This window comes from Phallusia mammillata, chromosome 3 (assembly GCF_965637545.1).
Source record: "Phallusia mammillata chromosome 3, kaPhaMamm4.hap1.1, whole genome shotgun sequence".
In the NCBI taxonomy this organism is placed as follows: Eukaryota; Metazoa; Chordata; class Ascidiacea; order Phlebobranchia; family Ascidiidae; genus Phallusia; species Phallusia mammillata.
The window spans coordinates 14,552,960-14,623,953 of NC_137254.1; the positions used below are offsets into that span (position 1 = coordinate 14,552,960).

A 70,994-nucleotide genomic window follows, 5' to 3' on the forward strand; every position below is an offset into this window, starting at 1 on the left:
TTCGAAAAAGCTTTTGCCCATAAAGCTATTTATGTTTGTGGGCGCAAAAGCTATTTATGTTTGTGGGCGCAAAAGCTGTTTATGTTTGTGGGCGCAACTATGTCTCTTTTGGTTTTCGTCGAATTGTGTTTAACTTGTTCAAAGTCACAAAATATTATTTCAATGATGTAACTAACTTGTAATTACACCAGGAACCAATATATAAAATGCTTCTCTGGTTTGGGCATGTTGCTGTTGTCTTAATAACTGGATAAACAAAAATGGCAAACATTTTTGGTATCGGTTTGATTACTAGTTGTTCTGTGTAATACTGTCAGTCAGCCTTAATATATTATAAATAAAACAACTATCCGACCATAAACTCGCCTAATATTAAATCATACTGCTGGCACCATACCCAATAAAAAATAATACTGACCATTCAAACTTCAACAAACAAGCGCTGACACTTTCATTTCTAAGCCAATCCGTAATTTGCTGTATTGTTGCAGCCTGATTATTCTACAAAAATACAAACTAGCTTACCTAGATATTTGCAGTATGTTTTTTATGTGTTTAAATGTTATGTCTGTTAAGTGAAGTTCCTAATCCCCTCAATCAAAATTAATGTGTATGGTTTTGATCTGACTACTTTTAATTTTATACTATTTTGGATTATACGCTATGTGCACTCCGGCTTATTATACAACACGGTTAAATCGCCCCAAATCACATCAAACAAGCCTTCGATTTAACTTACAGAGCACATTGAAACCCAATTTTGTTTTTTTGACATGGTAGTTTCATCCTGCATCAACATAACTTTCAAGGTACTGCAATTCCGTTTGAAGCATTGTTGGGTCTGTGGTCAAACGACGTGCCTGATCTTTAAGTACTTTAAGAACAGCTGTCTTCTGGTCCGAACTGATACGCACGTAGTGATGCGGTCAATTTTTACCCATCCTCTAGTTACGAGTAGGTCCTCGTGAAAAGAACGTTATATTACAACCGTGAACACACAACAACTCCAGTAATCGTGCCTCAGTTATTTCCAATGCCAGATCAATTAGTACCTTGGTAAACAATAGGGTTAGTTCGGATATCAATAATTTTTCATATCCGGATAACGGATATTTGTATTTTTGCTATCCGGTTAACCGTATAACAAACGGTAGCTGCGTGACAAACCACCTTTCTAAATTTGCTTCATAAGTCTATTACAAAGTTATCTTATAATGAAAAGTTTATTTTGAAATGTTTGCGATGTCCTGCACAAAACAATTTTACACGTTACTGTTGCAGTGCGTTTCTAATAAAGCACAACGCATCGATTGTAGAGTCGTTTAGACGGGAACGGAGTTTTGTAGCAAAGAGTCCACATGCACTAAATGCCCTTTCAGCTTCCACAGAGGTGGGCTCAATAGTAAGAAGGGCTTCATATAAAGCTTGGAGATTAGCTGGCCTTTTTCATGAAGCTTCAAAAACTTCACATTCTTTTTGGACTGTTAATCTGTTGATATTTACGATATTTGAAGGCCGAGTTGCAGGGAGACATGCTGACCTGATTGCTCTATCAAGTTCTTCTTTTAGAGACCTCGCCGATGTTTCCTCACGCACAGTAGTAGAAGCCATTGATTCCAACTGGTCGCCATCAACAATTTCTGCGACAGTTTCCGTTGCTCCAACTCCAAGCAACCTTTGCATCAGGGTTGCCGCAAGAGTGATCACGTTTGTTCTGTTTCCGTATTCGCTAAACGTGTCGAGTTTGCTCTCCACGAGGTAATTGGAATCGAACAAGTATTCAATCAAATGAACCAGACCTGTGTTTCTTCTTTCTTTGATTCTTACTTTAATGCAGGACTTTAGAGATTTTGAGTATGCAGAGTAGGAATTAGCGGGAGTTTTAAGTACAAAGTCGTGAATCTGCTCGGCTGTCAGTAATGTAGCGTCCCTCCTGCAAAGTCCAACCACCGCGTACTTGACAGGTTCAAGAACAACTACCAAATCGCATAGAATAGTAATTTCCAGATCCGAAATAATAACTGAAGATCCCATCTCGACAAGAGCCATTCTGACACATTTTTCAACCTTTACAAACCTTTTAATCATTTCTAAAAGACTGTTTCATCTGGTCTTCGAATCTAGGATTAACTTCATCTCGGTTGCGCTTGAATATGCTTTTGCAGGATTTCGTTCTTTAATGGACTTCTACGGAACATCGTAACCACTTTTCTAACCTTCCCTACCACTTCAGCAACAAACCGCTGAAGATTTAAACCATTTTCCTGGGCCTCCACAAGATCAATCTCATCTGAAAGAAGATTCCGAATCCGATCTATTGCGATTGTGTTCTCCTTCGTCTGCTGTATCACACAAATTATGTTTTGCATATAAAAAATCAACTATTGCTAGATGATAACCATGCGCAAAACATAACTGTTGTGGAACGCAACCGCGCTATTCCCGAGCACGCGGCTCGAGGCATTCTTGTGTTATTTTAATTGCTATGCGTTGTGTGTGTGTACGCGCTTGATTTGTGCCTACTGCAGGAATGTGATTGGTGCGTTTGCAATTACTTCGTGAGCCTATAAAAAGCTGTTCACTTACTACGTTACTATTCTATTTTACTGATTTCGAATGAATACAACCTAAGTTACAACAAGCAAACTGTTCTTATTTGGGCTCTGTAAGAAGCAAGGCGCAAACGTGATTGAAAACACAACAGAGTTTTTGGCGACGAGGATGGGATACGTCAACTGAGCGACTTGTTTCAACTGAGCGACTTGAAGAGCAACTACGACAGCATAAAGAGCAAATGAATCTTATCCTGTCTGTGTTGGAAAAGTCTTCTGGTCCCGCCGTTGCCAATTCTAATGTTGCTGCACCTAGCTTTAACCCCTTTGATTCTACGACAGAATTGTGGGACGACTACTGGTCTCGCTTCTCAACATTTGTGAAGGCTCATGCAATATCCGAAAAGAGGGTTGCCCAAGTGTTTTTGACGAACCAAACCACTACAACTTACAAGCTGCTGTCCAATTTAGCAGGACAAAGTTCGCCAGCGAAAGACGTCAACGATCTAACAATGAATGAAATTGAAGGCTTCTTGAAAGATCAATTTGATCCCAAGCGTTTTATTATTCGCGAAAGGTTCCGGTTTTGGAGCAACATGCAGCGAAAGCCAGGTGAAACGGTGCAGGAATTAGCCGCCCGGATTCGTCACGATGCTGCTACATGCGATTCCACCTCTATCAAAGATCCGTTGGATGAAGCTTTACGAACCAGGTTTATCTGTTCAATATCCAATGAAGCGGTGTTGAAGGCCATGTTTAATTTCAAGTCAGATGAACTTACTTTCTCTCGTGCGATTGAGGTTGCCATGCAGACGCGGCGCAAGTTGCCAAGGAAACCGTCTATGGGACAAGCGGTTCTGTGCGTAAGTTGCGCGGATCCAAGAAGCAGTCTACAAAATCCGCATCGAATGAGAAGCCCAAAGAAGCTGCCCGATGTTATCGCTGTGTGAAAACTGGTCATTTTGCGCCGGTTTGCCGTCACAAGAATGCGATGTGTCGATATTGCAATCGCATAGGTCATACTGAAGATGCTTGTCGTAAGAAGAAGTCCGATGTGGTCAATTCGATGACGAATGTTCATTTTCTAAAGTCAATTTCCACTCATTCTCCACTACACAAGTTGAAGGTTGTGGTGTCACTTTTTGGCAATTTTTGCGAGTTTGAGCTAGATACAGCAACCAGTGGAAATTTCTTGTCTGTCCACGATTGGAAGAGAATCGGGTCGCCTAAGCTTCGGGCTCCTGATCGACGTTTTAATTCTGCGACAAACCACCCAGTGCCTTTGTTGGGTATGTTTACGACGCCAACTACGTATGGTGGTCGAGTCTTTGATCAAGATTTCTTTGTCACGAAAGTTCCGCGCTTAAATTTGCTTGGTCGCAATGCCATTTGTTCTTTGGAGATTTCGGTTGACGACATACTGCATCATTCATCTTCCAAAGATTGCGTAAATTCCGTTGTTACGTCAGACGACCAACGCTATCTGCCTTTACAAGATGCTTGCCGAGGTCTTTGCAACGAGTTTAAAGACATTTTCAAACCTGAACTTGGTTGCTTGAAAGGTTTAGAGCTTGAAGTGAAGTTTCAAGCGGAGGCTAAACCGGTTTTCTTTAAGCACCGTTCGGTGCCATTTGCGCTACAAGAAGATGTTGCCCGTGAATATGATGCAGGAATTGCCCGAGGAATCTGGACTCCAGTGAAGTTCAATGACTGGGGTACACCGGTGGTTCCCGTTCGAAAAGCACCGTTATCAACTCACGATAGACCACGACTAAGACTTTGCGGGGATTATTCAGCCACGGTAAATCCCCAATTGGCACTCCATCGACATCCACTACATCTTCCAGATACTTTGATGCAGAAGCTTCGAGGAGGATATGGTTTCACGAAAATCGATCTTGCTGATGCGTACAACCAAATACGTCTAGGTCCCGAAAGCCGGAAAAGGTTGGCTTTGAGCACTCACTGAGGTGTCTTGCTGCAAAATGTATTACCGTTTGGCATCACCTCGGCTCCCGGATACTTTCAACAGATTATGGACGAACTGACGCAAGATCTCCCAGGAGTGGCTGTATATCTCGATGATTTACTTGTCAGCGGTTCATCGGCAAAAGATCACTTAAACAATCTTCGTCGATTGCTGCAACGTTTAAGTAAGAAGGGGCTTCGCTGTCGTTTCGAGAAATGCAAGTTTGCACAACCCACAGTTGAATACTTGGGTCATTTACTTCATAAAGACGGCATCAGGAAAGCTTCTAAACTCGATGCTGTGCTCAATATGCCTGCACCGAAAGACGTATCGGCGCTACGTTCGTTCCTTGGGTCGGTTCAATTTTATAGCAAATTTTTGCCACCAAGTTTTTCTTCCATTGCTGAACCTCTGTATCGTCTGACTCGAGACGAAGTTCTTTGGAGTTGGAATAACGAAGAATCAAAAGCTTTCCGTCAATTGAAGACATTGCTGTCTACTGACAATGTCTTAACTCTCTTCCTATTGGGATATCTTGTGATGCGTCCAATGTTGGCATTGGTGCCGTACTTTTTCATCGCTATTCGGACGGAAGCGAGAGGCCAATTGCCAATGTCTCAAAATTCTCCTCAAGTCAGCGCAACTACAGCCAAATCCAAAAAGAGGCTCTTTCAATTATCTTTGCACTGAAGAAGTTTTACCAGTATCTTTTTGGTCGTGAATTCATTCTTGTTACCGACCACAAGCCATTGTTGGCACATTTTGGTTCTACCAAGTCAACACCTCCACTTGCGGCAAATCGGTTAGCACGATGGGCGCTTTTCCTTGGTCAGTTTAAATACAAAATCGAGTACAGGAAGACCGCCAGTCACCAGAACGCCGATGCACTCAGCCGTTTACCACAAGGGGAAGATGCCTATTTTGACAAAGAGGAAACTACAGATGATGTCGACACTGTTTGCACCATCACTACGCTAAGTCGTCAAGTCCAGCCCACAGACCCCAACACCATGAAGGAATCCGGAAAAGATGATGTTCTTTCCCGAGTCATGCGTTTTGTCCAACACGGTTGGCCAACAACTCTTTCCTCGAATGATCTAGCTGCAAAGTTTCGCAGGTCTGCTGATTTGTTGACAGTTTCTCATGGTTGTCTGTTCTATGGAACTCGATTGGTTATTCCACAAAAGCTACGACAACATGTGCTACAACTGCTACACCAAGGTCACTTTGGCATTCAAACGATGAAGCAGTTGGCTAGGTCTACAGTGTACTGGCCGAACGTTGATGACGATATTCTGAATCTTTGCCGAAAATGTTCCATATGCGGAGAACAGCAAAACCTTCCTACTAAATCTTCTGTCCATCCATGGATGATTCCTGTGTTCATATCGACCATGCTGTAAACTTCTTGGGAAGCAATTGGTTGCTCATGATCGACGCTTATTCTAAGTACCCGTGCATTCATGCTACTTCATTGATGACTTCCAAGGCGACCATGAACTTGCTCGAAGAAGACTTCGCACATTTTGGTTATCCACACACTATTGTCTCGGCTAAGGCGCAGGCTTTCGTTTCTGCCGGCAGAGGGGTATTGTTCATCTAACGGGTGCGCCTTATCACCCGTCCACAAATGGCGCCGCCGAACGACTAGTTCAAACGTTCAAAAAGGCAATGAAGAAGTCAGAGAAACCCCCGAAAGAAGCTTTACAGGACTTTCTTCTTCAGTACCGAAGAACCCCAAATTCTAGCGGTTTCTCCCCGAGCGAGTTGCTCAACGCTCGACAAATTCGATCGCTCATTGACACGATGGTACCATCACCTACACATGTCTTGCAACGCCAGCAACAAAATGCCGTGTCGAAGAACAACAAACCAGTGCGTATTAGTTTCCGAAATGGTGATCCATGTTACGCGCAATATTTTGGATCTAGACACGATGGTTCGAAAAGATGGGTTCCTGCCACTATTGTTAAATGCTGTGGGAGTAGAACATTTAACGTGAGAGTATTTCCTCGCGGTCCAATCTGGAGACGTCACCTTGACCAACTTCTCCCCAGATACCCTAATGAAGACGATGACCCGGGTGAGCCTGAACTCTCATTTCCGTCAGAGCATATTCCGCTGGTCCCGTCCACTGATATACCAGCATCATCCTCATCTACTCCTCCCGAATCCCCGAGGTTTGGTCCTGACAATCCCCGTCGCTCGAAGAGACAACGCCTACAGCCGAGGAGGTTCGGCTACGATGTTCAGGGTGAACAATAATTTAAAAGGGGAGGTGTTGTGGAACGCAACCGCGCTATTCCCGAGCACGCGGCTCGAGGCATTCTTGTGTTATTTTAATTGCTATGCGTTGTGTGTGTGTACGCGCTTGATTTGTGCCTACTGCAGGAATGTGATTGGTGCGTTTGCAATTACTTCGTGAGCCTATAAAAGGCTGTTCACTTACTACGTTACTATTCTATTTTACTGATTTCGAATGAATACAACCTAAGTTACAACAAGCAAACTGTTCTTATTTGGACTCTGTAAGAAGCAAGACGCAAACGTGATTGAAAACACAACAATAACTGATGCATGCAAGGAATCATTCTTCCAAAACTCTTCATTACACTAACTCCATCTGTCGTAGCTGCAACAATATCTTTCATTTTTAGACCAAACTCATCTAATCTTTCCATTACCAATTCTTGCACTTTTTAAGCTGGCAAGCGGCCTTTTATTCTTGCCATTCCCAACATAATGTGGCCAGAATCGTAGTGCAAGTTTTAAGTTCATGTATCTTCTGCTTCTTGTGCTTGTGTACTCATCAAGTGTAAGAGAAGGCAATTTTCCCGTCAGTTTTTCCATTTCAATCGGCTTACGTTTTTCGCTTTTAAGTATTTGGTAAATTCTCACCACAAGATTTCTGACACTTTGTGCTGTCTGTGGCAGTTTGTATCCTCTTGCAAAAAATGCCTGCCTCATTTGCTTACTGGTAGCAATTGTGGTCAATCATACTGTTTCCGTTAAAGAATTCAGTTGTGTTTTAATCTTTTTTGCATCTACTTTAATCTTATGTTTTAACTGCAAGTGATTCCTCATAGCTCCTGTCGATCCACCTTTACAGGAAACAGTATTTTCACATGTTTTGCACTTAGCCCTCTCGCCATTCCCTGATCTAAGAAAATAGCTCCATATAGGGTTTTCGCTTTTCAAACGCTTGAATTCCATTTTAATTTCCTCCTTGACTCAATCACTTGCACCGAATACACTGTCTGGTTCACATCTTACAATACATGAATCTCCAGTGATAACTTCAATTGATTCGTTGATTTTACGATTTTTATAACAGCAAACAGACTTTTGCTTTGCAAAAATGATTAAAAACGGATAAAATGCTTGGGCAGCACTATCTCTTGTTAACCGGTCAACCGACAAGAAAATATCCGGATATCGGATAACAAAAAACCTTCGGTTAATCGGTTAACCGTTTACCCGATATCCGGATAATTCAACCCTAATTCTGACCACCGTTTTGAAAACTTTCACAAATGAAGGAATGAAACCTTCGAGAATGATTGATCATTTGAAGGAAAAGCAAACAAGGATGTAGCACACTTTCGTGATCTAAAAGAAAAATTTGTAAAACGTTGCACCATTTGAAAACTGTTCACATCATACGGAAATGAAGTTGAGAAAGAACTTGTTGCTTCCTACAAAATTTCAAAGCTCATTGCTAAATGTGGAAAATCGCACACTATTGGTGAAACTCTTATCATACCAGCAGTGAAAGAAATCATCAGTACCATGATGCCCACTCAAAAAGATGTAACACATTCAATTCCACTGAGTAATAGTTCAGTGTCTTCCGGAATTGATGAAATGGCAAATGGCATTGAAAGTAAACTTTGTGCTGAACTCAAAACAGCACAATTTTCTTTACAGCTTGACGAAACAACACTACGCGACAATGAAGCTTTGTTAATGGCTTATGTGCGCTATACAAATACCAGTCATGAAGTTATTGATGAGTATTTGTTTGCTAAACAATTAGAGGTTGACACTAAAGGTTCAACGGTTTATGGGGCAGTTGAACAATTCTTTAAGCAGAAAGAAATTCCACTTTCAAATATTATTGCTTGTGCAAGTGATGGAGCACCGTCAATGGTTGGACGCCATCGCGGGTTTATAGCACATTTGAAAAGAGAAGTGCCGGGCATCTTTACAATCCACTGTGTGATTCAGCTGCGAAGCATCTTAGTGACAGGTTGCATAGCACCCTTCAAGCTGTTATCAAAGCAGTGAATAAGATCAAAGCTCATTCATTAAATGCCCGCATATTTCGCCAACTTTGTCATGAAAATGAAGAAGATTTTGAACGGCTGTTGCTACATACAGAAGTCCGATGGCTTTCGAAAGCTAACTATCTACGACGCTTTTATAACCTCTATGATTCTGTTATTGATTTCTTTAAATTAAAATTATTGGATGAGACAGTAAGTTCGGATTTGGAAAGCAGAAGAGCAGATGTTGCCTATTTGTCTGATATTTTTAACAAATTAAATGAGGTCAACATTAAATTGCAAGGAACTAAAATGTGTCTCATCAAAGCAAAGGGAATAATAATGGCATTTATTAGCAAATTAGATTTCTACAAAAACTGTTTACTAAGGGTAGACTTAGATCAGTTTCCTAGCTTAAAAGCACTGCAGGAAAACCAAACCGATGATTCATGGTTGTCAGACACTGATCTAGACTGCTATTCCTCTCATCTTCAAGCACTGAAAGAAGATTTGTTGATCAGATTTAAAGATATCAAAGAATTGAAAATACCAGAGTGGGTTGTAAATCCATTCCAGACTGATGTAAACAATGCTGATCCAAATCTCGTTGAAGAACTCATAGACTTGCAAAATAACTTTGAAGAAAAAGTGTTGTTCCAGCAGATTGGCTATGAAGCTTTCTGGCCAAAGGAACAAGACAAGTATCCTCATCTTTGGAAAGAAATTAAATTATTACTGTTGGCATTTCCTTCATCATATCTGGTAGAGAAGGGATTTAGTGTGGTCTTGCAACTCTTAACCAAACAGAGAAATAGATTGCAAATATGTAAAAGGGGGGATCTGAGGCTTTGTTTATCAAATATTGAACCTGATATTATTAAGTTGGCAAATTCTCGCCAGGCCCAAGGTAGTCATTAACTACATTTTTCATGCGTTTTTTTAATATGTATTTTCTGTTTATGGATGTATTTCTTTAAGTAAATTAATCATATTCTAAGAATGTAAGTTTTAATTTCCTCATTGCACAACACTACAACGAGAATCCGATGCAACTTCACTGTATCACTCTTAATCTTTAGTACAACACTCACTTTGGTGTGCGCCAGCCTATGGAAAAAAAAGGTTAAGAACCACTGATATACACGTTTTGGCCAACCTGAGGTATGGACAACTTGGCTACACGCGAAGTGGAGGTTACCACGGTCTTTGGGGCATTTTCATTCTTTGCTGGACCTGGCCTTCGCTCTCTTCGCTGTAAAAGGTTGTCCGACTCCGGTTCAGGTAAACCACCAGGTAAGAGCATGTGATGTCTACGCCGAAAGAACTCTGAAATCAACAATTACTAGCGACGTGGTCATTAGCGAAACAGTTGTTACCCAGCCTATCTCTCCGTACTATACGCAGCCGTTCTCCGAACTGGTTTCCTTTAAACACTCTACATTGCGCGAACCGTAGGGCACAAAACAAATTAGACATTATATGACAAGCGCAATTCGATTTGCACGAATACTAGGCTGTCGTGGTAACATCGATACGTGTTACACCTAATGGAGGTTTACCCCAACAGTCAGTTTGCAATAAAACTCTTTTCCTCAAGCCGGCTATTTGGACGAATACATAACTGCCTGGAGCTTGTGAGTATTATAGAGATTTCAACAATCACTATGTTCGTCCTAGGTTTGGTGTGCAGTTCTACAGGTCTCGTTCCAAGAAGTAATGTATGCAATCGTAGCGCGCTCGGTAGCAATTAGTTGTCAGTCATCAGAGCTTACAAACCACCGATGTTTTAACACAAACTTGTTATTGGTGATGCTTAAAGTATCGTAGGGCAGAAACACTTCCAAGACAAGTCTTTAACTGTACAATATAAATATCGATATCTTCAGAACAACTATAATTTTGTAACGTAACAAGTCCATTGTCTTCACAAAAGTAAACAACCTTGCCATTGCAGCAAGTAAACAACATTAGCCACTGGGCCATCTGAAACGCAGAGCTAGGATTAATACAACTAATCTTATGGTTGCAATTAGGTTTCATAAATATATAGTGTACTGTTGTGATTTCTTAGCGACTTTAAAAGCCCAGGTTTAAGACACCTAATCACTTTAACGCACTGTACAACTGGAAGGCTTGTTTGTTACACCAGAGCATAAGAACAGGCCGGCACATTCGGATTATGACACTAGAATCACTTGACGATCTCCACGTGATTTCCGGGTTCTGTATCTGCCGTCGTGTAACGCTGGTAGCCACGTATTAGTTTGTATCTCCACAGTAAGGTGCGCGGTTTATTGAAGTGGAGATGCTGGTAGCGTTAGCTGTACATTTTTAGGAGTTACAAAAACAATTTTAAATGCATGTAGTGACTAGAAACCATTCTTTACGTAATTGGTATTAGCGTTGTGTGAGGCTGTTTTGTTTGTTAAACAATAGAGGGTTCACATTTGTCGTTTTTTTTTCAGGAATATAACAGGTTACACAATATACAACTATGACATTTTTCTTCTTCGAGTATCTAGCAATCTTTGTCAACTTGTTTATAGAACCCGGTAACAAAGCTTGTACATTTTCACGCCGAGAAGACCTTGAACACAAACAATGGTTGTGGAACACACTGATTGCAATCAGTTACGCGTCGTAATGTGATGAAAATAACGACCAAGGTAGAAGTAAAAACAGGAATGCTTTATTGTTCAAACGTTTCCACGAATGCCCATGCCATCATCAGTGATATGAAGGGTAAAAAACTTCAGAATTAATAAAAACACAATACGAAAGCGCGAAGCGTTAAAACGATAGATACAAAAGTTTTGAAATACCGACCGGACACTATTTTAAGAAATACGAATGCAACATGTCTTAATTAGGTAATGGGGAAAACTGCTGTGCAGGATGAACACAGTATTGATGCCGAGTGTAATACGAGCAAAACAAAATCTTAAATTGAGTACTGAAACCTGCATTAACACTTACTAGTAGAATGCACTTCCGTCCAGAGAGTTTATTACGTCTCAGACAAGACTATTCAAAATTGTGCGAAAACAGTCGCCTCTTTATATGTGTGATAAGTAAAGTGGTCTCCCAAGAAATCGTTTTGCCGACCCCAGTTTGGAAACTGCCATAAAGCAAATTTAAAATAATTGATACAGGATTGTACACAACAGAAGTGTATGCAGTAATAATCAAAAGCGTACCGAGGTCCACATTTAACGGTTTAACGGTCCGGATATGGACCGCGGTCCGCTATTTGAGTAAGATTTAAACCCACAACCGTGTGGACAAATGGAGGCATATTTATTCACTCGAGCACATGGTGTCTTACACAAGTTTGTTTGTTTACAGGAACCGGCCAATTGTGTCCCAAACATCATTTTCTATGCCAAACAGATCATTGCGTCGCAACGACGTTGAAGTGTTCTCAATTTGCCGCCTGTGACGATGGAATTAATTGCGATGGTGAGTATGAGTTTGTTTTTAGCAGTCCAAGCTATCTTCAGCTGCAGTCGTTTTAGAAAAAATCGAAATTATTTCGTTCCGAAAATTGCGCTAGACAACTTTTCTATTTTTAGTTGTTTTTTTCTTTCTTGTAAATTTGATTTGTTTGTTTTTTCGCTATATTAAGACGTACGATTACACATCAGATATGTCCACCAGGCAATACAAAGTGGCATCAATTTAACTTTGTTTCTTTTTGTAGGAAACTGTGCAGCTGACGAATTCGAATGTCAATCTGGATCGTGTATTCCTCTCCACATAAAATGTAACAGAAGAATAGATTGTGTTGATGGGGACGATGAAATCAATTGCACCAGTAATTGACAAATAAATCTATTTTCAAAATAAGTAGCATCGTAGTCTGTAGCTAAATCACACGAAAAAGGGTAAACCGTTTACTGTTTCTCTGGTATCAGGCGAAGTCAAGCTAAAATTGACGAGCAGCAAAATTGAAGTGTTTTAATTATTTCCAAATAATTTTAATTATTTATTTCCAGTATTTGAAAATTTAATAAAGGCCTTTTGTAAGTATAATATGAACATTGATAAGATTGATGGAAAACGTTCTAAACATTTTTTATTCTTTTTTATTTATTTACATATTGTTGTGTGTGTGTCTTTTACAAAAACAAATGAGGTTTTAATTATGGCGACAAGTTACTGGAAAAAGTGTTGAATTTTAATTTAAAACCATTGGTTTCATCGCTTTACACGTTTTCGACATTCTGCACTTCTAGTCACTGAGGGTTGCCGATATCGCGAGTTCCAGTGTTTTCCTTCTATGACATGCCAACCAATTAGTTTTATGAGCCAGCCAAACATTTGCCCAGATGGTGATGTCGCTCCAGTATGCGATGGTAAGATTTTTACGTAAAACGCTAGATGGCGCATGTTTGAGGAAGAGCTACTAATACAGGAACTCACAACACGCCGGTTTGGGAATTTGGCACAACAGTTTTCGGTGACAATAATTACTCAGCCAGATCTTTGGAGGTATTTGCCGGCGTGTTTGTGAGTTCCAGTGTTAGTAGCTCTACTTATGTTCGTGCGATGTTAAAAGATTGTTTTTAAATTTTGACCTATAACAGAAGGAATAATTTGATATTTTCTGTTTTCAACAGTATGGTTTTAAGACGTTGTTCCGAGTCACAATGATCCAGAAGTGAACACATATCAAGCTTTACGGCTTCTTTATAGCATAATGTGCACGATTAGGCACCACAGGTGTAGAAGTGTGATATAGCGTCAATTTAACTTCGTTGCAGGAAACTGTGCAGGTGACGAATTCCTATGTCATTCTGGAGCCTGCATTCCACAATTTTACCGCTGTGACCGAGAATGGGATTGCCAAGATGGAGATGATGAGATTGAATGTCTCCCGGAAGACTATATAACAGGCAACTTTAGTCCGCAAATCTATCATGTACCTTTTGGCATGTAGCAAGCACTGTAGTTGACTGCACAAAGCTGGTTAGAAAGCCCGCCTTAAGCTTGCAAAATCGTGCATGTACCAAGCGCTATGGTTGACTGCACGAAACTTGTTAGGAAACCCACTTTGAGCACGTAAAGTCGTACTCTTTACAAAACCAGCTATAAGCGTGTAAAGTTTGGCAACTTAGTAAATACTTTCTTTTCAAGCAGATATTGATAACTGCACTGCACATCAATTCAAATGCGACGGTAGATGCGCCCCTATTGCCGGTGCCTGCATAGAGCCTGTGTGTCACGTCGATTTCGCTGCCGAATGTTTTGGTAATAAACCTTAAATAATATGAACTTTTTAAAAAAACTTTATTGCATGTTTAACAATTTGCATATGTTGGGAACCAAAGTGTTATTGTCTAAATATGCATCCAGGCGAAAAAAATACCAAATCGAGGACGGCATGAAACGTTTCATAGTTAATCAATAGGGGCAAATTTATTAAATGTTTTTTTAACTAAACGTTAGAAAAACAACACGTTTATGAACAAAATTAGCCTTTAAACCATTGGGTATGTAATTAGCTTTCATTGTGGCATGTTTCTTTTGGTCGTTTGATGTCTGACTAACAAGAGTTTAAAGGATAAAATTTATTTAATTATCACTTTTTTCTATTTCCAACAACACAGGAGAATGTGGACTTGACGAGCATCAATGCCGATCTGGTTACTGCCTTCCACAACAATATGTATGCGACGGATGGCATGACTGTTTTGACCATGACGATGCCAATTGTAATTCTCCAGCTTCAGGTTTGCTGCAATCCAGTATGATAAATTGGACTTAATTTCGACCAACAAATTGGGACTTTAAGTGGGCCATGAACCAGCTTCAGAATCACCAACCAGTCGCATGAAAGTTACACTAAACATTTTATCAGACAGATATAAACCACGAACCTTCCCATTGCGAGGCGGTTCCAGTAACCACAGAATCATCATAGCAAACTGGGATTAGAACCATCAGCCATCCTATTACATGACGGTTGCACTAACCGTTGGGTCATGCTATTTGCCGATCTGACATTAGACTAACCAACCTTACCACAGCAAGGCGGTTGCACCTACCTCTGGGTCATATAGAATGTCGTGATGGCATAAGAACAATCAATCTTGTGTTTTTTAAATCATTTTGTTTGCTTTTTCAGTGATCACAACCAACTGCACAACATCCGTAGTTTCGGCGAGGTATGTTCTAAACTTAAAATAAATATTTGTCCGCAAACAAATTTGTATAATGAACAAATAGTCTTTTGTGATTCCTAATTCTATTCAACTTTCGTTTCTTTCCGCAGCCTGCCATGAAGTTACGTCCGATCTTTGCTCCCCGGAGCTGGCGAACAGCTTGAAATGATCGGTGACAATTTGACACCACTAGACATGTGCTTTGCAGTGAAGGACAACCAAGCTGACGAGTATAACATGAATTTCCAGGCTGGAGTTGGACAATGTTCTGCAAACATTAACGTAAGAACCAAGTTTGTTGCTTATAATCCTTGTTGCCATCGACATGAACGCCAAAATAAGGACAACCGAACGTTTTTGGACAAATCTTCACATTTGTACGAGCTAGGACATATCAAAAGTACAAGCCCAGGTTTACTTTTACTTGTAGACATAAGATTGTTACTATTGCTAAAAGTGGGTTGTAATTCTAAATCATTGCCTGCTGTTGGTCATATTGAATCCGCCAATCCATGTCAATCTACGCATTGTGTTTTTTTAATTCTAGGAGAGCGACACCGAAATTGTGGTAACATACAAAGTCTCGCTTGGTGTCGCTGCTGGCTTGTCGTCACAAATAATAACTCGCAACGGTGAATCGGCGGTCGTGGTGTTTCAATGCGCTTACAACCGTTCAGGAATAGCTACAATGGATCAACCTTTGTTGGCAATGATCAGGTTTGAAGTTTGTACATGTCTTTTTTATCGTATTTATCTGACTTATAATTGGCTGACGGACTTGCATAGCCTACCGTGATTTGTAAATGAGTGTTGAGTTATCGTATGTGAGCATAATGTGCTTGTATATTATTTATCAATAAAAAATACCCAGAAGGCGATTTCTTTATTTTCAAAAAAACAGTAATGTTGTTTCTGTTTCGGAATATAACCTTTTGCAGCACTGTCTGTCGTACTGACAAATATTAACCGATTAAATCCTCTTCTGCAGTCACGTTGAGGTGGATTTGGGCAAAATATCGTCATCATTCACCATGGGAATGGCTCGTTACACATTGGACAGGTTTACTACAATTGAAACTGATCAAACGATAACAATTGGAGTACCTGTTTACATTGGTGTTAACATCGACGTGGAAGCTGACACCAGCTTGGTTTTGCGGGTATAATGTCACGTCAACACGCTTTATATATCCACCCAGTTTCATTACTTCAAATATTTAGGGAATGGACTGTATTCTGACGGACTCTGAGAATTTAACTGAAACTATTTATCCTGTTCAGGATTGTCCTTCGGAACCGATACCTGATAATCCAGTCAAAAGATCAATCCAACATGAAACTGATGATGCAACTAAGGAAATCTCTCTAGGACCCTTTATCCTTGCACCTGAACTTGATAGTGATGACCAACTTGTTTGCAACAGGGTAAACTTGTATTTTTACTTTACATATATATTGGTTAGGTCTAACTGATTTAAATTGCTTTGTAGGAGGAATTGGGATGTTCTCACATGTGTGGCATCGACACGACTGGTGTAACTTACTGCTATTGTTCTCAAGGATATTTCCTGATGAAAGATGGGAAGACTTGCCTTGGTATGACATACGTTTTGCTTATAACTGATCAAACTTAATTTCTTTTGAATACGTAATTGTATTAGTTTGTTATAGTTAAAAATTTTCAAATCTATGAGTCATTGTAAACTTTCATCTAAAGTTTTTACTCTTGCACATATTTGTTAGGGGTCAACCGAGGCAAGTCACTGATGGAGGTCTCTCTTATCTCGAGTATCTGCCTGATGATGTTGATTATTCTCATTCTGATTGTTGTCACGGTGATGAAGGAGAAAGATGGGAAGAAGATTGGGATTTAAAAGAAATGGGAAATATAACGAAGAGTGGAAGATTGAAAATGAAAAACCACTTGAAAAACAAACTGATCATTATAGTTTATATTTAAGCAGAATGCACTTAATTTTCGTGCGGTTGTTTCAATACAAAAATAACCCACTTGAATTGGTTTGTTTTAAAAACATGTCTGGGAATATATTTTAGGGTTACAGGCACCTTTACTGCTATGATAATTGGAAATATGCCATTTCAATTCAAGAAAACGAAGTATTCAGAAAAACACTAACATCAAACATGGTATAATCCTAATTATGCACATTTGGAAAACATAAATAGGTATGTGGAGATTTTTTTCGTCATATAAATCAAATTTGGAATGTTTTATAATCTAGAATAAAAAGATATAGCACTGCAACAAAAAAGATTTGCTTTGGAAGTTTTTACGCCGGACAATTTGACTGGAGTGAAATGTTTTCTAAAAACATTTATGTTAAGAGGTGTTTGTTTTGGTCAAAAGATGCAAACAAAAAGTGCTTTATGGTAAAGTTTATTTGGATTTGCAGTTGATTTAAAACAAATTACTGAACAAGATCAGTGTTTGAAAATGTTTGTGCCATTAGCTTCAGAAATGTGTCATCTGCACTAACGTCGAAAGGACAATTTGTTCACCAGCAATTTACTTGCCCTGGTAAGAGCAGTGAATTCGCATGATGAAAAAGCAACAGAGACAAACAATAAAACCACTGTTGTTGATAAAAACGTTTTGGTTCTGGTTTACACACCAAAAGCTGGACAATATGCAATGAACACAAACAAATTTTCTCCCAAGGCTAACACTAATTTTCCGAAAACAGACATTGTTTAGGATTCATAGCATAATTTTAAAAAACTACCGAAATGTGAGGTTGGCAAACAATTTTAATTTGTAGCTGAGGGCAGGTTGTAAAGCTATGTGTGGCATATTAACAGCACCCATGCACCAACATATAGACGTGTAACAATACACTATGCATGAGCGGAAACTGTTGCGCGCTCGGCAGCAATTTGCTGGTAGTCACAGACTTTAACACATTCCATATCTCCAAATTTGTTTTACGTTTTTTTCCATTGTCTTTTTTTTTACTATCAAATATGAAACAAATGTTTAGCATAACACCATATTTAGTTGTTGAATTTTATATCTTTGAAACTTAAAAACACTCGTTGAAGATGACATAATCGCCCCATAACCATGTCCCGTCTTGCCGAATTCGAAAAGCTTTCAGGTTATAGCTCAACAATAATGAAATTTACAAATAGTGACCCTGATTTGTTTGTCAAAATGGATAACATGCCACATTACGCCACCTTTTAATTATAGGTGGAGATTCTGGTACCGTTAACTACGGTTGTTCAGGAGTTCCTTCAGGAGTTACGTAGGACGATTTCAAATGCGCAGTAATAATACTATCAATGTAGTTAGTTTCTTTAAAAAATAATTAGGTTGGCGTATGAACTGATTTTAATTTTACGCGTATTGCACAATTACAGCTATTACATTATTCTACTTAATATATTTTCTTGTTTATGAAACCCATGAGAAAGTTTATGAATTCTTTCATCCGGTCGCGATACAAATTAACATGTAGATTTGTGCACTGATGTCGTTCGCAGTGTCAAAGAGTTTCTGTATCTACTTTTTTATGTATTGGTATTTCCAAAACATGGAAGTATTTGAAGGATTGCCATTCGTTTTTTTTTTGCATTGGAAAGCTATTACGAACATGTTGGGTAAAAACCTGGCGGCTTTCAACAAGCGGTGTTGAGGCGGCTTCCAATGAGTTAAACGAGATAAAATCAATATGTCATAAAAATTTTCCACAAAAAAGAGGTAATTGCAGTCACAGCGAAAATGTGTCTACCACAATCAAAACTTCGCAAAAAATACGCAAACAAAAGGATTAGTATGTTTCAGCTGGCGTACTAGTCGCCACTTTTCTTGTACATACCAATGTGTATTTTGTGGTTCATGTCATCTATGCTTTTACTGTATGCAACCCTGCCTTCTATGTAAAAGGGGCTTATATACGAGATTGTTCCGAAATAAGCGACTCGTGCATTTCGTTTTACACCGTTGTATGACACTTCGGGTTTCGTACTCTGTAACAATTGCTATGTTCTTGGTACTATCTATGTTCTATATTGCATGTTGTGTTTCACCTTATTGCTTAATGTAGTTTTCATTTTGTTTGCTGCTTCAACGACACTCCGCATGTCCATTTATTACCCGTCGTCCCTTTCCCACCTTTTATTCTTAAGTCAGGAGCAGTGGCGGCTCGTGCCTAAAATTTGTGGGGGTGCTGCTCAAAATTTTAGCCTTTATTGAACATATATAAGTTGGCAATATATAGAAAACCTACATTTATAGTTTTCTAGCCATTGTTTTGTGTAGAAAAACAAGTAATACAAATCTTAATTAGAAACTCCATTGTGACGTAATTTTTGTTACGCAATAATGTACACGAGTGTAAACAGCAGACGATATCATTTGTGTATTTTGTTTACTTGCACAGCGACGGCTAAACACCATAACATGCAGTAATAATGTGGAGCAAAAACACACGTGACACAGACTCGAAACTAAGCGGTTGTAAATACGGTAAAACACAACAAGAATATAGAAAAAAAGTAATGATTCGAAAAAGGTCGAAGTATTTCAGTTCGACAACATTTAAAAAAAATGTCATGTTTCATTTAAGTAACCTTATGGTCACAGTCAGCGTTTTCAACATATTGTATGACACTTCACAGATTATAATTGTCACACAAACAACTAGCCATACAGCTCTTTATTGATATCATAACTGGCAAATTTAACAACCACTTTACATTTGTGTCAGAACTTGTTTATTTTAACATCTTTTTTTTAATTTTTGTGTACAGACTATTATTTGTCTTTCAGATTTTTAACTGCTATAATTGCTGCTTTATTTGCTGGCAAATAGCTTATAATTGCTTTTTTTAAGTGCAAAACTCCAAGCTTTAAAATTTACAACACTCTCACTTAAATTTAAACCATATTATTAAACCTTGTGCTTCCTTTTTACAACCAAACTGAATCATAAAGTTATAGTTTGGGCATGATAATTGATAGCTCCTTCCTTGATTCCAAATGACAACTGATAAACTGTTTTCCTATTTAGTAGTACTAGCACTGCAAGTGCAAGTCTTTTGGAAATAATGGTGTTCCTAACAAAGGTTTGCATCCTTTTCAGCGTTAAAAAGAACTGTTTTGCTTTTGAAGGACTCATGGAAACAGCAAAAAGGATTTTTCATCCTAGTAATTTCACTTGTCAAAACATCATCTAGATTATTTTCAAAGTAATCATGAACATCAGATCTACAGAAACATTTTCATTTCAGTAACTAGCTTTTCTTTGTCAACAATAGGATGTGCTTGGTGGTCACTACATTGTCTGTAGAATGTTCATTCTTAAGAAACACTTCCTGTGAAGCAATTTAGCAGCTACTGTTTAGACCAGTGGTTCCCAACCTTTTTGACCTTGCGGCACCCTGGCAAAACTGAATCAATTTTATGAGGTTTCTGTATTTCAAATTACTTACCTCGATTATAAGCCGCACAAACGGCAGGTAAAAAACAATATAAGCCGCGGCTTGCAATCGAGTAAATACGGTATGCAACAACACAGAATGAGTTGTTCAGTATAGTGCGCGCAAATAAATGTATTTTTTCAACAGTCAGTGTGAAACTTGGGCTTGGCTTCTTGCACAAAGTCCCCTAATATCTGGGGGCACATTCGATAAAGCCACCCGCATTTCTTCCTCGACTATAAGTAGTCGTTCGCGTTTTTTAGTTTTTATATTTGTTAATACAGAAAATCCACTCTCACATAGATATGACGTGGAAAACTGCAACAAAAGCACAATAGCTTTCTTTCCAACGCAAGGATATTGATTTTGAATTTTTAGCCAGAACTCGTCGAGTGGCATCTGTTTCTGCATCAGCTTAAAATTTCCATCGTTACGAATGTCAATTAATTCTTCTTCTTCTTTAAAATTCAAAGCAATATGAGAGTCCACAAAAAATGGATTTCTTACCCAAGCGTAATTTTCCGTGGACAAGCTTGGAAAATACTTCACAATTTTTTCTTCCAATGATTTTAGGTGCTGAGTTATTAATGGGGCAACTTCTTTGTTGTTCATTTTAGAGAAATGTGAAAGCATGTCAAAGTTTCCATTCTCCACTCTTAAGGACCATATGTGCAGTTTCTCTCTCAGTGCTTTCATTTTGTCAGTTGAAGTTAAGAGAGTTTCATTTTTGCCCTGCATTTTGGCATTCACGTTATTTAAATGGTCGAAAATGTCCACTAAATATGCTAATTTGGAGACCCAATTGTTATCGCAAAGCAATTCACAAAATTCCTCTTGCTTTTCAATGCTAAAAAAGAAGAGCATTTCATCCTTCAACTCATATACACGCGACAATGCTTTTCCGCGCGACAACCATCTTACTTCGGTATGCAGCAGAAGGTTAGCATAGTTTGCTCCCATTTCCTTACAAAGCTTGGCAAATACACGTGATTTAAGTGGTCTACTTTTGATGTAGTTGACCATTTTGACAACTTTGTTTAACACTTCTTTTAGGTCTGAATCTAATGTTTTTCCGACAAGAACTTCGCGATGAAGAAAACAGTGTGTTGTTATAATATCACTATTTTGCTTTTTTGCCAACGATACAAATCCTTTAATTGACCCAACCATCGACGGAGCTCCATCTGTGCAAATATTCCTACACACTGTTTCCAAGATAACCCCGCTTCTTCCAGATACTTATTCAATGTGTCAAAAATATCTTGACCAGTAGTAGTTCCTGCAAGTTCTTTGCAACAAAAAAACTGCTCTGTAATCTTATCATTATTGACATACCGGATAAATGCCAGCAACTGGGCTTTTCCACTGATGTCGGTTGATTCATCGACTTGCATTGCAAAAATTTCACTTTTATTTACAGATGTGATTACGGTACTTTCTATGTCGGCAGACATATCACAAATTCGTCTACAAATGGTATTATTTGACAAGGGAATCTTTTTTATTTCTTCCTCGGCCTTATTTCCCAGCATTGTTTTCACAATTGCACTGCATGCAGGGAGGATAATGCTCTCCGCTTCTGTGTGAGGCCTTGAGTTTTTAGCAATAATTTCTGCTACTAAATAACTGGCCTCTTCAGCTTTGGTAGATACTTTGAAAATTTGTGTAAACGCCTGGCTTTGCTGTTTTCTCTCAGCTAAAAGTCTCTCAAAATATATTCGAGGTTTAGCAGAAAGGTGTCCATGTTTTGTAGTGAAGTGTCTGTTCAATTTACTCGGCACCATGGCTTCGTTTGACAATTCTTGTTTGCATATAAGACACTCTGGTTGAGGTTGTGCTTGGTCACCACACCAAGTAAAGCCTATGCTCAAATAACTTTCACAGTAAAGGCGAATCTTTTTTGCTTTCTTTTCACCTATACTTCCTACTTCTGCTTCTTTTGCGTTATGATCGACATCGCTACACTTTCTTTTCTTTACAATAAACTTCTCCATCATAAGTATATAGAACAAACTAACTGTAACAGCTGAATTATTTTTCTTAAAATTATGTGTTTGGACATGGTCATACTTTACAAAAATATTAACGTCATAGGTTAGCGTGTGACGTCATAAATACAAATTTTGGCTTGTTTTGATATTGTGCTGGACATTAAAAAATGTTTTTCCTGGACTTGGAACATTTATATCTACCAATTTGATACTTTGCTGACTAATTATTGTGTTAATTAGTTAATTACACCCATATTTTTTTTATGGAAAGAGCAACGAGTTGAAACCTCTTTCACGCTGTTTTTCCTGTGTGAACAAAACAAAGGCTTGCCGCGGTTTATCTACTTACCGCCAGCGACTTCCCACTATGCGACTCTCCAGAAAGGAGCCGGGAATAATTGCGAGACGAGAAAATTATAACGCATTGAAACTCGGTTCAAAATAAATAAATTTCACACTTAACGGGTTAAAGGTAAAATAAAGAACAGGCCGCAGACTTGGAATATCAATATCTCGCGGCACCCCTGGCATTCCAAACGGCACCCCGGTTGGGAATCACTGGTTTAGACAAACAGTACATGTCCATTATATCAATACTCATCTTTTTCATCATGTCCACGTAAGGCAGTTTCAAAGTTTCCACAGAACAAAATGAAGTCTATTATTTTGGACAAAATTTCACGATTTTTTTTTTCACTTTTTGTTGTGTTCAATAATTGAAAGTCTATACGCCTCACTAAGTTTTTCCTTAATATCTACAGTTCCCAAAAGTGAAAGTGAAACATCATTGTCCACATGCTTCTTTGACTTCTCATGTTTTTCTGCTTTCTCACCTTTTTTGGCTACATTTGTAAAACCATCTTTTGTCCAGCATTTTTCATCACCTCCAAACAGCAAACATGGAAAACAGAACAGTGCATTTTTAACTTCACAACCACAAAGCCATTTTTTTCTTTTCATACCATACAGAATTAAAACTGCGTATATATTTCTTGTTGTGGCTCATTCGTGGCTAACAAAGTTGAATATCAGGCGTTGGACGCCCTTTTTTCATTATACTTACCTTTTCAGAACTTGATAACTGCGAAAACTTAAGTTGCTGAAGCTCACTTGCAGTCACCGAATTAGAATCTTGAAAAGCCATGATTAACCTTTCAATCAAAAACTGTAAAAATGATTAAAAAAGAATAACTGTCGTACTGTACTCATTGTCGAACATGATGGTACACGTGATTCGCTTTGGCACACAATAAACGCGGAACAGACAACTACTTCCGGGTGCCCAGGTCACACGCTACGTGATTGGTGGAGCTGCGCGAGCAGCAGCACCCTGGCTCCTATTTCGCCCAGCATGTAGCTTTTCAAAGTGCGCATGCGCAGAACCGCAAAACGTCATGAAACGTCAGAACACTGGAGCTGCAGTTCCAGCATAGATATACATTAGTGTTTCCAAAAAAAAATTTTTTAATGAAAAAAAGGTGATTATGGCGGAAATTATGCTTATTATATATTCGTAAGGAATAAAAAAATAAAAATATTGAAAGTTATTTGTAATATTATGGTAGGTGTATTAAGTAAAAATATCTAGGGGGTGCTGCAGCTCCGCAGCACCCTAGCACGAGCCGCCCCTGGTCAGGAGTAATCGGTCAAGTGACTCGATGGCCAATGTTTGGCTCTCACTGACCCGGTCGCGCAGTTATTACGTTCGTTTATGCATTTATTTAAATCTCAAAGCGTGACATATAAAACATTGCGGAAAAATTGAAAATGTGCCTTCGCGTATTCAAAATGCCCCTTTTTTAGATTGCTGGCAGACTGAAATACTAAGTAGGTGAACCCATTTTTAATTACCAGTTTCCGATGGTATGCAAAACCAAGAGTGTTGGAATGTTTCGTTTATGATACATTGCGTCAGTTACAGTGGCGGCTCGTGCCTAAAATTTGTGGGGGTGCTGCTGCCCCCACAAATTTTAGCCTCTACTGAACATATATAAGTTGGCAATATATTGAAAAGCTACATTTCTAGTTTTCTAGCCACTTGTTTTGTGCAAGTAATACAAATCTTAATTAGCAACTCCATTGTGACGTAATTTTTGTTACGCAATAATGTACACAAATGTAAACAGCAGACGGCATCATTTGTGTATTTTGTTTACTTGCACAGCGACGGGCCAAACACAATAACGTTCAGTAATAATGTGAAAAACAAAAACACACGTGGCACAGCTTCGAAATGAAGCGGTTGTAAATACGGTAAAACACAACAGAAATATAGAAAAAAAATAGATATAAATGAGTCGAAAAAGATCGAAGTATTTCAGTTCGACAACAAAAATTGTCATGTTTCATTTAAGTAAATTTAGCCACAGTCAGCGTTTTCAACATATTCTATGACACTTTACAGATTATTGTCACACAAAAAAACTAGCCATACAGCTTTTTATTGGTATCATAACTAACAAATTTAACAACCACATTACATTGGTTTCAGAACTTGTTCATTTAAACATCTTTCTTGAATTTTTGTGTGCAGACTATTAGTATTGATTGTATTTTAGTTTCTTGCTGCTATAATTGCTGCTTGCTGGCAAATAGCTTAACATTCCTTTTTTAAGTGCAAAACGCCTTCAAGCTTTAAAATTTACAACACTCTCACTTAAATTTAAACCATATTATTAAATCTTGTGGTTCCTTTTTCCAACCAAAATGAATCATGAAGTTAGAGTTTGGGCATGATAATTGATAGCTTCTTCCTTAATCCCAAATGATAACTAAGAAACTGTTTTTCTATTTAGTACTAGCACTGCAAGTGCAAGTCTTTTGGAATATTGGTGTTCCTCAGAAAAATTGGCATCTTTTTCAGTGTTAAAAAGAACTGTTTTGCCTTTGAAAGAATCATGGAAACAGCAAAAAGGATTTTTCATCCTAGTAATTTAACTTGTCAAAACATCATCTCTAGATTAATTATTTTCAAAGTAATCATGAACATCAGATCTATAGAAACATTTTCATTTGAGTAACTAGCTTTTCTTTGTCAACAATAGGATGTGCTTGGTGTCACTACTATCTTGTCTGTAGAATGTTCATTCTTAAGAAACACTTCCTGTGAAGCTACTGTTCAGACAAACAGTACATGTCCATTATATCAATACACATGACTGCAATTGGTTGCAAATACTGTCAACATGGTGTGTTAAGAAAGCCACACTTTAAATTGTTTTCACTCTTTTTTTTGTCTTCATTTCAAAATTCCTGTTGCTAGCAGTTGTTTGTTCTGCATTTGATATTGCCTGAATTTCAGTGAGGCATTTAACTTCACAGTCACAAATTTAATTTTTCTTTGGTAGCATTAGGAACTAAAACTGAGTATTTCTTGTTGTTGCTTATTCCTGCATGACATTGGAGTAGAAGATGTTTTGTCCCATACTTTCATAAATCTTTTTAATTCAGTTATTTATTATAAAGGTTAATTGTGACTTTTGAAGGTGTTAGATGACCTTTTTTTCTTTTTCAAGGTGTTAGATACACTTATTTAATTCAATGATAACTGTAAAAACTAAAACCCACTTGCAGTCATCTTAAAAAGTCACGACTAACAGTCAAACAATAAATTTAATGATAGCAAAATAATTATTTAACTGCACTCACTGTCGAACTTAAAAACACAGTACACGGGTTTGGCTTTGGAGCTCACTGACGCGAAGCAGACAACACAACCAGCGCTACGTCACGGGAGGGGCTGCGCGAGCCACAGGCCCCTCTCGCCTATTTCGCCCGGCATGTAGCTTTTCCAAGTGCGCATGCGCACAACCGAAAACGTCACGAAACTGGAGCTGCAGCTCCGCCATAGATAACTTATTATTATTATTTTTTTTTAAAATGTCTTTTAAATAATACAAAATTTTTATTAATTTTATTTTAATAAAAGGCCGATTAATGCCATAAAAGTTATTCTTAGTATACACTGATCAAACATAAAAACTATATGTAAAGATTGTTTTGTATAACAACTTGGAATAGGAATATCAAGTAAAAATACTGGGGGTGCTGCAGCTCCGCAGCCCCCTCGCACGAGCCGCCCCTGGTCAGTTACTGCTTGTGCGCGGTATTCAATCCCTTCATGGCTGCGTATCTAATTAACACCACAATTGAAATGCTTCATGTAGTAAGGAAAGGCGTAAACGACCGATGATTTAACAACAGTTGCCAAGTGTCACGAATTTTGCGACATAACCAGTCTCGTAGAATGGAACCCATTTGGCAATTGTGCATGCAATCTAGATGATCTGACAGCGATAAATTCAGCTGCTTTCGTATTAAAATAGCACCGTATGTGAGTGTGACCAAGTAGGTTAATCAAAACATATACAACGTTGCGGACCTTAAATGTTTTTATTTGCATTACATTACTTTTGAAAAAAAATTGACGAATAATTTTTTTTCCATTATGAAGGAAATCTAATTTAAACACAACTTTGCATGGAAACGGCCCTTCATATACCAGAGAGAAGCCAGCGCCCAATCTTTTTTAGTTTTAGCGTAAAGCGATTGGGCGCAGCGATTGGGCGCTGGCTTCTCTCTGGTCCTTCATATCGTCAAGTTGCGGAGCAATAAATTATGAGCAGTGAGCCTTCTCCGAACTTCCTCTAGCACTCAGTGCTGGATTAAGGGTCTGCTGGCCTGTAGGCACAATTTATAAGTGGCCCGAAAATCAGGATTGCCAACTAAAAAATTACAATTATCAGTGTTGCCAAATCATTCTACTGATTTTAAAGTGGCCTGTAGGCACGTGCCTGCTTTGCCTAATGGTTAATCCGGCACTGCTAGCACTCCCCCGTGTTTTAATGCGTAGTTCAGTGCAGTGCTCGGTGAATTTTATCATATTGCATTACGTGGATCACTGAGATAAGAATCATCGACTATGCAGCGTTCAACAGGTCGGTCGTGGCGATCCACTTTATCTTTACAAAATTAGCGACAAGGTAAGACTTATTGGAAATGTTGTATCTTGCTGCTAAACAGTAATTACAAAGCAACTTTAACATAAAATCTACCATATTACCGGCAATCAAAGGGATTTATTACAAAACAATGTTACATGTTTTCAAGCGAGACCAGGTAGTATAGGCACAATTGACAAAAACTACACACAGAACAGGACCAAAAACTTTTTTGTAGGTATTTTCTCAGTTTCCAACAGTATGTAGGTTGAAGCAAATTGAAAAAAACCTTTGACAATTAGGTTTAATAACAATCCGGACTAAATTACTTTGCAACAATTTCAATGCTTTTGCACTTGTGTGTATTGAGGCAAGACGTTGAAATGAAGTTCTTTGTACATTTAGGGCAGTGAAGTTTTTTTAGCTTTCATTTTCCATGTTCTGTCTTCATGTGTTCTTGAAACTGTTCTATTCTTGGAAAGCTAAGAGGACATTCGGTGCACTGATGACGTTGCGCTGTTGTGTGAACTTTCATGTGACGCAACATGTTTCCGCGCTGACAAAATCTCTTCTCGCAATACTTACAAGCGAATGGCAACTCGCCGGTATGGAGCAGCATATGGTTGTGCAAAGTTTGACTATATCCGAAACTCTCTTTACAAACTTTGCATTGGTAAGGTTTTTTCTTACAATGAACTTTTTCCTCGTGGGTCGTCGCTTGTGATTTTGTAGCAAAAGTCTTTGTGCAGACGCCGCAATTGAACTGTTTATTTCTAGTGTGCATCACCATGTGACTTTGAAGATGATACTCTCTGCGGAAAGTTTTCTCACAAACGTCACATCGGAAAGGTTTTTCGTCATTGTGGACTCTCATATGGGCGATCAAATTGTGTTTGAGGTCCGAAGCGAAAGTGCATTCTGAGCACTGGTGGCGCTGTTGCATGGAGAGCCCGGGATGTTGTGACTTAAAATGCTTGACTAGGTTAGACTTGCTGTCAAACTGGTCTTCGCACTCGATGCACTTGTGGAGCGTATCTGGGAAAATATCGTGGTTGTATTGTGGTTTAGAGCAGAAGCAATGTTACCATAGTGATTGTATTATAAGTTGTTTGTTTCGATATCGTTTCCTTTACAAACTGTAAATCTGCTATTTGTAATTAAGGTTTTTTTTGTTAATAATATAAAAAGAAGTTTATGCAGTCCAATTCAAAAGAGATTTTACTCGACCTATAAAAAATATAAATTTGTAAACCAAAAAGCATTTGAAACAAACCTTCGTGATTTTTTTCGTGAAGTCTACAAGTTCCTGCTCGTGCAAATTGCTTGTCACAAAACTTGCATCTGTACGGTTTTTCTCCTGTGTGGCCATTTAAATGCTGTTCGTAACTGAATTTCCATTTAAAAACCTTTTGACAGAAACTACAGACAAACTCCTGTCCTTGATTATGCATAGATCGCTTGTGACTTTTCATGGCACTTGACTGGCTAAACTTTTTCCCACATAAGTCACATTCGTACGGTTGTTCAAAAGTATGCGTGCGAATGTGAAGTTTTAGATGTTCCTTTCGCTTGAATCGTTTCTCACAAATTTCACACGAAAACGGGCGTTCCAGAGATTCCTGCAGTGAACGACTTTATACCCACAAATTTCTTAAAGAAGCTGAAACTGTAGACTTCTGCACAAAATGAAATACTTAACTATTTGGTATGCTTTTTTGTTCAAGCAATGACTAATTTGACCGAAAGAGCGCTTTAAGCACACTAGTTATCTACATTGTACCTATTTTTTCTCTTGCAAACTAAACTCCTAAACAATAGTTCAAGGAAACCGATAAGACATCGCACTTTGTCGCAAAAGAACACGCAAGCTAGATAATGACTGGCAATTAACACCTTCTCCATTGTTATTTTCAGGCCATACACAGAAGATGGCAGTTGGAAACAAGCAGCTGCGTAAATGGCCAACAAGACAATTGTTACCACAACTTTATTTAGTATATATTGCGGGTTACTACATTAGCTCCGCTGCAAAAAAAACATTTTTTACATTACGCTTCACTTGCTTAAAAGTTTACAAATATTTTTAAATATGATGTGATGGATGTCGGTAATTTTGGTAACAATTAAATCAATAAAATGAAATGAGGTCCATGTCTTTGTCATTAAGCCTTGAAATATTCAGGAGTAGGTGCATTCTTTATTACAATAATTTTGCGACAGGCTAGTTAATCTCTCAAGACACACCGGTTAAAAAACACTGCTCTAAAGCACGCCAAGCTATGTTGCATGAAAAATATGAAGTGTGTATTGGCGTCCCAATTCTTTCGTTTAAATGTGAATAAATCATTCTGCACTACGACAGGGACTAACTTTTTTTGTAAAATTACCACAAGAGCTCTAGTGAAATAGATTTATAGGTTTGAAGAATTCGGGCCAAATGTTGCAGATAAGAAACAAATTAGTATTCAGCGATTTACAAAGAAAACCGTAATGTGCGCCGCGCGCCGCAACTTAAGTATGCCACAAGCTGACAGGGTACAAACTTGAAACCACTACATAAAACTTTTTAAACTGGAAGTTCTTTATACGTTTCCTAATCTTTATAATATAGATGGCGAAATAAAATCAACACCAATCTTGAAGTAAAACCATAACTGTTTCACATGCGTTTCACACTGCCTACTACATAGGGCGACACTGACGAAATTTAAAATTAGTTCTTGTCGTAGACCAAGTAAGTCACTTCCAAAATAACTGCTCCATCGGGTATTCAAGTGGTACTTCGCATATCGTTGCGTACGCATTTGCAAAAGTCATATCGTATGTCTAAGATTCATGCAACTTACATCCAACTCGGTTTTCTGTGTAGTTTTCCAAAACCTTTCCTTACCTTTCCAGACAGAATAAGTCTATTGTTGTGCGGCGAACGCAGGCGTTCTTGTCAGACAGGAAGCAATTTAATAGGGCGGATTAAAGCAGCGGCCGTCAAATGAACGGTGGTATGTTGAGTGAATTTCCATGGCACGTCTTGTGGTCAACTGGTCTGTTTTCCAACGCAGGTTATGTTTTTCACCACACGTTATCCGATAAAGTTGTTTCGTACAATCTCTTCATACAGATATGTTCTTTGGAATAAAACTGCTTTTATTGTAAAAGTGGCTGTAAGTGCAGGCTTTGTGGTCATTTTTTGCCAAAAAAATTATTTTAACTTCAACAAACTTTAACGTGAAATTTGAAACTCCTACAATTATTCTTAACATGGTTTAAAATACCAATACGACAGCGATGTAAAACCTTACGCTTTAGTATGGCAGTAAGTATGAAAAGCATTAATAGTTTAAACCATGTTATGAATAAAATACGGATTTCATGAACTCGGTCTTCAGCAACTGCACTGCAAAAATAATGGATGTGGTAAAGACTTTCTTTTCTTAGAGTTAGACCTACCATTCCATAGTTCGCGCCACGCAATATATGGCGTTGGTGTAACTACTGCTACTATACAATCGGAAGCAATTCAGTTGCCCGTTTCTGACCACACTAAGTGTCGAAAGCACATGAAGAAATACATTTTAAACTCTGTTAGACGATGATAGTTTTTGTTAAAACATTCGTTTATTTACCTGTAAGTAGATCTCCCGAGTCTGTTACTGTGTCATATAATAACAGGAAAACGAGGAAGTTAACTTCTTTCAAAAATTTAGGAAATTGTGGGGTATTAGGGTCTCAATTGTATCGATAAATAATTTCCGTAGCGATATGGGTGTTTTCCCCAACTGCGTCATTTAGTCATGCGTAACCAAACCGCACAACCCAGCAAACAATTTAACGTCGTGGCAACGTTGCGTAATGGCTTTTTAAAACTACCAAAAACGTTTGCTGTGACGTTGTAAAAACCATAAAGTGTGGACTCCCATTTTCGTTTTAATTACGTTTAAACAAACGTACGTTTTTTCGCTATAATAACGTTTAAAACAACGATTACACAACGTTTCAGTTTGCCGTTTTTGTTACGTTAATTTAACGGTTGTTAAAACGAAGATTGTCACGTCAACTGGCGGTTTAAGTTTAGGTTGTCCTAACGTTACTCGTATCGTTTTCCTCACGTTATTCAAATGAGTTGTGCGAACGACATTGTGTGGACTCCCATTGACGTTTCTATAACGATTACTGCAACGTTGTACGCACACCATTTTTTTTAAAAGTATTTTAATACAAACAAACGAAATCAAGGCTGCATCGATTTGAAATTAAACATCATTTTCTTCGTCTGACGAAAAAAGAAGGACAGTGGGTGTGCCAGAAGAACTTGAACTTGAGAAGTTCATGTCAGCCTGTCTATTCTAAAACACAAAAATGGTTTAAGCTTACAAAATCAATAACTAGTAATGTATCACTTGTAAGTGTGTTGATAAACCAGAAGGGTATATTAGCACATATTGCACAACATACAACGTTAGTGTATAAAGCTACATTTTGGTGATGGCAAGGGAACTAAAGGGGGAAGTGGGCAAATTGAAAGCAACTAATTGATTTACAAACTGTATCTATCAGCTGTGAAAGTTTAATGTAACTCACTCGAGCAGTTTAAATCAAGGGTGAAAAATTAAAAAAATATCTGTGTACCTTATAGTTAATTCCGCCAGGCTTTTATGGTGCATGCTTCAAAATTTCTTTTATCTCCACCTCAACTGCACTGGCTTTGAGATCTTTGTTAGAACGTAGTGCACTTTCTAAGAATCACAAATGCATATTTTCAGTTTTGCAAACAGTTTCACATTTTTTCGCCGGCAAAATACTTACTTAAAATAACTTTACACATAACAGTTCCACAAAAAGCCTCCTTTCCTTTTCTTCCTTTATAGCTATACTGTGACCATAAACCATACGAACCAACAGCCATCATCATACGCCGCACATTGTCTCCAACACTGGTCCCTCCAATATTGGTTAAATATTTGACCTATATGATAAATTGATTTGCATTCAGGGCAGTTTATATGTAAACAAGACACATGTACTATACCAGTGATTTGCATAACTCCTTGTCATGAAGTTTGTTATCCAAATCCTTCAATTCCAGTATGGATTCAAGCGGTCTTTCCAGCATGTCAAATTCCAGGACTTTACCATCATCATTTTTGGGTATGCTTTGTTTAACTATGTTTGTGAGGTTTGTTTGTAATTCCAATAAAAAGAAGAACAAACAAAAGCAAGCTAGCAGCACTCATTAAACAGCTTGGACAATAACGTCAAACCTTTAGAGTTTTAAAAACCTAAAATTCCTATATTTTTACTGCATGCACTATAGCGTTCGTACAGCAAAGTAAACGCTCAAAAGCAAATATTGGTCTTGACATGTACTGTGTTCCCTTAAACCAGGGGTCACCACAAACTTTTTTCAGCGCCAAGACATGGTATTTCTAAAATTCCAAAATCTGGTTATGCGACTGTTAAACTGTATAGTTCAAGCTCAAGGGTCGGCAACGTTTAAGGCGAAGCGTGCCAAAGGCTGAATTTGAAGACCATGGCATGCTAAAAACTATAAACAAGCTGTGTAACAGGTTAAATTGTTACTTCAATATAAACACGCAAATCGATTGGCGTGCCATAAAAAAACACCTAGCGTGCCAACCTTGAAATGCGTGTTAGGGGTTGCCGTCCCCTGGTATAGTTAGTCTCATCTTACGAGCAATGCTTGTATATTACGTCACAAGTAACCTAGGAAGGCAATTGTTTGCGCACAATCAACGCTTGTAGTCTTGTCTGTGACGTAACAAATTGGCTTTGAATCAATCATAGGCGTTGTAATCCTATGAAACTAGGTAGTATCAATTTCACATATCGCGACAGGAAAACTATCGTAGGGAGTAGTTTAATTTTTGAATGTTACAAAGTTATCAATACGATTTCGCAAACCAAAAAATATGGTCGAGGGCCGGATGAAATGACCTCAAAAATATAAAATATATATACTCGGTATACCAACAAAAATACCTACAAATCGCACAGTAAAGTTCTGCTATTGTTTGGTTAAAACTAGTGATGTACCGAATCGGCTAAATTTCGATTCGGCCGAAACCGAATATTCGGTGGTTTTGCCGAATAAATTCGGCCGAATCAACCGAATCATTTATGACGTCACGCGAAGTCGTACGCTACGCGCTTGACACGAAAAAATGTTTATCTACCAAGCAACTAGTGCAGGAAAGTTGTGTTTCGTTCTCATTTCAGTTCTATGGGGTTTAAAATTGCCTCAAGCATGATTGGCAACCTGCCAATCAATTAATATTTTTTTTTATTACAGTGGGAAAAACGATAATGTGTTGAAAAAGATCAACATTGACGCGATTTTCGTTATGTTTGTGCTTAATTATGTTTGTGCAAAATTGCGTGGTACCTTAATAATCAGAAAAGACACGTTTAACGCTTTAAATTTGTGTTCGTAAAAGATTCGGTTTCGGCCGAATCGCAACAAATTATTCGGCCGAAACCGAATCTTTGCAAAAATGACCGATTCGGTAAACCGAATATTCGGTACATCTCTAGTTAAAACCAACTGAACAGGTTATCTGGAAAAAGATTTTGTGTTTTTGTTGGTATATCGAGTCAAGCCAAGTCTTTTAACAGCTGAGAAGACTCAAGTCAAGCTTTCGAAAAATGTGACTTAAGTCGGATGAGACCCCATTACTGCTAATTTGTTTAAAATAATAACTGCTTTGACGGTCATTTTCGCATAGGTACGTACAGACCAATTAAAAATGTTAATACGAAGGCAGACAGCAAAGTAAACGTCTTCACACACACACACATAACTGTCGCTTTATCGCTTATGTACTTTAACAAATATGGTTCAATAAAGTACCTCGCTTACTACCAAAGCTGTGACCAAAATAAATACGTGTAACAAATGCTATTATAACGTCCAGAAAACTCAGCACTATGTAGTCAGCGCAAATGTGCATAATTCTTACCAAACAACGGACACAAAAAAGTAGAAACATCAAAAAGAGATCTCGCTACAATTCGCGCATGCACCAACGTAACAATCATAAAACTTGTTGCATAGAGTTGCAATACAAACAAATCAAACTCCACATTCGGCAATCAGCATCAACATTTTTCAGTTTTAAAACAATTTTAAAAGTACACATTTCACCCTGTAATCTTCAACTTAATAATTATGGCCCCCCTAGACTCTCACGGGCCCCGGTGCGGCGCACCGGCTGCACCCCCCTCTCGTGGGGCCTGGCTGGATTTGCTTTGTTGGTCTTTGTTTGAACTTATATTTGAAGATGTGCTCAAGTTTTTTTCCTTGTTTGCTTCTATGTGTTTGTATCTATCAACTGGAAAGAAAATGTTTTAGAAAACAGGTATGGTTTGTACTACATTAGTGCAGAATGTTACCTGGTGGAGAGTATCGACACACTTTTTTTCTTAAACGAACATCTGGCACTTCATCATCACTTTCCACATTCGAGGTTAATTCTGCCCTGGCTACCCGTTTCAGTGCAATTTCAAAATCATCTAAAGCATAAAGTAGCAGTAAAAAACTGTTCATTGTCATAAAAGCACAATTTACCTGTAGTTGAGAAAATCCGTATTTCAAAAGTATCCCATGTTTTAGGATCTGGAATTTCACCTTTCTTTGCCTATTGTCTAGCAATTAGTTTGGGCCAGAAACACTGTGTTGTCTGGAAAATATAAACATGACTGATTTACCATCAGAATACCAAAAAGACAAAAATAATAAAAGATACTTACACATTCGCTTTTTTTTATCCAAGTTAAATGTACAAGTTCGACACTTTGCTCCTTTATAAATTCCACTATGGCAAACGACATCTGCAAAACAAAATTTAATGAAAAATATAAAAATACAATTTTGCTGATAAAAAAAGGCCTAGAATACAACTCTACATTAGGGTTTCCATGCTATTACAAATTGAAAATTTTCTCTTACATTAAACAAAATTTACTTTGGGTCATTTAAAACAAACATTGTTTAGCATTCTGCAAAACTAATTGAAACATTACACTTTTTCAACAAAAAGCTAGCTCCCGCAAACTGTTAATAGATATGACTTTCTGAGTATTGCAAATCATAGTAGTTAATCACTGACTCTGTTTTAATTTCTATACTGTACCATTTATTACGTTTTCGGAAATACTTTGATGCACAGCTTAAACTTGTAACACACTCGCACACGACAAGACTGCACGCACGTTCAGCCGCACTTACAGCCATGAACCATGCCGCCCCTGATTTTAGCTTGGTGGTTCCCAATTCATAAGCGGTTGCATCATTATTTTGTGGTTACTATTTATAGCCGCACCGCAATGCATACGTTTTAAAGTTTGTTTACGCATACCTTTTTTCTCTTTATTAATTGTGTCATTGATTTTTGAGTAATGTGTTTAGCATTATAAAAACATGAATGCTAAAACTTTTTTTCGGCAAATACCGGTTTAAAGTTAGCGATGTATTTGATTCATGACTAAATTACGTTAATTAATTCTACAACCAATCAATTGTAGCCACAAAAAAGCGTTTAAGAGGCACGTGTTTGTTCTGTTGAGTGGTACGGTTGCAAGAACGTTGGATTTGATTCGTTTCTTTACGCTTGTCGTTGTGTGGTAAGATGATAGGAACGTTTGATTTCATTCGTATCTTAATAAGCGTTTTTAAAACCTTTTAAAAAAATATTTATATCGTCCAAAAAAATCCAACAAAAACATTTATATCGTACCGTATATCCCATGACGTTACCCACACCTCGGATTACAACCACACCAAAACGTTGTTTTTAGAACGTTTTTTATCAATCATTTTATGACTTTTTCGGTTAACTTAATAGCCCACCACCGAACCTTGGTGTAACATTTTCATCAACACACAAAAAAATCATTTGGTGACCTTTAAACAACGTTGTGAATATTGTCAAAACATTTCGTTTTGTGTATTCGTAACTTAGAAAGGTTACAAGTATGTTCGCTTTGATACATTATTTTCATGACGTTTTACCAACAGTTTATATACAACACGTTTTTATCTTGTTATTTAGTTATGTTACAGAAACGTACGGTTTAATACGTAACTGAAAAAAACGTTTTCAAAACAGATAAATGCTACTACTTAAAAACGTAAATACAAAACGTTTTTATCTCGTTATTTGGTTATGTTACAGAAACGTATGGTTTGATACGTAACTGAAAAAAACGTTTTTAAAACAGATAAATGCTACTACTTAGAAACGTACGGTTTGATACGTAACTAAAATAACGTTTTTAAAACAGATAACTGCAACCACATAATAACGTAAATACAAAACGTTTTTATTATTTTGTCCAAAAAAGTTACAAGAACGTTTATGGCGTTACGTATGAACGATGACGTTACTAACACGTTATATTACAACCACAGCAAAACGTTTTTTCAAAGTCGTGTTTACTAAACCGTAACAATACCGTTTGAGTTACGTTCAAAGCTAACGTTATACCATGCAACCATAACGCAACATTTACTTTGACAAAAAAACGCTTACAAACCATATGACAACCTTTAAACAACGTTGTGAAAGTTGCCATAACGTTTTGTGTTAGCTGGGAACGTCACTTGCCCTTTTCTATTTGCAACTTGTTTTGTCTCGCCTTTTTTGTCGTGTTGTCATTAGATATTTGAATTCGCGCAAACAAACAGCGATACACAGTACAATTTTACCATCTTTGTAAGTTTTGCATATTATTATTATGTCTTGTTTATTAACACTAGAACAGCCGTGGTGTCGAAATCGACACCTTTTGAATTTCGACTGGTATTTTTTTGCTAGTAAATAAAGTTACTTCAATATGAAACTTTCAGTAGCTTCCTAAGTTTGATTGAAGAGTGTGTTTAACTTTTTTTTTAAAAACACTGTTTCCGAATTTTTTTTACAACCTGTTTTACCTCCAACGGCCGAGGTGTCAAAATCGACAGCATAACATTTTAAGCGGAAAACAGTGTGATACTCTTTCCTGAATGCGGTGGTACAAAACTAGGCAGAAGCCATGTTTTTATGAAAACGTGTTTGTACATCTCATGTCCATACTCATAGAGACCCACTTTATCCAAGTAGAATATAATGTACAACCTTGTTATACTTTGCTGCTAAAAGACTATTTGCAGATAGAGTGCAGTTAGAACGTAGATAAGATGACATCGCATAAATTTAGTTGTAGATACACTGCAGCAGAAAAGTTTTAACAATCCTTCATGAAGATTCCGACACTGATGAAATGGAAGAGATGAAGTTCTTTCTTTTCTCTAGCATGTGAGATTGAGTCTTCGAGTGATGATGAGTTGTGTAGTGAAAGCAGTATATCTTTAGAGGATGATTATGATAATTAATGTTCAGTTCCATCCCAATACACCACAAGAAACGGAGAGATATTGTCCCTTTTACTATCTGCCAGGACAGTACGTTCAAGTCCTCCGAATTTAGTTCGAGTGAGATCAGGTGTCAATCCCAGTGTTCGCTATAAGGCTGATAGGAGCCTATATGATTGCTGGAAATCGTTCGTCGACAATCTAATGTTGGTAAACACAAAAGCACATACAATGAGAGAAGCTGTAGGAGTTGCAGCCAACTTCGATTTTTCAATGGAAAAACTGAAAGCCTTTATTGCAGATGTTCTCGACTCGTTTCAGGCCATGGACCACTGGCCCAGTAAAAATAATATCGTGGACCACTCCATTTTTGAGCAAGTTTGTAGTACGCATACAAAACGACCGTTTGGTCTTGAAACATGATTCTTTAAAACTGACTTTCAAGAAGTGAGATACAATATTAACAGCTAATATATGGGTACTCTTCCAACATGCAATCATCTCTAGTTTATCACTTAATTTAGTGGAGGTCCTGTGGACCACCCAAAAAGTCATCATGGACCGCTAGTGGTCCATGGACTACCAGTTAAGAACCACTGCTTGTTCACCCTTTTTAATGGGGGCCATTTTTCATCGTCTGGATCTACTGTCAGGGGCGAAGAAAAAAGCAACAATTCCTTTTCAATGGCTGCAAAATCCCGAAAGCGATTTGAGAACTCATCAGAAAGAGACGCTACAGCTGTCGCATACAACACACATGCTATTGCGGGGTAAACTGTCAAGAACTTGTTTTAGAGCCGGAAAGTGTACAGTGCAGGTTCTGTTGGGGATAAGTGTCTTCGAAAAAGTTGCAGCTTGATTTTGAAGGCCTTGATGTGAGTATAAAGGTTACTTACATTTGCATCTGGTCCTTGAAGGTTGACGTGCAATGCATTCAGATGCTTTGTTATGTCAACGATAAAGGCCAAATCTGTGAGCCACGTAACATCGTTGTAGTAAAATACATCCCCGTATTCTGCCTGGATATCAATCAAGAACTGTTGAAACTGGCGGTGGCGCAGGGCTCTTGAACGAATAGCATTGATTGCCTTTACCACTGGTCCCATGATGTGATCAAATTTGAGAACTTTTGCACAGAGAGCCTGTTGGTGAATAATGCAGTGCAATTTAATAGAGCTGTCTCCTTCTTCCCTAACTTTGTTGCAAATCGGTGTGGCCAACCCACTTCGTTCACCAGTCATGGCAGGTGCACCGTCAGTACTTATTCCACAAAGTTTGCTCCACTGTAGCTTTGTCTTGTCAACAGCTGCGCAAACAGACGCAAATAAATCTATTCCCCTTGTTTGGCCTTTAAGACTTTGCAGGTCGAGCAGTTTTTTTGTAACATCCATGTTGTCATCAACCCCTCTTTTAAAAAGTAATAGCTGTGCCGTATCAGAGGCATCTGTGCTTTCATCGCAGGCCAATGAAAAACAATCAAACATTGCTTCCTTTTCTCCTAACTGTCTTTGTATATTTTCCGAAACGTCCTCAATTCTTCTTGCAACGGTGTTGTGAGCCAGACAAACGTTATTAAATTCTTGCTTCTTCTCAGGACATATATTCTCCACCATTTTCATAACGCAATCTTTGACAAACGCACCCTCTGTAAATGGTCTTCCGTGTTTCGCTATCAGTACGGCTACTTCATAACTAGCTTTAGTGATGTTTTCGTAAGACCCACAGGCCCTCGTAAAAAATCGCTGTTGGGATGCAACCTAGCTTGAAGCTGCTTTAACTTTTCTTGGCGACAGTTGCCTTCTATCTTGTCAAACGCAGCGGCGTGCTTTGTCTGGTGATGTCTTTTCACATTACTTTTTTCAAAAACTGCTACCCTCTCGTGGCAAATTAGGCAAACACAATTCGTTTGATTTCAGTAAAAAAGTATTGCAGTTTCCATTTTTCTTGAAAACGTCGACCCTCACTGCTGACTTTTCTCTTTTTGATAACCGACGGAACTCTTGCTGTAAACACCTTCATTGTGTATTGTGGTGTCATAATGTGTTATTAATACTACTATTGAAAGATTAACATGCTCAGTGTTATTTAACATCTTTTAGACATTCAGAAAGTCAATTGTAAGATTTTAGGTGTGTGTGTCCCACAAACATTGCATCAACTGGGTTTCTTTTTAGGTGTGTCAACATGTGTCTTTTTACATTTCCAGCTCAGGTAAATTTTTTCTCACAAAGAACACATCGATGGCGTTTCTCTTTAGTGTATGTCAACATGTGTCTTTTTAAATTTCCAGCCCAGGTAAATCTTTTCTCACAAACAACACACATCGAGGAGCTTTCTCATTGACGTGTATCAACATATGATTTCTTAAACCTCCAACGCGGCGAAATGTTTTACCACAAATAGCACATCGATGTGGTTTCCTAATCATGTGAGATTTTAAATCTGTACCTCGGCTAAATCTTTTTTCGCAAACATCACACCGATGAAGTTTCTCTTTTGTGTGTGTCAGCATGTGTGTTTTTAAAGTTCCCGTTGCCTGAATGTTTTTTCACAAACGTCACATCGATGCGCTTTTTCATTGGTATGTGTTAACATGTGTGTTTTTAACTTTGAACGGATGCTAAATGTTTTTTTCGCAAACATCACATCGATGAGGTTTCTCATTGTTGTGTGTCAACATGTGTTGTTTCAAATGTTCACTTTGGCTAAATCCTTTTTCACAAACATCACACCGATGGAGTTTCACATTGGTATGTTTCACTATGTGTCTTTTCCAATTTCCACGTAGGCTAAACGTTTTATCACAAACATCACATCTATGGTTTTTTTCTTTGGTGTGCTTCATCATGTGTATTTAAAACTCCCACATTATTTTTTCTCATGCATCACCTCGATGGAATTTCTTTCTGGTGTGAGTCAACATATGCTTTCTGAAACGTCATTCTTAGCAGGGTTGCCAGATAAAAAACGCAGAATAGTGCCAAAAACTCTCAAAAAAGCGCCAAACACAACAAAAAAGTGCCAAACCAAAAATTGTTGATGCCAAAAATACCGCCAAACCAATTTTACAGAAATAGCAATATATAACGAGTATTATCATCTATATATATTGCTAAATAGGTATTATAAACTGGTCCATACTTAAAATCTGGTCAGTAGAGAATTTATAATTATATCTACACATAACCGTTTACCAGTGTACACCGTGCAGTTACAAAAATAGCAACTTTATTCTCCAGTACGGCCAGAACCAGAAAGTTCTAAGAGCACCACCTGGCGGTGTACATTTTAAATTAGTTTTACCAACAATTCTTTAAAAATCACTCTAAAACATCGTTTTTGCCCTGAACCCTGCAAACGCACAAAATGCCGCCTTAAGGATTTTGTTTACCCACAATTAAGCATTTTACTTGGCGATGATACTTTTTCCCTAACATGGCCAGTTTTGCCACAAACAATCAGTCTCCTTACAGCACAGACACTCACTTTTATAACATGATCTATTAACGACGTTTAACGACACAACAACAACAACAAGTTTGGTGATATTTTCACATTAAAGTTTCAAGACCAGTAACATCATTACTGCCATATTCAGTAGAATATATTTTATCTGAAGTAAAGTCATGTAACATTTTTGGCGATGCAACAAAGTCTTTACAACATTTGCCAGACAGTATCAACTCCGCTCTGATTCTTACAATGGCATCAAGAAGGTACAACTGCATTCGATTCCTAGTTTTGGTTTTAATAGATGTTACAAGGGAAAAAATCCTCCCAACCACGGCGTTACTGACTGGCGACATTGTTGAACTTTTTAAACTAAATAAACTCGATGCTACTTGCCGGCGCTGACACGTTTTCTGGAACACAAACTTTATGATGTCAAACAAGCTCTGCCTTTAGCCCACAATTAATATTTTTTTCTTAATTGTTGCATTGATTTGTCAAAAAGGGCTTGTGTGACGTACGGTAATTCAATGAAACAGAACCTACCCATTGTAATGGCGCAGCTAGCGGATTTAAGCCGTAATTTGTTGTATCAGAAGCGCAAACCTTTGCAAAATGCAAAAACGCCAAATAAAACAATTAGGTGCCAACCATTTCCATAAACCGCCAAATTTTACAAAAATATCCCCGCCAAACCGCCAGTTGCTATTTTTGGTGCCAACTACTTTCAAAAAACGCCAATTTTGAGGTATTTGGCGGCAAAACCGCCAAATTGGCAACCCTGATTCTTAGTACGTTGAACAAATAAGAACATATCATGATTCGTAAAGCTGATTAACTAATTACACAGTCCAAATTAAAAAGAACACCTATAAACGCCTGAACCAAACAGATTTAGCCTTCAGGTAAAGCAGTCAGATTTGCAAAACTAAAGTTTTTGTGCGTTGCAATGCTTATCACCTAAAATTGCATTAAAACGGAGAAACACAGCACATGCGTTTAACTGTTTTATGTCTAACTCTCGGCTGCAGTAACATGCTAATTACCTGCACTAATTACGTACACTGGCTTCACAATGTGGGAGCCAACTGTGCAACAATTTTCCTTCTAACATGTCCGATTACAAACGTCATTGGTCACAAACCGGGACAAACAGACGTATTCCACTGGCAAAATTACTAATCGTTTTAGCAGCATTAACTCTATAACATAAAACATAAAGGTAATAGAGTACATATAAATAATCTCCGCGTAAATATTAGTTCTTATTTGTGCGATAAGTTTATTCCATTAAAGAAAAGTAATTGCAACATGGTTATTAACTTTTATCAGGCCATAAATTTATAGTAGATGTAGAATAGGTTGAAGTTATGTAGTGCAATAATTCAACCAGATTTTGGACAAACATTTTAATTGAAGGAAAAAAATCTGATTTTTTTTTAATTAAAACGAATCAGAACAAGTTACAAGTACCCATATTTGATTTGTGCAATATTAATTCTTGCGTCGCTTTGGCTTCGCAATATGTCAGTCAGCTGTACAACAATTTCCTTTTCATGCGAGCCTGATATGATCGCTCAAGTTTCTTATTCGAACAAAATCAATAACTCACTAACTTTAACTGTTTTTGCCATGACTCGTTGTCGCGCATACACGAAAAACTGCAGAAAATAATTAGTTGTACAGCTGCCCCCACTAAAATTTGTACCGTTTGATATAAGTTTATTTTAAAGTTACAAGAACTGATTCAAGAACGAATTAAAAGAACTGTTCGTTGTTGTTTAGAATATCATTCAGCAGATAAAACTTTTGTTCTCGCCTACAAATACGCCGATAGTTTTCAGATAAAACTTTAGACTCGTATTAGCACAAAGCCTATAATGCCTGGGGCTAGTACTGTGCGCGTCGATGCGTGTAACTTGATAATCAGTGAAGTAACGTCAGTACGTAGTGTCATCACAGATACAGCGTTGGCCCGACAGGTCAAATGTTTCCGCTTTACTTCAGCATTTCGCCGGAGGCCTTCCATAATAGCCTGGCTATATGTAAGCTTTGACATGAAGTGATGTTATCGCATTTATCTAGTTTGAAGCGTTGATCTGTTGTCGGTTTCTACACAAATGCAATGCAAACAAATTTACATATTTTTGCGTTTTACCTTACATAAGATGTGATAATGCTGTAAGGATAAAATCGTTTGTTCATTTTAGCCTGCCGACATTGATTCTAATCTGGGCGATCCATGAACAACAATAGAATAAAATTCACTGAACACTGATGCATAGCAGCCAGTTTGACAAATGCTCGCCACTTTTAAACGCATGACCAATTAACCGGCCATTCGGCTATTGTCCAAACAATCGGGTCTTAACTGGGCATGCAACTTTAAGATTTAAATAAAATCTGCTGCTTAAAAAACATTAAATAGGTCGCAGTTTTCCTTCGGTATATGTTGCTTATATATATTTTTAAGCAGCAATAAAACATTTCAACAACACATGTAGGCTCCCAGTAAAAAAGAATAGACTCGCCGGCTATTCTCGGTTCACAAGAGTAAAAATGCTGTAGCACAGTGGTTCTTAACCGGCTACTCCGAATCAGGGGTTCGACAAAATATTCGTTTTTGTCAAACTTGGGTCTGCAGTCGCTAAACTAAAAAGAGTATTACCAGCCTAGTATCCATATGCTTCAGACGCCTATTGTGTAAAAAAAATGCGAACAGAACAGGTACCACAAGCATCACAATATAGATCAGTGGTTCTCAAACTTTTTTGACCGCGACCCAAATCTGGGCCGTATGAACATCTCACGACCCAAGCCTCGAACATCAAAAATGTATTAACGAGACGGACTACAATTTCGAGGCCATCCTTAAACGCTAATTGTTACATCTCCCGTTAAGTTACCGGGATGCAAGATTAACTTCCTATTATTTCCCGTGCTATGACGTTGCAATCGCCATGTGCGTAACAGTAAAATTGGAAGGCTATTGTCTGTATGTTGCAATGATTGGTTCATTTTACTGTACAACGTGGTCGAGTGATGTGACTTTATTTTTGCCTTAAGTAAATTCGTTTGTGTTTACTTATTGCAGTAATAGTTCATTTGTGCAAAATTGAATCACCATAGCGCGACCCATTTTTTGACCATGCGCGACCCATGTTTGGGTCGCGACCCATACTTTGAGAACCACTGATATAGATTATGACATAATAAACACTTAAAGACTGATCTCCTCGCTGTGCAGGTCGATCTGTGCACCAAGCTAGAAATTATTATGGGCGTCAAAGCAGGTTATGAATTACAGGTGTATCGCTTGACATGTTTTTTTTTACATTTAAGTGATGAATAAGTATGTGTTGCTAACAATTTGGTGCACGAAACACTACATGGCCTAGTGGACAGAGAATGCCGGAATTAAAGTATCCGTTCGGCGTCTCCGGGAAACCGGGTTTAAGTGACTGGTGCCTGAACCAAAAAAGAAGAGCTGGGTACTGTTTGTTTCGGACAGCAACGCACGGAACCTGGTTTCTTTTTATGATAAAACCTTCGCCAATTTTTGTTTTCGATTTTGCAGCTGTTACCATCTCTGGTGCTACCATTGAACATGGAATCACGGAGTTGCAAAATCGTGCCCCAATTCGTTACGTCGACGTTGTGGTTTTGGTCCTGGGTATGCGAACAACTGTCCAAGGGAAGTGTTGACAGTTAGAACCCAGTGGCGTTGGTTGATCAGAAAGATTTCCAGGGATATTCTTTGGTTGATCAACTGCACCACAGCGTTGTACCACAATGAAAAGATTAGTGTAAAATGAACATATATTCTTTTTGTACCTTGGTTTTTTATTGTATAACCTGTTTCGAAAATCTTTGTATTGTATAGATCTTCATCGCAACACATTTGGTCGGGGTTTGGTAACTTAATACTGTACCGTGTTGTAGTCTTTGTCATGCCAATGAGACAATGCGGTGTAGTTTTTGTCTTTGTTTTTATTAAATCTTGTAAATAGAGGTATACTGTTGTAAAATTCTGCCACAGAACTGGCACATCGAGCGTGGCTTTATTTCCTACGTAAACCTGGCAATTTGCGAGACTGCAAGTCGAAGCAAAGTCACCACGTATTACAACAAGGTTCACCTCTCCGATGATGGACTAACCGTTTATTTGCACCAACACTTCCAAAGTCAGTTAGGAAAAAACTCACGTATCACTTTCCGAGGGTTTTCCTACGTTGTCTGATTTGCCGGTATCAGATACCCAGAAAGAGAAGGCAACGGAGGTTCGCCAAACCTATGCTCAAGCAGAAAGATTGTTGGTTGGTAAGTTGTTATAATAAGTTGCTTCTGAAAAAAATAATAAAACTTAAAACTCTGCACATTACACAACCCACAACAACGTCATCACCAAAGAGCAGACCATCACCACCGGCACCAAAGCTAAGACCACAGCCGACACCGAGGAGCAAACCAACACCTACACCACCAGCACTACTCATCTTGGGTTGGTTCGCGAGTACAAATATGGTATTACGATAGGAGAAAAGAGGAAGCAAAAACAGGATCAAGAGAAGCAGAAAAATGGCAAAAATGAAATAGGCTCACAGCTCCAGACAAAAGCATGGGAAAGTATAGGCAATGTTCTGCAGTGTCTTTGCGGGACTGCTTAGATTCTACAGTTTAGCGAAATAACAATGCAAAGCAGAAAAATCAGAGTCAATTAACAAAATGTTTATGCGATCACGAACAATCAGTATAGCGCGGAGCTGTTGTGCAACAAAGTGGGAAACATAATTTCCTTTAACGTCACATGACTTATTAGATGCAAAAAAGAACAAAACTTGGCTTGGTGATAATCATATAGACTCAACAATGTACATTCTTTCAGCAGCTTCCTTATATTGGAGGCTTGCAAAGTTGTTTGGCGTTTTTAGTTTGTACAGACACGTCCCCTATTCACACAGCCCAGCAAAAGTTTGCTTAAATTGTCCAGGGTAATTACCGCGTCCAATGTATATTCAGATCATGACTCCACTGTTATGATTTACACCCCTCATTTCAAAACTTATTACTTGTTACAACAAAAATAATAATGTGTGTGTGTGTGTGTGTGTGTGTTTGCACAAATAAACAAGAAATCCATAGTGTCTTTGTCAAGCGCCTAAGAAGGCTCCGCAACACCAAGCAGATCTTTTCCACTGTTCAAATTTTTCAAAGGTATGTGCATATCAATATGGCTTTGGTGCCCCACCTGCTTTGCAGTGAAGGACAACCAGACTGACGAGTATAACATGAATTTCCCAGAAGGAATTGGACAATGCTCAGCAAACATTACAGTAAGATTGTCAATGTTGCTAAAAGTGGGTTGTAATTCCTAATCACTGCCAGTTATTGGTCATATTAAGTCCTCCAATGAATGCCTATCTACACACTTTTTTTGTTTAATTCCAGGAGAGCAGCACCGAAATTGTGGTAAACTACAAAGCCTCGCTTGGTGTCGCTGCTGGCTCGTCGCCACAAATTATAACTCGCAATGGGGAATCGGCAGTCGTGGTGTTTCAGTGCGCTTACAATCGTTCAGGAATAGCGACAATGGATCAACCTTTGGTGGCAATGATCAGGTTTGAGATTTGTACATCTCCTTTTTATCGCATTTATGTCACTTTTAATGGGGTGAGGAACTAGTACAGTGGTTCGTAACCTTTTTGCCTTCGCGGACCCTTTTCGGTGCTGTAATCTAATTGCGGACCCCAAGTTTTAGGTATTTTTGTCCTTTTTTATTAACAAGCAACCAAAACATGGTGCATAAAGTTACAACCACATTCGGTTCAAAACCAAAATTTGCATTCCCTTTTCTGGGTTGCGACATAGGGAATCAACAAGAAAGAGCCATTACAGTTACGTCTGTTGCATCACAATGGGGTTTAGATGCCATAATGCACTGTGGTTTATCGATAACGAAAAATGTTTTCAAACAAGTTTTATGCTATTTCGTTTTTTTTTCAAATCGCGATTTATTAATCTCGTTCTGCGGAAATTAAGAAGTTGTCGCGGACCCCTTGAAAACGCTTGGCGGACCCCCGGTTGAGAACCACTGAACTAGTATAACCTACTGTCATATGAAAAGGAGTGCTCAGTTATCGTATGTGAGCATAATGTGTTATACTTTACTTTACGAAAACGGTTACGTTGTTTCTGTTTGCGGAATAAAAATATTTTACTGCTTATCCTACTGACAAATATTAACCAGTTAAATCCTCTTGTGCAACCACGTTGAGGTGGATTTGGGCAAAACAACGTCATCATTCACCATGGAAATGGCTCGTTACACATCGGACAGTTTTACTACAATTGAAACTGAACAAATGATAACAATTGGATCCCCTGTTTACATTGGTGTCAACATCGATGTGGAAGCTGACACCAACTTGGTTTTGCAGGTATAGTGTCACATAAACACACTTTAAATACCCTAGGATAAGAACCACCAACCCAGTTTCATTACTTTAAATGGTTAGGGAATAGACTGTATTCTGGCGGACGCTGAGAATGAAACTGAAACTGTTTATCCTGTTGTCATCGGAGGGTGAGCGCTTGTAATTCAGGGTGACGAAAGTTCCACTTCAACTCAATTCTTTTTCACAGTTGTGTCGCGCCTGATCCTCTTGGTGTGGATGGGAATGTCATCTACAATGTGACCGACTCTCGCAAGTTTGGTTTCTCGTTTTTGGGATTCAGCTGGTTTGGTGTCCAAGGCTCGGACCAGGAGATATGGCTTAGGTGCAGAATGAATATCTGCAAAAAAAACCGGAAGACAACGACTGCAAAATGGTATGAGAGTTTTTCGGATCTCTTTTTGAATCTCTTTGAAATTAGATGATTGTCAACCTCCGTATTTCCATGATATTTTATTAACATTGCTGCACAGATTAAGTGGCAACTTACCAAGAATCATATTCGTCTATTAACTATTTGCTGCGTATGTTGTTACCCGCTACCTGTAAATCGTTTGTTTAATTTTATATCTCACATTCAAACTTGATTTCATCAGAACTGTCCTTCTGGACCGATACCTGATATTCCAGTCAAAAGATCAATCCCAGTTGATACTGATGATGCATCTAAGGAAATCTCTCTAGGACCTTTTATCATTGCACCTGAACTTGGTAATGATGACCAACTTGTTTGCAATAGGGTAAACTTGTATTTTTCCTTGACATATAAAATTGACTGGGTCTACTAATGCTTTATTTACCTTTTTTGCGTTCAATAACGCATCTATTTCCGGCTTAAGGATCGTTTTTAGTGCAATTGTGTCGCCAAATATGTTTTCTTTCGCCAAGCGAAACAAACTCAACTCTGATGTGAATTGCTTTGTAGGAGGAATTGGGATGCTCTCACATGTGTGGCATCGACACGACTGGTGCAGCTTACTGCTATTGTTCTCAAGGATATTTGCTGACGAAAGATGGAAAAACTTGCCTTGGTAAGACACAATTAAAAGTCTGCTTATAATTTGTTTCAAAAGTTATTTTTTGCTGAAAACACAATTACATGGGTGCGTTGAAATTTAATCCAATCTATGAGTCATTGTAAACTTTCATTTGAAGTTTTTACTATTACACCTATTTGTTAGAGGTCAGTCGAGGCATTAATTTACTGATGGAGGTCTCTCTCATCTCGATGCTTTGCCTCATGATGTTGATCATTCTCATTCTGACTGTTGTCATGGTGATGAAGAAGAAAGATGTAAAGAAGATTGTGATTTAGAAGAAATATGAAAAGGAACGAAGAGTGGAAGAATAAAAATATGATGATAAACCAAAAGACTTGAAAAACAAACTTATCATTATAGCTTATATTTACACAGAATGCATTTAATTTTCGTGCATTTAATTTTAATACAAAAATAACCCACTTAAATTGACTTGTTTATAACAGTTGTTTGTGAGAGTGATTCAAGGTTACAGTTACCTTAACTAGTAAAAAAATTGAAACAAGCTACATGGTATAATCCTAATTATGCGCATATTGGAAAATGTTCTGCTTGTTTTCATTGGAAACAGAAATTAGTTCCTGGGGTTTTTTTGTCATAGAAATCAAACTTAGTCTAAGAATTACTCAACCATGAAGACAGTTTTGAAATTTGGCGCTATATTGTTGTCTCGTTTAGTAATTGTTCAAACTTGGAATTATGTTCTATATTTTAGTTTTACCTTGAGAGATAAAGCATTGCAACAAAAAAGCTTTCGCTTCGAAGTATTTAAAGGTGACAATTTTCGCTTCGCTGGACAATTTGATTAGGAGTAAAGCATTTTCAAAAAATATTCATGTCAGAAATGTAATTTTTTTCGACAGATACAAACAAAAATGCTTCAGTTTATTGCTATTGTTGTGGATATAACACAACTCACTGAACAAGATCAGTGTTTGGAAATGTTTTTTTTATGGCAATTTTGCAATAAACTGAAAATGTAAACTGGTGGTCTCTAGCCTTAAACAAGTTGAGAATCACTGAATTATGGTGTATGTACAAATAGATAACACTTATGTTTTCCAGTAACGGAAGCGAGTGTGCTTTTTAAAAGTCGCTAACTATTTGAAGCAGGCAAAATCCGGGAAAATCGGAATGTCTTCCGACAAATAATGTGGTTTTATTTAACATGTTTTTTCGTTGATTGTTATTTCAATCTTCTTGTAATAAATTATATTTATTGTACAGGTAGTGTTGAAGATTATGTTCAACCTTAATATGTACTGCAAACGACGTAGATAGACGACGCGGTATGAACGTTGCGAATAATTATTCAAGAAAAAGTGTACTTCATGTATAATTATGTCAAGAAATTGTATGTCTTTTTTTCTGTGTTATCCGTTGACCAGCTTTCTATGTATTGTTGGAGTCTGGTACAAATTATACAACCTTTGCACTTGTGCTGGTATATATATCTAGGTCCCCAATTCTAATAAGTTACTAGTATAGTTGGTGTATTACTTTCAATGTAAAATGTAAGCATATCTAAGTAGCTGAGGAAAATTTCATTTACTTCGATCAAGTATACATGAAAATGAAATTACTTGTGTAAAACTAAGTCTGTGAATTTGATGCTTGTTTAACATTATAATTATGTACAGAATAGATTGCAATACAATGGGTTCAGAGTACTGGCAAATGGTGTGTATAGCTTCAAGGATTTTTCCCACTCCGAAGGGGTAACCTTTTTATCTTCGTTTGGACAATGTAACTACTAGGTCAAATCGTCGGTTTAGTTTTTAAATATGTAAAATGAGTCTACTAACGTGTTGAAAAAAAGCTTAACTGTCACAATTGCAATGCGGTCATAGTTTCTGAGTGCGATCTTAGAGGTAAATCTGGGATGAGAACCACCAACCTTGCTATCAAGGCGGTTGTGCTAAGCACCATGTCATCTTGGAGAATGAATTAAGACAAGACTCACCAACCGTTAATCGCACATAGGTTGCACAAACATCGCCACTTTGTACACTGAGAAAGTTTTTTTCAACTGACGAGCATACAAACAAGCATGTTTATGAGGATTAAGACTCAACAATTGTATTTACGAACACAATACGGTTTCCTGTTTTTGCATTCGTTGTTGGAGGATGTATTGGATCCAAGCCATGTACCCGTTTGTATCTCCACGGTAAGGTGTGCGGTTTAATATAGTGAATATTCTGGTACTGTTAACTACGGTTGTTCAGGAATTACCTGGAACAATTTCAAATGCGCAATATGCAGCTATTACATTATTCAACTTGAAGTTTCTGGCCATATTTGTTTTCTATTTATGAAACCCGATGAGAAAGTTTGTAAATTCTTTCATCCAAGTCACGATACAAATTAACATGTAGATTTGTGCACTGATGTCGTTCGCAGTGTTAAAACGTTTCTGTTTCCACTTTTTTTATGTATTGGTATTTCCAAAACATGCTTTTTTTCGTGTTACAAACAAGGTATTGTACATTTGCTCAAAAACGAAAACTTTAAATGTCCAGATTAATTTGCAGGTGTTTACAAAAAGCTAGGAACACTTGCAAAACAATTTCGGTAATGTGTGGAAATTGACGTACTTTAAAGGATTACCAATCGTTTTTTTTACATTGAAAATGTATTACGAGCATGTTTGTTAAAAACATGCCGGTTTTCAACAAGCGGTGTTGAGGCGGCTTCCAATGAGTTAAACGAGATAAAATTAATATGTCTTAAAATCTTCAACAAAAAAAGTGGCAATTGCAGTAACAGCGAAAATGTGTCTACCACAATCAAAACTTCGGAAAAAACACGCAAGCAAAAAGGAGTAGTATGTTTCAGCTGGCGTACTAGTCGCCACTTTTCTAATTACCAATGTGTATTTTGTAGTTCATGTCATCTATGTAAAAGGGGCTTATCTACGTGTTCCGAAATACAAGCGATTTGTTTATTTCGTTTTACACCGTTGTATGACACTTCTAGTTTCGTACTCTGTAACAATTGCTATGTTCTTGGTACTATCTATGTTCTATATTGCATGTTGTGTTTCACCTTATTGGTTAATGTCATTTTGTTTGCTGCTTCAACATCAACACTCCGCATGTCCATTTATTACCCTTCATCCCTTTCCCACCTTTTAAGTAAAGAGTAACCGGTCAAGTGACTCCATAGCCAATGTTGGGCTCTCACTGACCCGGTCGCATATTTCCAAAATGTTTCCGAATTCGAACCACAGGGATTTTTCAGCCAATCACAGCAGCGGAAATCTGCGGGTTGGCGTTACGTCACGTCTAGGTTGCTAAGCGGTTATTTTGACTTCAGTATTGTCGACGTTGCAAGTTTATGTCAGTTTTGATTCAAAAAAACGTTTTTACAAGTCAGAACATTGTGAAGACTCATGCATTTTGGATGTTTGAACTGAAGGTAATGTTTATTAGGTTATGTATAGCAGTAAATTATACACACATAATTTTTATTGAGTGTCAAATCACTTTTGTGCAATATATGCTTCATAAATGGTAAATTATACACTCATACTTTTTATTAAGTCTGAAATAGCTTTTGTGCCAAATATTTTCTATTATTAATGGTATGTGTTTGTTTAGGATAGCAACATGTCACATCCCCTTCAATCAATCAATGTCAAAATTGTACTTTGTATATGATGAGGTTTGCATGGCATAACAACAGTGCAAGTTTGCATGGCATAACAACAGTGTATTATGCCTCATTGTCTCTAGTGCAAGCAATTTAACATATTATGCATGTCATACCTTGGGATCAACAAACTGTTCCTAACCTACAGAGATGAATGGTTTATAATTGTACACAGTGCAGTTCTCACATAAGTGTACACTAGGCACACCATTTGCATAGTTGTTCCAAACAACTCCTAGTATTTTCAGTTTTGAATGTTGTTTTGTGCCATCAATGTATATGTTATTTTTATTGTGCATGCTGGAATTTTGTCGTAAGTTTACAATAAAACAGAAGTGATCTTGAATAGCAAATTAAAGTAGTGTGCTTGAGAGCAAATGCTGGATTTAAAAAAAACTACTACAGTATAAAGTAAATTATGAGAAGATTTACTTGTGCTAGCATATTTATTGTTTTTTTGTGACATTGAAATGATAATAGTCCCAAAAAATGTTGTGCAGAATAGCTACCACCTAAAAACAGCTATGCAGCAGTGTCAGAAATTTATTTTCTTATCTCACCTCATGTGAGCAGCTTTTTCTCAGTTATTTCATCTTTTCTTGTTTACACCAGTTTTGTTTTTTATTTGCAATCTCATGTATGAAACAAAACACCTTTTTACTTACAATGCTCTAAATTAGGGTTAGCAAGCTTGGCTATTGACAGCACTCTATATGACCAGTCTTATTTGTCAGCAAGTTAAATTAGTTTGTCTTGACCTTGCTACACAGGCTATTTATTTTCCTCCATGGTTTACATTAGTTTATTTATTTGCAACTTTTTATATGGAACAAAACAGTTGTACCTAAATTAAAACATTATATCACTCATTTTAACAGTCCTTCAAAAGTTTGTTTATTATACATGCAGTAACCACATGCAGGTTCTGGAATAGCAAATAGCCCAACCTACAATCCAATAAATTAATCAAAAGCCAATCGCCCCAATCTACAAACCAAATTAGGTAATAATAGTACGCAATATGATATCTAACAGCAGTAACAATTTTATCTAAGACCCTTTAACAATTTATACAAAAATACATGGAAAAGCAGCAGGAAAAAAGTAAAACACAAAAGGAAATGAATTTTTGCACCTCCCATACCAACAAAATATATAATTTTAATGTTAGTAACTAAAAAACAATGTATTTTGCTCCCAGCATCGCGGTTACCAATTGAGTTTCTTCCAAATGAATGAAGTGCTGATCATATTTGTGCAACGAAATGAGCAGAAGAGATAGAGTTCTTAAACCTTTCTGTGGTATCAGACAATGAAGTGGGTGGATTGATTTCCATGGCATTTGAACAGCCACCATGATCTTGTGTAGATGTGTGGTGGCCAAATCACTATAGAATTCCACAGATGCAACGCCTGCATACATTTGCTTCTGAGGTGCTGATCCCTGATACATCCCTAATTGGACTACCACATAACAGGATTGTGGATGAGGCATTAGTCTGATCCAGATTGGTTGTAGAAGCCACAAACACTATCTCAGAAGATTGTAACATCATTTTGTGGATTCTTTCCATGATCAGCCTTACAATGGCACAAATATTACAAAGCGGATCTTAGCCTCAGATTCTTTAGCATACTTCTGTATTCAAGCAACTTGGTCTCATGGGTTTGTAATGCCTGAGACACTGGCAATCATTGCTAAAAATACATGAAGAAAATCTTTTTTGTAGATTCGCTGATCTTTAGCTAACCAAGGTTTCTGGCAGCTTTAAGCAAGTGATTGTGATTAACTGCCACACTTACTACACATGGATGAGTAGAAACCAACTTATGTGATGTTTAGTTGACTTGGTGTAAAGTTTGATCTTAACATCCATAGACACAGGACACAAAGTGTTGAATTTGATGCACCAGAATATTTTAGGGTTGAGAAATGTTTTGTATACATTCCAGCTAGTAATAGAAACTACACAAAAAGACTCAAGCCACGCGTCCCATTATTTTGCTGATTGTAAGGTCAATCTAAATACCATTTCTTCATTTCCTTTTATTACTAATTTTTCTCCAAGTTCCACCATTTGCTGCAGGGAATCCACTTAACAATATCAGATGATTATTTACAAAAAAGCTTATAATTAATTATTAAAAATGCCTTTTAAAATGCTTATATTTTAGTAATACAATTATAAAACCAAGCACAACCTTAACTTTCAAATATTGTAACTCAAGGCCAGGGCTGCCACTTTGGTGTGAATGAAAAAATCTAGTTTGACCTCAGAAAATATCTAGAATCATCTAGATTGAAAAACAAAACATTCAAAAATATATCTAAACATAAAATAATCCAATTTAATGTAATATATTAGCCAAACAACAATGCATATGAAGGTTTTTAATAGAAATTGATCTATATTTGATGCTAAAGAAACTTATTTCTTCCTTTTTATCGCTCTATTTTTTCTGTTTCAGTCATAACATTATAACGTGAAGGATTTTGTGGTTATCTAGGTGGAACATTTGTAGGCTTGTACTGTTCCTATGGTCTTTACAAACGTAAAAAAACATCTAGATCCAAAATTTTACATCTAGGCTCAACCAAAACTATCTAGATCTAGCTATAAAATATCTAGAGTGGCAGTTCTGCTCAAGGCAGATTGACTGGTTACTACCCAAGCTGTCGTCTGATTGGTTCAATGAGTCGACTAGGCTGATTGGTTAAAAAGTCACATGACCCGGGAAAACCCGCCTTTGTGATTGGCTTAAAAATCCCTGTGGTTCGAATTCGGAAACATTTTGGAAATATGCGACCCGGTCGCGCAGTTATTACGTTCGTTTATGCATTTATTTAAATCTCAAAGCGTGACAAATAAAATTGAAAATGTGCCTTCGCGGATTTAAAATGCTCCTTCTTACAGACCCCTTTTTTAGATTGGTCATGCATCAGTTGCTGGTAGCCTGAAATACTAAGTAGGTGAACCCATTTTTGATTTCACAATCCTAAAGAAAAGCTGTAAAGGTGGTTTCCGATGGTATGCAAAACCAACAGTGTCGGAATGTTTCGTTTATGATACGTTGCGTCAGTTATTGCTTGTGCGCGGTATTTAATCCCTTCCTGGCTGGGTATCTAATTAACACCACAACTGAAATGCTTCATGCAATAAGGAAAGGCGTAAACGACCGATGATGTAACAACAGTTGCCAAGTGTCACGAATTTTGCGACATAACCAGTCTCGTAGAATATAACCCATTTGGCAATTGTACATGCAATCAGGCCCCACGAGAGGGGGGTGCAGCCGGTGCGCCGCACCGGGGCCCGTGAGAGTCTAGGGGGGCCATAATTATTAAGTTGAAGATTACAGGGTGAAATGTGTACTTTTAAAATTGTTTTAAAACTGAAAAATGTTGATGCTGATTGCCGAATGTGGAGTTTGATTTGTTTGTATTGCAACTCTATGCAACAAGTTTTATGATTGTTACGTTGGTGCATGCGCGAATTGTAGCGAGATCTCTTTTTGATGTTTCTACTTTTTTGTGTCCGTTGTTTGGTAAGAATTATGCACATTTGCGCTGACTACATAGTGCTGATGAGTTTTCTGGACGTTATAATAGCATTTGTTACACGTATTTATTTTGGTCACAGCTTTGGTAGTAAGCGAGGTACTTTATTGAACCATATTTGTTAAAGTACATAAGCGATAAAGCGACAGTTATGTGTGTGTGTGAAGACGTTTACTTTGCTGTCTGCCTTCGTATTAACATTTTTAATTGGTCTGTACGTACCTATGCGAAAATGACCGTCGAAGCAGTTATTATTTTAAACAAATTAGCAGTAATGGGGTCTCATCCGACTTAAGTCACATTTTTCGAAAGCTTGACTTGAGTCTTCTCAGCTGTGAAAAGACTTGGCTTGACTCGATATACCAACAAAAACACAAAATCTTTTTCCAGATAACCTGTTCAGTTGGTTTTAACCAAACAATAGCAGAACTTTACTGTGCGATTTGTAGGTATTTTTATATATTTTATATTTTTGAGGTCATTTCATCCCCGCCCTCGACCATATTTTTTGGTTTGCAAAATCGTATTGATAACTTTGTAACATTCAAAAATTAAACTACTCCCTACGATAGTTTTCCTGTCGCGATATGTGAAATTGATACTACCTAGTTTCATAGGATTACAACGCCTATGATTGATTCAAAGCCAGTTTGTTACGTCACAGACAAGACTACAAGCGTTGATTGTGCGCAAACAATTGCCTTCCTAGGTTACTTGTGACGTAATATACAAGCATTGCTCGTAAGATGAGACTAACTATACCAGGGGACGGCAACCCCTAACACGCATTTCAAGGTTGGCACGCTAGGTGTTTTTTTATGGCACGCCAATCGATTTGCGTGTTTATATTGAAGTAACAATTTAACCTGTTACACAGCTTGTTTATAGTTTTTAGCATGCCATGGTCTTCAAATTCAGCCTTTGGCACGCTTCGCCTTAAACGTTGCCGACCCTCGAGCTTGAACTATACAGTTTAACAGTCGCATAACCAGATTTTGGAATTTTAGAAACACCATGTCTTGGCGCTGAAAAAAGTTTGTGGTGACCCCTGGTTTAAGGGAACACAGTACATGTCAAGACCAATATTTCCTTTTGAGCGTTTACTTTGCTGTACGAACGCTATAGTGCATGCAGTAAAAATATAGGAATTTTAGGTTTTTAAAACTCTAAAGGTTTGACGTTATTAGACCAAGTATTGCTCATCCAGCAGTTTTTATTGTAAACAATCGACGTTTCGACGTCCTATACAAGACGCCTTCATCAGGATAATGACATAACTTGCAAGACGAATGTCTTTTAAAGCGACAAAATGCACGTTATTGTCCAAGCTGTTTAATGAGTGCGGCTAACTTGCTTTTGTTTGTTCTTTTGGCGAATAAACGTATTAAACGCCTGATCATCAGCACTCAAATAGTGTTCAAAGGAGGGCCCAGAAATTGACTTGCACCAGCATATTTTTTTTCTCTCCAGGGCCCTGCATGCAATCTAGATGATCTGACAGCGATAAATTCAGTTGATTTCGTATTAAAATAGCACCGTATGTGAGTGTGACCAATGAGGTTAATCATTTACAACGTTGCGGACCGTAAATGTTTTTATTTGCATTACATTACTTTCGAAAAAAAATTGACGAATATATTTTTTTCCATTATGAAGGAAATCTAATTAAAACACACTTGAACTTTGCATGGATACGGCCCTTCATATCGTCAAGTTGCGGAGCAATAAATTATAAGCAGTGAGCCTTCTCCAAACTCTCTCTAGCACTCCCTCGTGTTTTAATGTGTAGTGCAGTGCAGAGCTCGGTGAATTTTATCATATTGCATTACGTGGATCACTGAGATAAGAATCATCGACTTTGCAGCTTTCAACAGTTCGGTCGTGGCGATCCACTTTATCTTTACAAAATTAGCGTCAAGGTAAGACTTATTGAAAATGTTGTAATTTGCTGCTAAACCGTAATTACAAAGCAACTTTAACATAAAATCTACCATATTAACGGCAATCAAAGGGATTTATTACAAAACAATGTTACATGTTTTCAAGCGAGACCAGGTAGTATAGGCACAATTGACAAAAACTACACACAGAACAGGACCAAAAACTTTTTTGTAGGTATTTTCTCAGTTTCCAACAGTATGTAGGTTGAAGCAAAATGAAAAAAAAACGTTTGACAAAAACCAGAGCACGTAATGTGGGGCGGATTAAATCAGCGGCCGTCAAATGAACCGTGGTATCTTGAGTGTGTTTTCTTGGCACGTCTAGCGGTTAACTGGTCTGTTTTCCAACGCAGGTTATACTTTTAACTACACGTTATCCGATAAAGTTGTTGCAGGCTTTGTGGTCATTTTTTGTCAAAAAAATATTTTAACTTCAACAAACTTTAACGTGAAATTCGAAACTCCTACAGTTATTCTTAACATGGTTTAAAATACCAATACGACAGCGATGTAAAACCTTACGCTTATAGCAGTAAGTATGAAAAGCATCAATAGTTTAAGCCATGTTATGAATAACATACGGATTTCCTGAACTCGGTCTTCAGCAACTGCTCTACAAAAATAATGGATGTGGTAAACGCTTTCTTTTCTTAGACGCACCTTTCCATAGTACGCGCCACGCAACATATGGCGTTTGTGTAGCTACTACTAATATACAATCGGAAGCAATTCAGTTGCCTGTTTCTGACCACACTTAGTGTCGAAAGCATATGAAGAAATACATTTTAAACTCTGTTAGACGATGATAGTTTGCTTTGTTTGTGGCCATGTGCCTGCTATACCCAAGTCGATCATTTTGAGGTGTTAACCCAGTATAGCTTTATTACGATACTTGTTAAAACATTCGTTTATTTACCTCTAAGTAGATCTCCCGAGTCTGTTTACGGTGTTATATAATAACAGAAAAATGAGGAAGAGAAATTATTTAACCGCTTTTACCTTCATGAAGTCAACTGTAGGATTTTAGGTGATTTTTACGTCTTAGGCCCGAACTTTTTTTGCTGTATGTCAGTGCGGTTATTTTGAAATAAGTTCGTTCAACAACAAACAAAGGCAAAAATGAGATTTTACAGAAAGCAAATCCTAATACACTTTAGGCGAAAAATTGAAAAATTTTACGAAAGTTTCTGAAACTTCGCTGACAATTAAATCGCCCAAATTTGTCGCAGTGACGTCATGAGGTCGCCATAGCTTGTGGTCACGCTTGGTTAATGTCGCTGCCCTGAACTCACAATCAGAGTTGAACTGCAAAACTCGGTGATTCCCCACATCACAAACAAACACGTTGTCATGACAATCGCACGTGACGCCGGCCGGGTACTTCATCTCGTACCCACAACCGCTTAAGGGGCGGATCAGGTGTATGGGGTTCCCGTAGGGGTCAAAAACCACCACCTGGTTTTCAAGGTGGTTTGGCACCACCACGTGGCCTTTGCTGTTGCAGCAAATCCGCAGGAAATCGCCCTTGATGGCCGGATTAAAACTTTCCAAGAGTCTGCCGTCTTTTGAACACGTAGAATTCCGCATCTTTCGTCTGCATGACAGAAAAATCAAATATTCAACCTTATCTTCCCACAATTTTAAGATCATGCAATAATGTTACGTTATAAATTCAACATTTTTTACAAATCATTCTTATATTCGTTATCCAGACTTTTAGATGGGCTTAGTTTATATTTCTTCTATTCACTGGCCTGTTACCATTAACAACTAAAGTTAAAGAATAATTTTCAGCGAATGTATAAACTTAATTGAATGTGCTCTTAATTTGAAACTTACCTGTCAATAGCAACAATTCGGTCCATATTGTCTATAGCGATGCAAGATGTTGAGCCGATCACACCCGGTCCGAAGCTGCTTATTTTTCGGCCTTCGGGAGTGAAAATCCCGATCCTTGAAGTCCCGTCAAAACCAACGCAATTAATGCATAAGTTCCCGTCCCTAAAAACCTGGTCACCTTGCGCTTGGAAGTTAAATCCTTCCATAGTGGTCGGAAAGGAACTTCTACAAAGAGGAGAGAATGCAAGACCAAGATTATAACTTTTGGATAATTATGTTTTTTACACCAACAATTAACAACTGTGAGACTTGAGTTTGTTACTATCTTAACCCTCAGTATCGATCTATTTGAAACTTATCTACTCGCATTGGTTTTCGCTTTAACAGGTCAATGACCTGTACGCGTTTGTTCCAAAGGTCACATGCATACAGGATTTTGCCATCCTTGCTGGTGGTAAAATGTTGTACCCAGCCCCCGAACTGACCTGGGGCCTTTCCTTTTCTCCCCGCCTATAAAGTGTGTGCGGTTTAAGTTAAACCAAGCAACTTAGTAATGCGAACTCCACATCAATGTTTTAAATTAGCGAAAGTTGGATAGATTGCAATGAACAAAATTAGCAAGATGAGGGTATGTTTTTCCTACCTCAAAATTGTAATTCACATAACCCTGAACAGAAATAGGTTTTGCAGGTGGGACACCCACTGTGACGTCCAAAAATTTGAGGACTAGTCACGGCCTAAGCTCACTTTAGGCAAACCTAGGCTAATGTCTTCGTTGGTACCATCATCAGGTACAATGAGTCAGTAATTCACAACTGCCCTCTAGACTGCACAAACTGTGGTTTCCAGTGTTATATTATGGCGATGAAGGTGCAAGAACAGTGTACGAATGACAACAAATACAGTTCGTATCCAAGGTCCAAAACAGTTCAATTGCGCCACAGTAGATGACAAGACTGAACAGAATAGAGGAAACTGAGACATTTGAAACAGTTAAGCAGTTGAGCAGTTGAGATTTCTGAAGTTCACAGTACCTAGGTGTTTGACATTATGGTGTTGGCTTTATCGTCTAAACATTCAAACAACAATAACAAACGAAAAGTTACTAGAAACACTTCACATAGCTACACATTAACATAGTTGTAAACTTGCTGACATTAGGTTAACACATAAACAATTAAACTAAGCCGATTCTAACTGATTACTGCACTAAGACAAAGAAACTGCACTTTTAGAACAAGGTGTGGCTAAGTCCAAGCACATTTTAGTCACATGACACATTTAGAAGTTAGGATTGGCCCAAAACTAACAAAGACAATGCACTTGGGAATAGACGTAACGCATGGTTGCATATTTTAATATTGTGAATTTGTCCGTAACACCCACTTCTAAATAAGGATCTTCTCCTGCTTGTAAACCATCATCAGTACGAGAAGCTTCTAAATTGTATGACATTATCAGGTTTGAATCCACCGGACTAATTAAGTATTTTTTATTACTTAACCTATGAAAATGCAATCTAAAAATGTAACATTTTTGTTTGCTTCGCGCTATACGTTGAATAAAACCTGAAAGGCTACACTTGTTTTCACCTGCCTCAGAAAGAGCGTCCAAATCAAAATAGAAAAATTAAAAGCTTTTACATTCTTTAGATGGCTACTACTTGAGTGTATGCTTCTTTTAAACGCTTTGCTTTAATGTGAACAAGTATAATATGGCCATGTGGTTGTTGTGAAACTGGGTTACCATTGTTCTAGAATCTAGATGACGTCATCCTTCCTGTGACGCTCTGTCGGTAAAGATAGAGTGACGGATATCGGAAGTAAACTAACAATGGCATAAAACTGTTAAGGGGCATGTAATACAGATACAACCTGTAGGCACACAACACCATACATGCCATTTTCATAACTTTCAGTGTCGTTTTCATTGTGGTTACTAAATGCAACACAAAACTGTCAACCACCAAAAGTTTTTGCAAACCTATTCAACTTGACTCTTGCTTTATATCGCATAATGAAAACAGCATGGTTTTACTGCCGTTTACATTAACTTAAAAAATCTTCTTGTGACGAATTCCTCAAACGTACTGCACATCTACGCCTATGACTTGCTTTCTCTACAACAGCAAGCATTATACAACCACGAGTTTACATGCTGTTCGGTGCTCTGAGCGCTCAAATCAAAACATAAACACACCTGTGGGTGAAATTACAGTGCACGTTCGACTGATTGTTACGATATAGAAGTATTCGAAAGATAGCTGCATGTTCTGTTAAATATACTTCCGTCAATTAATATGATCAAACAATCTTTAGCAAAAATTACGTCACCTGCGGTAAATGTTACGACATGGAATTGTTTGATTACATTGATGACGTTCGAGCAATATTGATTTACTAGCTAAATTACAAAATCATTTACACAAGAACTGGTTAGTAATTTTTATTTTTTACACACAGATCAATTTGTTTCAAACAAACTAAGTGTTACAGCTGTTAAGTAAGGTAAATTTTTGCTGACATTTACTAAAGCTACTGAATATTCACTGTGCAAGAAACTGATAATTCCGGTTGAATTGCGCGCTTTATAACACCAATTGTCACTAAGTACAATCATTACTACAAACACACTTTGGTAATATTTACAAAAAGCCTTGTTGTGCTTATTTGCCTATGCGTGTGTTGTTCAGGGTAATTTTAAAATTTGATTTTTTTCATCAGCTGTCATTTCTGTAAATTCTTCCGCAACACGGAGAGGCAGGTCAGGCAAATCTATGACAGAAAAATGATATATTATCCAGTTTTGGTTCTTTGGACGGTCCCAGAATGTTGCCATAGTAGTGCTTAAACTTTTTACAAAGCTGCTAAAGGTGTCCAAGTATGGTATCTTAGATAGCCACATCTCTGTCGACAATGTATTTCTTTAGTTCTGGAAACAAGTCAAACTCATTTCGCCTCACATAACTTTGCCACAGGACCATTTTTTTTGTAGGAAGCGGTAATTTTAACAGTATAATCAATAAAGCCGAAACCCTACAATGTAGGGCCTACATGGATTGATTTAAACACTTCAGCGATTTAAATATGACGGCAAAGTAAGCCACGTTTGCAATGTAATTTTTATGACCGAAATTTTCAGTCAAATGATCCTCTTCGTGAAGGAACCATTTCGTTTCGCAGTTCATAAACTCGCTTGACCACGTGACAACCAACGCACTGCTGTGTGCAATAGCAATCCCGTGTGATCAGCACCCATTTCATCACACAAACAAGAAAATAAACGCTGGTTGAGTGGCCTCGCTTTAGTGTAATTGACATATTTTGTTACAGAATTGAAAGTATCATCCAGTTTCACTGATAAATTAATTACTTGCCTGTGCAAAAGCAGTGCGTCCATTTTGCATATGGTGCTTTGTCCTGAACTCTTTTTATCACTCCCGAATTGATTCAAGTACACAGAAAGCTGAGACAGGCCGGCAACATCAGTAGAATCATCTTAATTAAATTGCACAACATGGAGAAACATTTACTTGAATTACAATTTGGTCAAGAACGTCATTGGGCATATATTCAATCCTACGTTTTCCTGTTGCAGCTGATAGTGAAATTGAATCCAATTTTTTGCTTTCCTTTTCTCCAATCATGATTTTCACTACTTCCTTTATTGCCGGCATCAGCAATTTTTCTCCAATTGTATGGGCGTTCTTTTGCTTTGCAATGTGATAAGAGGCGACACACGAAGAATAAACATCAGTTTTGTTTACTGCAGTAAATGGTTTCATCACGCCTGCTTATGATGCGAGGGATTGCAATTTACGTTAAAAAAAATCGGTTGGTTTGTTCACGCAGTCTGGATGTTTTTTTTTTCTAAATGACGTGTAAGTTTATTTTTTTTCATCGATTCTTCTGCCCGAACTTTATGGCAGATTACACACTTTGGTTTGCCATGAAATTCAGTAAAACCAAGGTTTCAAAATGCCTCGTCATATAATCCTTTTCTGGTATTTTTTGCTGCCATGCTAGTATAATGCTAAGCTTTACTTACAGGCTACAAATTACTGTTACTAAAGCAAACTGTAAACAGCGTGAAATATCTTAACACTACACCTGCATAAATAACTATTCACTCGTTCTGGTGCCACCTTAAATAACACAAAGTTATAGTGTTGAGTCATAATACATGTTGTCCAAACCCATTGTTACGCGATAAATCCATTTTGTGTTTTTCTACTACCACGATTTAAATGCAACAGGAGGTAACAAGCTGTACTACAAAACAAGAGCAAAAGTTGCAATCTAAAACTAGCATAATATTCGTTTTATTTTCTGTGATCAATTTTAAAATGAAATAAATTAAATTCTGTGACTTATCGCGACCCCAGAAAAAGTTTAGGCGACCCCACTTAGGGTCGCGACCCATAGGTTGACGACCACTGCCATAGAGCATGTATTATTTTAAAATCTACATGATGTCAATGAAGCGCAAATTCATCAAAAATGTAACGGCGTACCAGCAGTAGTACCTGAATACAGTTTTTGTCGCGCCTCACTTGATTTCTATGATCGCCATTTTTATAACGCACTTCGAAATTGTTGAACCATGTCACGGTCGCTTAAGTGAAAACAAAATTGCTGACAATAATAGCAACCCGTGGCACTGGAGAAAAAAGTTCTTCATGGAGTAATATAACGTTTGCTTTTATTTGGGTTAAATGTAAAACAAAGAAAGGATTGATGAGTTTGTTAAGTCTGTAACAATATAGCTGTTGTTATAATATAATCTAACATTAGAGCTGTTGTTTAAAGCGTACTCGGTCACTAACGAAAAACACGTACATTCAGTAGCAGTTGATTTTTCTCAGCAAAGAAAATTATCTAAGCAAAGAAACTTAAAGCATTTACATGTCCTAATAGTGCATTTATACCACAGCCAGGCAAAACTTAAGAAGTTTAGCAACATGTACCATTATATACGCGAACAAAAAAAGCTAGTTTCATAGTTTTACTAGGTAATTATTTCAATTCAAATTGAATCAGTTAAGAGTTTCGCGCTGTATTGACCTAGAAAGACACAATAACAGTTTCAGTTTAGATTTTGTTCGGTGTTAAAATAAGCACTTTGTTGGTTGTGTGCAACAAAGGTTGTTTGCATATCGCAGTTTTGGCAATGCAAATCATAACAAACTATGTGATAATAAAATCCAGCAATAAGGCCTTGGATAAAACGAAGTATCATTATAGGGTCAAAAAGGGGACTTTTCACTTATTTCTTATGTTATGTGATAGTTGTTTAAATTGATGCTACTGATTGTAAGACCTTTGTGAGTTTGGGTAAAACTTGTAGATCATCTGATTCCTCAACAATCACAAATCACAGTACGCCAGGCACATTAAAGGCTCCATACCGAATTGTGATTCACCTTTCGGCGGATTCTCCACTGAGCCTGCGTAGCTCAGTTGGTAGAGCGCGAGTCTACGCCTTCCCATATGGTAGTGAATGCTTGTTGACCAGCTCATTCGGTATGGCGCCTTCAATGGGCATGGCGTACTGTGATTTATATATGAGTGCGACGTGATCCCTGGTATGCATAGATGCTTCAGGGCTGATCCCAGTTATGAATTTATGATCATATTAACTGATACTGGTCAATCTGGCGATCCCCTACTACAAAGCTGAAATGTGCAGCATACGAGGCATGCAGTGGTGCTTGTGATTCAACTTTCGGCGGATTCTCCACTGAGCCTGCGTAGCTCAGTCGAAAGAGCGCGACTCCCGGAAAGACTCATGTCATGGGTTCGAATCCCACCGAAGGCTAGATTTTTCTAGCCTACGTCTTGCCATATAGTGATAGCGCCTTCAATGGGCCTGGCGTACTGTGATTTATATATGAGTGTGCCGTGATCGCTGATCTGCACAGATGCCAGTTATGAATTTAACTGATACCTCAACTTTTAATGTGTGGTTTACATCCAACATACGATAACATGTAATAAAAACTAAAGGTAAGATGTCAAGCAAAAAGTATTTTCGCAATAATTACTCTTAAACTCTAGAAAGCAATGCTATGCAAAACAATTTAAAGTCGCACTTTATTGAACGTGTTCACCCCCGAGTGAACAAGAAAACAATATCCAAACAAAAGAATTCCAGTACTTGCGATTTAACTTCGTGATTAACAATGACGCTACGTTCGCTTTACAAAAACCCTTGCGTTAGAATACGTGCAACTGGCCTAGGTTGTAAACCACGATATAGTAAATTAAACCCAATGACGCTTAGGAAAGGACAAGCTTATTTGTCTGTTAACTTAGTTTTTTTTTATCCACAGTCGGTTTATTTAAGACGTGGGACTAAATGACAATGAGGTGTTTTAAAACCAACTTATAAGTTCCGTTTCTGTTTAAACATCGGGAATTTATTAATGGATAATCAAACCTTTTTTAGCCACGTTTAAATGGTAAAATCTCTCAAATTTATTTTTCGGCAGGGTACAGGAACTTGTTTAAACGTCTTTAATTATTTGGATTAGCAAGTTATCATTACTAGCATTTGCATTCGACTAAGACCACAACACTTGAATATACCAGGTGAAATGTAAGTGTGATTTTTCTTTTATTATTTAAATTAGGATCCGGGTCCCCCTGTCTGGTCCCAGGCATAATCTTCTCCCGCTGGTGGGTGCAGAGCTTTCAAGATTGACTTGCCAAGGAACTGTGTATTTTTATGGAAGTTGTGTTGTGTCCCTTCGTTGTTCACTCCATAAACTCAATGATACTGTTTCAGATTTTTTCGATTCGTTAAAATCCTATTCTTGTGTCTTACAAAAACAAAACTCTTCCTGCTTTAACACTTTTTAAAATATTTTTGTTTTGTTTTGTTAGGTCTTTTTCAAAATTGATCCCAAAAAGTGAGTTATCCTCCCAAAAAGTCAAAATGTTAAAATTGGAATTGAGCGAGATATGGAAAACAAAAGAGCCACATACACATGTTCTCATTGTTTCCGTTTTCGATAAAATAAGTGTTTCCGTGTTCAAAAACACTGATTGGCAGCAAAATGCGAAGAAAAGGAAGATAATTTTTATGAATACGTTTGTTATAAGGCAACGATGAGATGTTAAAAACAGTTTGTGTGGACATTATCGATTCTGTCCTTTTATCTTAAAGTTAAGCTGAGCAACTATTATCCGCACTTAAAACTTTGGCAGTTTTGTCATGCATTTAAAACAAATTTACGCACAGACATTTGTACCTTATTGTACATAAAGTTTCAATTGTACAAACGAAATGCTAAAACCAGTTTTTGTTTTTAAAGTCACATTTCAACAACAAGAGAGCAAAATGAAACTTAATTTGAATTTTCAAGAATCGACACGATATTGCTGTGTTCAGGGTTACCAAATACCCAATATGGATAAAATGTGATCCAAAAAGCTTGCTATTGCCCGATTTGTTTAAAAGTACTATGATTGAGTCACGAATCCTTATTACCCAAATCGCCACACAAAATATGGACACCAAATTTCAAATTGAACTTGCTTCACATAACGAAGCGATATTTAGGAAATGTTTTTGTTTACCGGATGCATTTGCAAAGCAGGTAGTTTTGCTAAAAAGTGTTTTTGTTTTTCACATCTGAATCATTATATTTTTGCAGACATTTAAAAAACTCAGTACATTGCCAACTGTTTTAGGTAAGTCACACAATTAACTGGCTAAAATGCTCTACTTGCATGTAATTTAACAAAGTTGACCAGAGTAAAAACGAGCAGAATATTTACACGGCGGAGCAATTATTAAAGCAATGTTTGTGTTGGAACAGAATTAATGGACTTAACTAAAAGACCATTGCCTGAGCGTTTTTAACAAAAATCATGTTTTAATTGCAGTTGATATGCCATCAACCAGCCAAGTTCAGGTATTAAACTTTTTTTAACATAATGCATGAGGGTCTGTCCACTCAAATAAAAGCGCAATAGGGAAGGGTCCGGACTATTTCAAAAAAGTATAATGCTAGTTTTGTGACGAAACCTGTTTTAAACTGATGAGTCGGCTATTAAGATTCTTTGGATACATTGAAACGAGTGCATAAGCTTTTCGATTTGAATGTCGCGTCACAGGTTCTTGTTTTACGAACGGCCGTGATTTTGCCAATAATTTTTGTTTACAAGGTAAAGTTGGTAAAAAATGAGCTTTCTTTCATGTTCTGTCTTGGGCCTACATCTTTATATTCCATACACAGTTGCACGTGTTACGATAGTACAAAGCAATACTATTATTTCCTTTAAGCCCGGCGTGCCTCTTACCACAAACGAAATAGCTACAGAGAAATTAAACTGGAAAGCACAACACAGCATGAACACAGTTGGCTCGTTGGGAGGGACAGTAAAAGTTGGAGGTTGTGAGATTGTTATTCCCCAAGCGCTGTTGACGAGAATGTGGACATTCACGTAACCTCTTTCTTCCACGAAGTTAACCTCCCTGGAGAAGCAGTAAGTTTTAAACGTAGACCTACAAGCATTTATTCAATTAAAAACTGACAAAAGATATGTAGCCGGGCAGTTTAAATTTTAAGCACATCGTGACGAAGGTTGCTACGATTATTTCACCAAGCGAGTGGAGCACATCGTGGGGAAACGGGGTTAAATAACAATCGACGACTTAAAAATAGGATATTCTATAAACTATCCAAATTTTTATACATTTTATTGCCTGCGAGAGATTCGTTAAAAAACAGAACTGTTTCAGCTGTCCAAATTTTATTAAGTCGGACATTGTTAAAAAAATACCGATTTCAGGGAGCTAGTGACGTACTTCGAAAGAATTTAATTGTAAAACACCAAAATACAACAACCAAATCAACAGTCCTGTAAAACATTTAAGGAGACCATTTGTTACTTTTGTAGGTGGGTCAGTCGCGCAGGTCCACTGGGCCAAGTTCCTGATCTTCTACAAAACAGGACAGGAACTTTCGTTTGGCGGGGGTGACCTTTAGGGGGCTTGCGGGGTAAATACTGGGGAAAGCAAGTCAAACTAAACATATGGCACACCTACTAAAAACTTATCACCATCCATCAAACATTTTTAGACAAAAGAGGGTAAACAAACGGCAAAGAAGAAGAAACAAAACAAATCGACTGAAATCAAAATAGGCTGAAATAAGCAATCCTTTTACTCACTAACAATGTAAATAAACTAAACTTAACAATAATTGCAGTGTGTTACCGAATATTATTTGATGCTTTTAGCGCAGAATTACTCCAGTATTGCAATGCGAGCCACATGGATTTAGATTCAAGGAGGATGTCGAAATTACCCTTCCAACTTGGTTTCGAATAGGACAAGACAACCTGGTTGAAGTTGCGGTACAGGAGCATTGTTACGTCAGTATTTTTGAAAAAAAATATTTGCTTTCAATTTCAGCTGCGCGAATCCAACGATTCTTTGAATTTCACGACTTTTCAACAGGACAGCAGTTCTTTAAGTTCCGAAGAAGGCATTTTACATTGTATAGTCTAAATGCATAACATAAGTTTTGTTGTTGTACACTATGTCTATGTTACAGTTTTGATGTATTGGTAGTCTCCATAAAACAACTTCTAACATTGGAAATCGAAAAGTCGTTGATTGTCGCTGTTTTTCCGCCCGAAGAACCTTCACATATACATATGCAGGTTTTCCTTGCACATAACATTGACACAGCAAAATCCATCGAATCCACCTTCATCCAATTCCCGGAAACAACCTTTCGTGTCAGGTAATCGTTTAGTTAAGCAGGGTTATTCAACGGGGGCGATTACGTCTACCGAGGGGGCGATGGTGACAATTTTGGAAGTTGGGGGGCGATTTCAACATTACTCATTGTATAAATATGTACAAGAACTGTGAGACTCAGCTAACTTTAACTTACAAGCAGATATAATTCGTGTTGCAAACAGACACTAGTGATAAGGGACGTATCAGCTTAAACATGCTGCTATTTGAATACATTGTGTTTACTGGTGATTGTTTGTACTTTTTGTGATCTCGAGAGCAAGGTTGGGCATTTAATTTGCCACACGGGACACTTTGTTGAGGCTATGTATGGTGACGGTCCATACTTTTTTAATACAACGGTAATGAGCTTTACCTCAAACTTGTTTCGCTTTCACACTTCTTACAACCACTTCCTTAACTGCGAAGTATTTGTATCATTTAGGATTCTCCTCTACAGAGTAATGGGCGATTGTTTTCAACAAAAATGCGATTATAGGCGCATAATCGTAATATGTTTTGTATATGATGTAATAAATTTTAACAAATCTTAGATGCGTTAGTTAGAAGAATTGCGTGAAATGGACCTTGCGTGTTGGAGTAGCAATTAAATTAGGTGTTAGCTGTGAACTGAAGCTGTCGTGTTGCTGGGTGAATCTAACCGCCCACGTCTGCTCAAAAAACAGAACTTTTATACAAACAACAATCTTATAGGGGGCGATTTGGAGTCAGCGCCTTGGTAAGGGGGCGATTTGGAGTCAGCGCCTTGGTAAGGGGGCGATTGAGCCAAAAAGGTTGAAGACCCCTGAGTTAAAGTGATTCGACATGCAAAATGATACAGAACCTATGTTACCTCATACAAAACACCAAGTCGAATAATAAGTGTCCTAGTTGCTGTTTTTGCAGAAATGATGATCAGAACGTCCAAGTGAATGTTCGTGGAGAGGATGTAAATATAGATCCTGCAGTTGCACACATGCTTAACGTTTATGACGCATCAAAGTCTCATGCAGAGTTTTCCCTATACAAGAAAAATGGAGAAAGTTTAGTAAACCAAAAGATAGAGGTGTCTATAAAGTCAACTCAAACCGCCAAGACTTTTGACAACCGCATTTTGTTTTTGAAAAACTACTTGTGAGTTTGCAGCGTAACATGCATCTTGTCTTTTCGGCGTTATTTACTCTGTTGTTACTAAAAGAATACACTATTTCCAACAAACAAATGCACCGCACGCACTATTTTGCACTGAATATTATTTTGTTTTTGTTTTTTAAGCTTAGCTGAAAACAAACACCTCGAACATGGGAAATCTAGAACCAAACACTTCCAACAACAAAAAGGATTCGACAGAGAAAACTGTCTTGACCCAAATTTTTTTTGCCCAGGTAAGAATTTTAGTTAATTTTATCACCTTCTTCAAACAAAAAATAATAATCATCCTGGCATATCTTTGCAATAGGATAAATTCGTGCAGAGGTGGGGAACCTTTTGATTCACAAAGGCCATTGAACGTTTTATAAACACTGTATAAAGGTGAATAAAAGTGGCATTTTTTCACACATTTCTCTTCGACTGATGCAGCGTACAATGTCAAGGTTTTTTTAATTTATTTAGACAT

General features: G+C 37.7%; 9 protein-coding genes and 1 long non-coding RNA gene across 13 annotated transcripts; 6 read left to right on the forward strand and 4 right to left on the reverse strand.

Moving 5' to 3' along the window:
* Positions 1-2,794: 2,794 nt before the first annotated feature.
* On the forward strand, positions 2,795-3,502 carry LOC145219623 (uncharacterized). Its single transcript, XM_080086960.1, has one exon. The coding sequence runs from the start codon at positions 2,795-2,797 to the stop codon at positions 3,500-3,502; it is 708 nt and encodes a 235-aa protein (XP_079943086.1).
* A 2,690-nt stretch (positions 3,503-6,192) lies between these two features.
* Positions 6,193-6,786, forward strand: LOC145219625 (uncharacterized). The gene has a single exon (XM_080086961.1). The coding sequence runs from the start codon at positions 6,193-6,195 to the stop codon at positions 6,784-6,786; it is 594 nt and encodes a 197-aa protein (XP_079943087.1).
* A 1,527-nt stretch (positions 6,787-8,313) lies between these two features.
* LOC145219626 (protein FAM200C-like) lies at positions 8,314-8,808 on the forward strand. The gene has a single exon (XM_080086962.1). It carries the CDS (start codon positions 8,314-8,316, stop codon positions 8,806-8,808), a length of 495 nt encoding a protein of 164 aa, XP_079943088.1.
* A 320-nt stretch (positions 8,809-9,128) lies between these two features.
* LOC145219627 (protein FAM200A-like) lies at positions 9,129-9,704 on the forward strand. Its single transcript, XM_080086963.1, has one exon. The coding sequence runs from the start codon at positions 9,129-9,131 to the stop codon at positions 9,702-9,704; it is 576 nt and encodes a 191-aa protein (XP_079943089.1).
* Positions 9,705-20,539: 10,835 nt separating this feature from the next.
* Positions 20,540-21,415, reverse strand: LOC145219628 (zinc finger BED domain-containing protein 5-like). Its single transcript, XM_080086964.1, has one exon. The coding sequence runs from the start codon at positions 21,413-21,415 to the stop codon at positions 20,540-20,542; it is 876 nt and encodes a 291-aa protein (XP_079943090.1).
* Positions 21,416-21,501: 86 nt separating this feature from the next.
* LOC145219629 (zinc finger BED domain-containing protein 5-like) lies at positions 21,502-22,386 on the reverse strand. Its single transcript, XM_080086965.1, has one exon. It carries the CDS (start codon positions 22,384-22,386, stop codon positions 21,502-21,504), a length of 885 nt encoding a protein of 294 aa, XP_079943091.1.
* A 5,055-nt stretch (positions 22,387-27,441) lies between these two features.
* On the reverse strand, positions 27,442-29,066 carry LOC145218986 (zinc finger protein 711-like). The gene is made up of 2 exons (XM_080086405.1): positions 28,597-29,066; positions 27,442-28,358 (listed from the first exon to the last, which is right to left on the reverse strand). The coding sequence occupies exons 1-2, from the start codon at positions 28,793-28,795 to the stop codon at positions 27,751-27,753; spliced, it is 807 nt and encodes a 268-aa protein (XP_079942531.1). The 5' UTR covers positions 28,796-29,066; the 3' UTR covers positions 27,442-27,750.
* Positions 29,067-31,329: 2,263 nt separating this feature from the next.
* On the reverse strand, positions 31,330-44,615 carry LOC145218983 (uncharacterized). Of its 4 annotated transcripts, XM_080086401.1 has the most exons (9): positions 43,298-44,615; positions 42,186-43,251; positions 35,088-35,168; positions 34,906-35,017; positions 34,731-34,850; positions 32,350-34,669; positions 32,127-32,286; positions 31,950-32,056; positions 31,330-31,666 (listed from the first exon to the last, which is right to left on the reverse strand). In XM_080086401.1, exons 6-8 carry the CDS (start codon positions 32,431-32,433, stop codon positions 31,974-31,976), a joined length of 327 nt encoding a protein of 108 aa, XP_079942527.1. In that variant the 5' UTR covers positions 32,434-34,669; positions 34,731-34,850; positions 34,906-35,017; positions 35,088-35,168; positions 42,186-43,251; positions 43,298-44,615; the 3' UTR covers positions 31,330-31,666; positions 31,950-31,973. The 4 variants fall into 4 exon arrangements, 3 of the variants coding, with proteins under 3 accessions (XP_079942527.1, XP_079942528.1, XP_079942525.1); XM_080086402.1 differs by having other exon boundaries at positions 42,203-44,615; XM_080086399.1 differs by having other exon boundaries at positions 42,186-44,615.
* A 3,325-nt stretch (positions 44,616-47,940) lies between these two features.
* On the forward strand, positions 47,941-48,651 carry LOC145219631 (uncharacterized; the record flags this gene model as incomplete). Its single annotated transcript, XM_080086966.1, has 3 exons — positions 47,941-47,967; positions 48,188-48,331; positions 48,517-48,651. Coding segments are annotated over 3 exons (306 nt in total), but the record flags the coding sequence as incomplete, so codon positions are not given.
* Positions 48,652-51,826: 3,175 nt separating this feature from the next.
* On the forward strand, positions 51,827-52,631 carry LOC145219067 (uncharacterized). The gene is made up of 2 exons (XR_013857844.1): positions 51,827-52,051; positions 52,234-52,631. It is a non-coding gene; the product is annotated as an uncharacterized LOC145219067 (long non-coding RNA).
* Positions 52,632-70,994: the final 18,363 nt, after the last annotated feature.

What these genes read in the sequence shown, in the direction of transcription:
- LOC145219623 (XM_080086960.1), top strand. Translation starts at nt 2,795, where the DNA reads ATGAATCTTATCCTGTCTGTGTTGGAAAAGTCTTCTGGTCCCGCCGTT.
- LOC145219625 (XM_080086961.1), top strand. Translation starts at nt 6,193, where the DNA reads ATGAAGAAGTCAGAGAAACCCCCGAAAGAAGCTTTACAGGACTTTCTT.
- LOC145219626 (XM_080086962.1), top strand. Translation starts at nt 8,314, where the DNA reads ATGCCCACTCAAAAAGATGTAACACATTCAATTCCACTGAGTAATAGT.
- LOC145219627 (XM_080086963.1), top strand. Translation starts at nt 9,129, where the DNA reads ATGGCATTTATTAGCAAATTAGATTTCTACAAAAACTGTTTACTAAGG.
- LOC145219628 (XM_080086964.1), bottom strand. Translation starts at nt 21,415, where the DNA reads ATGGTCAACTACATCAAAAGTAGACCACTTAAATCACGTGTATTTGCC.
- LOC145219629 (XM_080086965.1), bottom strand. Translation starts at nt 22,386, where the DNA reads ATGGAGAAGTTTATTGTAAAGAAAAGAAAGTGTAGCGATGTCGATCAT.
- LOC145218986 (XM_080086405.1), bottom strand. Translation starts at nt 28,795, where the DNA reads ATGAAAAGTCACAAGCGATCTATGCATAATCAAGGACAGGAGTTTGTC. An exon ending in TCACGAAAAAAATCACGAAG is followed by an intron (nt 28,359 to 28,596) that starts GTTTGTTTCAAA and finishes ATATTTTCCCAG; the next exon opens with ATACGCTCCACAAGTGCATC.
- LOC145218983 (XM_080086401.1), bottom strand. Translation starts at nt 32,433, where the DNA reads ATGCTGGAAAGACCGCTTGAATCCATACTGGAATTGAAGGATTTGGAT. An exon ending in AGGAGTTATGCAAATCACTG is followed by an intron (nt 32,287 to 32,349) that starts GTATAGTACATG and finishes TTTATCATATAG; the next exon opens with GTCAAATATTTAACCAATAT. An exon ending in TATGTGTAAAGTTATTTTAA is followed by an intron (nt 32,057 to 32,126) that starts GTAAGTATTTTG and finishes TGTGATTCTTAG; the next exon opens with AAAGTGCACTACGTTCTAAC.